Source organism: Solanum lycopersicum, chromosome 10 (assembly GCF_036512215.1).
Source record: "Solanum lycopersicum chromosome 10, SLM_r2.1".
Lineage (NCBI taxonomy): Eukaryota > Viridiplantae > Streptophyta > Magnoliopsida > Solanales > Solanaceae > Solanum > Solanum lycopersicum.
Window position 1 is genome coordinate 27,571,186 of NC_090809.1, and position 72,089 is coordinate 27,643,274.

At 35.1% G+C, this 72,089-nt stretch overlaps 2 protein-coding genes across 2 annotated transcripts; one reads left to right on the plus strand and one right to left on the minus strand.

Annotated features, from left to right (window-relative positions):
* Positions 1–13,882: 13,882 nt before the first annotated feature.
* Positions 13,883–23,682, minus strand: LOC101246774 (MADS-box transcription factor 23). Its single transcript, XM_004248919.5, has 8 exons — positions 23,408–23,682; positions 18,887–18,962; positions 16,291–16,352; positions 15,196–15,295; positions 14,645–14,686; positions 14,473–14,556; positions 14,251–14,381; positions 13,883–14,165 (listed from the first exon to the last, which is right to left on the minus strand). Exons 1-8 carry the CDS (start codon positions 23,587–23,589, stop codon positions 14,159–14,161), a joined length of 684 nt encoding a protein of 227 aa, XP_004248967.2. The 5' UTR covers positions 23,590–23,682; the 3' UTR covers positions 13,883–14,158.
* Positions 23,683–34,043: 10,361 nt separating this feature from the next.
* LOC138338784 (uncharacterized) lies at positions 34,044–36,413 on the plus strand. Its single transcript, XM_069289871.1, has 2 exons — positions 34,044–34,439; positions 36,336–36,413. Exons 1-2 carry the CDS (start codon positions 34,044–34,046, stop codon positions 36,411–36,413), a joined length of 474 nt encoding a protein of 157 aa, XP_069145972.1.
* The last annotated feature ends 35,676 nt before the right edge of the window (positions 36,414–72,089 follow it).

Genomic DNA, 72,089 nt, shown 5'->3' on the forward strand with positions numbered 1-72,089 from the left:
ATCATAATTCTATAATCAACTAAGGCATAATAGGAACGTAACCGATCTATGTTTAGAATGATGTAAAAATATCTATCATTTCTAACTCTAAAAAAGTGTGTTGAGATGACTTTATGAGAAACTGTGACAACATAATTTCTGTATGCGCATCTAGCCATAACTGGTTCACCAACTGGAGTAGAGACCGAGAAGGGTTATGAGAGAATTTTTGGACTAAAACCAAAGTTTACATATATATAAGGAGTAACAGAATACATTGTAGCCCTTGGATCTAATAATGCATAGAATTGTGATGTACTCGTGACTATATCGGTAGAATCATCCTGGTCTTAGTGATCCTGACGAGCATACAATCTATTCTGACACTGAAAACCACCACCTGTACTATATGAGGCACCCTATTGAGTGGGGTGACCTATTGTCACTATTAAAGTTGTCGACTAAGCCCTATTAGTGTTACCTCCTTCTGCTTGCCTAGTAGAAGGGAAATCCTTTAGCTTATGACCTGACTGACCACACCAAAAAAAAACCTCTCTACCTGTAAGAAACTTTCTCAGGTGGTTCTTACCACACTTTGGACAATATGGAAAAGTCTTGTTACCTGAAGCACTCCCTTGAGACTTAAAGCCTGATGCCCTCCCTTTTGGACTTTATCCCATATTGTTGTAATGATATCGAACCCTGCCTTAAGTTAATAAAATCATGATCCTTAGCCTCCATAATATCCTTTGGGAAGAACATATTCAAAAAATCTCCAATAAAAAATCCCAGGTAATAGAAACTCCATCTGCACACCAATTGTCCACTACGTGAACTTGATATGATCCATATCCTTATGTTGATAGGATGCTAGCTCAACACTATCAGTACTAGTCACTTGCATTACCTTAATAATATTTTTGACCTTATTAATGAAGTTCTATGGGTCCCCACCAATCTTTGACCCTAGAAACTCTATCGAACTTATACGAACAAGGTCTGAACCCTAGCTATAGTTTACCCATTAATGGGGTTTGTAGAAAATGGATCATGTTGATTGTTCGGGTTGTCTACACTGTGATATAATAGAGGGATTATATTTCAAAACTTTTCATTTGAAACCTCATGGTTCAATACTGAAGGCAGTGTGTAAGCAATTGTGTGTTAGCTATGAGAGAAGGCATGATCTAAATCGCATAACAATAGATTAGAAAGGGGACAATGAATAAAAATTAATCGTACAATAAATATAGCAAAGAAGTTAATTTGTTTTTAGGAACTTCATAGCCTCCCCTTCATAAGGGTTTCTCAGTTCATACACAAGAAAGAGACTCTACTTAGTGTTACTTCAAGACACCCTACAACAGTTGAACTTGACTCTAATATAGAATTTTTCACACCCCGAGGCTACCCCTAGATATAACATGGGACCTAGGATCACAAGTGAACCCAAGCTAACCCTAAGTATCACATATCAAAAGCATATTGAAATATAACTAACAAAGCGGAAGCCTAACGGAAAAGGCAGTCAAAATTGATAGACATTGAATTAAAATTATACTAAATGTCAAAGGGGAAACAACCCTAAACAATTCAATACTAACTCTATGTCTGGAAGCCTCTAATAGAGATAAGTTGTTGGCACAAGTCCCCAACTAAACCTAAAAATACACAAAGATTGATAATAAACTAACCAAACAAAGAGAATTAAGAAACATCCTCAAACTACAAGGATTCACCACTGAAGTTGTTGAGTAGGCTTGAAGTCAAACTAAGGGTGATTTAGATGTTAAGTTCCTGAGCCTACATCATAAAATAATGTAGCATTACTTTGAACGTATTGATCATGCATGATATAAATACTAAGTTGAATGATATAAACTGAACAATACAAATTGTGCAACATAAACTGAACACGAAAATAGGATATTGGAAATATGGGCAATGCACAAAGAGTATGACAGTGGGCTATTATTAACCGACAAAAACCAAATGAGATAAATGTGGAGTCCGATATATATGTCCCACCGAGAGGACACAATATACCTTATCAAGGGTATAGATTCATGACTGTGGCATGATCACTGAAAATGGATGCCCAATAAAGGGGACACCGAAACCTACAATGGAACATAGTTCTAGAACTTCTAAGGATAGGTTGGACCCTAATCCAACTCAGTGCTAAGTCTACTTCCAATAGAATATGTAATATACATAAAATACATTTGAAATACTAAGTAGCTCAAACTATTGTAACATAAGTATACCGAAAAACATGATTTTCAGACTAATCTGCCTAGCAAGTACAATTAATGAGTATGATAATTAATATGAGCTAGAGTTCTAAATTCTATGCATATAACTATAAAATTTTTCCAAGAATGTTATTTAGAATCTTGGAACTATAGTAGTTAAAGGAATAATGAATCTCCAAGATTTGGAAACCCTAGGCCTGCACAATTGATGAAAAATTGAAGAATTGACTGAATTCTAGGGGCCTAATAGGTGAAAGGAACCACTAGTAAAAGACCTCATACTTGGTGACTAAAACTACGGAGAAATCCTTTGGATTTCAGTGTTGAACTTGAAGAAGACCTCTGCTTGTTCTCGAGAAATTTTTCACCTTTTTTCTGTTCTTTTATTTCTAAGTTAGACTAGTTTAGTAGAATGAGGGTTCTGGGTAGTTTCCTACTTTATTATTTGGGTTAGACTAAGTAAAAAGGATGTATTTTAAGCAGTAAACGACATATTTTAAGTCTCTAAATCAGAGGGAAAAAACAAAACAACCTCGACTCAAAGCTAATAAAGTGACATTCACGACGGGCCTGACAGGCCGTCTAAGGAATGATTGTCATGTAGTGGGTCGTCATGCTGCCCTGCCCCACATGGCTTCACTAAAATGAGCATAACTTTTTCTCCAGTCCTGGAATTATGAAAACTTAGTGGAGTTCAAAAAAGTATTTGAAACTCTTTAATTTTATAGGTCACAGACTACATAATTCATTTTGTTATGAAATATAAGGTCATTTAAAGTTAACCCATACCCTAAAGTCATACAAAGCTTCTTTCACAAGCCACTTCACGGCTCGTGTGAAACTCTGCGGTCCATTTAGGAAACTATGGTTATTCACAGTGGCCTGGGTTTTTTTGTCTCACTTTCACGAGCCACTCCATGGACCGTGTGAAGTTCCATAAACCGTATAGTTATTTGTGGTTCTTCATAGTGGATTAGGTGATCATGTGCCCCTTTTATGGGCCACTCCATTGCTAATGTGAGGCTCCACCGAGTGTCTAGTGGTCTGTGATTTCCCACCTATTTTTGGGTAAACAACCACGAGTAGGGTGACCAATCATGGTCCTCTTCATAGCCCGTGGACCCCACTATGATTTTCCCTTCTCTCTTATTCAAGCTTAGTTCTAATTTTTGGGATGTTACAACTAGGGTTTCATTAAAGGTTTCAAGATTATTCACATTTAGGGCTTTGATCATCAATATACTTGGGAATTGACTATGGATCTCTTTCATCTATTGAGTTATGGGAAACTCTTTATACCAGAAGCACTCCCTAATGACTTAGAGCCTGATGTGTTACCTTTTTTATCATGTTGAAACCTGGGGAATGGAGCACTAGCTGGTGAAGGATTGGGGTTATATACCTTTGCTTAAACTATGCGCGGCTCTCACTGTTTAACTTTTGTTGTGAGTATTCGTAATTTCCTGTTCTAACTTTTTTTTATCCGTAGCCATTTCCCTAAGCTTATCTCCATTACATGTTGAGAATGAGTCATTAATCTAGAGATATCCATATCCCCTAGAAGCTAGCATTCATGCACTCGATTTTTACCGCATTGGTTACCCCAAATAAGAAATTACTCATTCGTTCCCTTGGATCGACAATCATGTTTGTAGAATACCTAGAGAGTTGAGTGAACTTCATCACATACACTTGGACCGACTTTGAACACTGTTTCAAGTTCATAAACTTTTGTGCCTTAGCTTATCTGAATTCCCTTAGAAAGAACCTGTCTACAAAAGCTCTAGTAAAACAATTCCAAGTCACAAGAGATACATCTCCACTCATTTTTCCTTTCCACTGAGTGAACCAGATATGATCCACATCCTTAAGTTGGTAAGATGCAAACTCCACCCTATCACTTCTAGACACTTGCATCACCTCTAGACACTTGCATCACCTCTAGGATATTCTTAACTTCATCAGTGAAGTTTTGTGTGTCCTCAACAACCTCCGACGTAGAAACTCATGAAGATTCATTTGAAAAAAATTCTTAAACCTTACGTATCGCTGATCCACCATTAATATTTGCAAGAACTATAGCCTGCTGATTGTTCAAATTGGCTACACCCTAAGCCAAGAGTTGGATCGCATTCTAATTTTTTGCATTCGTAACTTCATGAAGTGTGTTAGCATTGTGTGCATTAGCATTCTATACGTTATCTATATGAGGAAGCATGATCCGAAAAATATAACGATGGATTAGAAGGGATAAGTGCAATCATACCTCATGCATAATAAGAATAACAAAGAAATAGAATTTTTTTCTTGAACACTTTCTATCCTCCATCTCTAGGTGTGGCTCGCTTCACACTCATGAAGGGGGCTCTACTTAGTGCGGTTTTTAGACACACAAGGACTCTTGAACCTAATGCTCTGATCCAAAGTTTGTTATGCCCCAAAGCTATCGCTTGATATAACACGAGACCAAGGATCACGAGTGACCCCAAACTAACCCTGAGTTTGACATGTCAGGCATATTAAAAATAACTAAGTAAAAGATAAACTATGAGAACCTAAATGAATAGATATTTTGAAAGGGAAGAAATCCACTAGTCTGAATATCAATAAATAAAATGAGTTTATTGATGACTAAAAGAACTACTTAATAACTCAAGATAAATGCACAACAATGTCTGAAAAACCTCTAACTAAGTTGAGTTGCTGGGACAAGCCCCCAGCTAACTCTAACAAGACTGACAACTAAAAATAAGGAATGAAATAGATAGCATGTCTATTTTCTTTATAGTATGAGGATTCACCACATAATTCAAATATGGAATTGATTTATGCCTGATGTTGAGTTCCTTAACTTACATCATGAAACGATGTAGCACAAAGTATGCATTAGTAATTGGAATGTACTGAGCATGCAAGATATAGATATGCTAAGCTGAACAAAGTATACAAGGGGAACAATGCATAACTCAACAATGATATAATCTAAGTATAAGTGAAAGATAAACTGAATACAATGACCAAATACTAATAATGAAGATAACATGATGAATTGTATATTGATGTAACTTCTAAAAACCTAGTCAATATAGTAAGAGTCAGACTATGGGAGCTACTATTAACCGACATAAACCACGTGAGTTAAAACATAAAATACAATGTATACGCTCCCTCGAGAGGACCATATATTGTCAAGGGTATAAAGGCATGACCGTGGCGTAACCACAAAATTTGATGCCCAACTAAGGGGACTTATAAACCCCCACATGCATGTAGTTCTAGGACTTTAAGGATACGCTAAACCCTAGTGTAACTCGGTGTTAAGTCTACTCCCAACCAAATACATATAAACCTAGATTACACTAAATACTAAATAGCTTAAAATACTGGCATGCTAACTGAGAATGCAACATAATATACTTAGAATGTGACATTTGACATTTTGAGCATGATTTTTTATTCAACTACCTTAGCAAGTACAATTCATGATCTAAGAAAATTTACACAAACTAGATTTTTGATTTTATACAAGGAGTTAACAAGCATTTCCAATGAAACATTTTATTTAGACTATGGATACTATAATAACTGAAATCACCACAATTTCCAAGATTTTCCAAACCCTAGATCTGAACAAGTTATATAGGATCAATGACTGACTGAATTCTATGGATTTAGTAGATGAAAGGAACCCACTATTGAAATACCATAGACATGTTGATGAAATCTATGTTGAAATCCCTGGAATTTCGAGGTTGAACTTTAAAGAACACAATTGTTTGTTCTTCAACAAAAAACTAATGCCTTTTTTTCTTTTTTGTCATTCTAACTTGGATGATTTCAGAGAATGAGGGTTTTTGGTACGTCTTACTAGATTATTAGGCTTAGAATGAGTAAAAAACATATTTTAAGTCTTAAACAATTTAGTTTAGAAGACCGATTCATAGGGGAAAAGACTAAAATGACCATGACTTGAAGTTGACGAGGGCCATCTACAAGAAAATTGACTTGATTGTCGTGGGACCACAATCCGTTGAATGGGTCGTGGTTCTTGGATAATGTTACAGGTTCTTTGTATTTCCATCCACAGTCCACTTCACGGACCGTGTGAAAGACCACTAGCCTTGAAAACCTTTCGTGATTTTTCTCTTACGGTTAGTGGTCTGCTGGGTAAGTCGATGGGCCCATCCACAACTCATTTCTTGGACCAAGACCCATCAACTGTGTCATGGTTCAACACTTGAGCCCTGGTGGCTTTATCTAATTTACATGGGCCACTGTACGACCCATGTGGGGGATCTACGACCTGTGGAGGGATCTGTGGTATACCACATCTGGCTGGGTGTGAACTACGATGAGGGTGAGGGGTTCCTTTCATGGCTCGTGAACCCCTTTGTAGTTCATTAATTTTCTGTTGTTTAGTTTTAGTTAGGTTCTGAGGTGTTGCACCTTGAATCTATAACTTTTTATTTTATGAGAAAAACTGATTGTATTGCTTCAAAGGTTGGTAAAATCCTCACAATAACAAACCTTAATAAGAACATAGTGTTCATCACAACTAGAAGCGGGAGAGTTTGATGTAGAAATGATGAGAAGAAGAGTAAATAGAAGGGTGGGCCAAATTAAATGGTAAATGGGTCGGGTAAAAGTTATTAAAAATTAAAAAATTTAATAAGTGAAAATGTTAATTAAGACTAATTAAATTATTTAAGAATCTTCCGTTACTTCCATTTGATTAATGAAATATTTGGCCCATTTCCCCAACAATAAGGGCATAAATGGATAAAGTATAAATGAAGGACATTCTTTTTTATCATTTCTCATAGTACAAGGGTATTTTTTACCATTTATATAAGCTAATGGACTTAATTTTTTTATTTATTATTTCTTATTGTATTATAGTTATTGAATTTTTTATTTTTATTCATCTAAAAGTTGTTTGTTATTTTATATATATATATATATATATATATGTAGGACGAGAGAATTTTTTTTTAAAAAAAAAAGATAAAAGAATTTCGAGAAAAGTGAAAAAATAAAATGTTACCATATAAGTCTCCAATAAAGTATAAAGGGAGATAAAAGTAATAAATGAAATATAATAAATTTAATAATAAAAGTGAATGAAAAACATTAAAATAAAAGTGAAAAAATAAATGCAGATATAAAACTAATGATTATCCCGGATAAAAAATTTCAGCTGATGCAATTAAGCTAAGGAAAGCAAGAAAAAATCAATAAAATAGTATGAAATAGTAAAGAAGCTTAGAAAAGAAAAGAAATATAACATGAAAAGACTTAAGAAATAAGATATTTCTTTGTTTAGCTAAAGAATAGTCTACATAAACTGCAGCAAGGATAATTATAATGCTTAATTAAATAGACGTACAAAACATAACTGTCAACATTGGGCCTTAAGTGTCCAATCCTTACATATATCAGACGATTTGGACAATAACAAAAATTGACTTTAAGAACCTATTGGATTAAATTTTACAATATGAAGCTATATTTTCTTAAATGCAAACTCAACATACTTAATAGTTAGGTACAACCCCTCAAGCGCAAAGTATTGTCTTCCTAATCTTATGCATCCATTATTGCATCATTTCTTCTTCCTTAAAATTTTCACTCGCTCAAGAAAAGAAACTAGGAAACCTCAAATTCAGTGTGGCATAATCTTCCAATGTTGCATCATCTCCTAACATATGATCCCATTTAACAAGTATGTGTGGAATGTCCTTAGTTCATATCTTGATCATCTCCTTTCAGAATCTCTTTAGGATGCACACAATTTGGGGAAGATATTATTGGGGATGTTAAAGTGTGTAACCAATGTAGGTAAGGACTTCAGTCGGAATACATGAAAGTATGATGCGAAACCACAAGATGAGGAAGTTTTAACTTTTAAGCAGCAAATTCTTCTTCAATAAAGTCTAATAAGGACCCTTATACTTAGCTAATAGTTCGTAAAATGTCATGTTTGAAATGGTGAGCGGTATATGGTTGGATATTCATATATACCCATGCTCCTTCTTTAAACTATTGATCAGCCACACCATAGTAACCCAGAAGCGATCTTCTTCTAGTCGCGGGATGAAATTCGGTAACAAATTATTGGCTCAAAATAATAAACACAGAAATAATCTCAATAGTCCCATAACTTTCTCCTCTGGGAAGTATATATAGAAAGGTAGAAAAGGAGATCATCTCCCATTCTCTGTTGAGCTCTAGAGATATGGAATTTTAGTAATTGAATCTTGAATTCTCTAGTGATAAGTCTCATGTACACCTCTTCTTATACTAAATCTCATGGAACATAAGCACTATGTATGGGTGGAGTTTGTATACATAAAGTTTTAAATAGAGTGGTTTTGATGGTTGAGTCAAAAGGTGGTATTATACCACCATTCTACCGACAAAAGGTTAACCCTTAATTAAATCTATAGTGTTCAATTGATTGCCTCTATTTGACCATATATTAGAGGATGGTATGTGTTAGATATACTTAAGGCCACACCTTGCATTGCAAAGAGATTCTTTGATACCTTACTCATAAATATTAGATCCCTCTCATTGATGATATTTTTCTAGCATCGCATGGAGTTTGTAAACCCTATCTAACTATAGTTGATACATGTAACTAGTTGTATATGGAGGGATAATTGCTATGAAATGCCCATATTAAGTAATTTTATCCACCACCACTAAAATAGTAGTTTTACCAGTTGATTTAGGTAACCCGTCTATGAAATCAATGCTCACAATAGCCCATGCAACAACCATTATCTTCAGAGGTTGGAGGAGATCTTGATGGGCAACTTGTCATACTTGCTCCTTTGGCAAGTTTCACGACTCCTTACCGTCTTTGTCACATCTTCTCTTTATCCTTTACAATGGAATCTATTAAAAACTCTCTTGTAGGTGTTGTTAACACCAAAGTGCCCACCAACTAGTTTCTCATGCCAAATTATGAGGATCGCTTTTCTCAACACGAAATTTTCCTGAGCTATTAATTCACAAATATAAACTCCTTGACGACCCTACCCCTTCTTGAGATTATCTTGATCAAATGCTCTTTATACAGTAAGATCTTCAGCCTAACTGTTCTTGATCTTGTCAAAAATTATAATCACATTAGGAACAATCATTGTAGTCACCTCTCCTAGTTGCAATGTGTACAAGGAATTTACTGCCTTGTTCTCTTTTCTCCTCTTCTACCCAATCTCAAAGTGTAGTTGCATCAACTAAGAATTTCTTTCATTTAAGAGCATGTATGTATGTTCGGACATATTATGAATTTCCGTTCTTTTGATTAACTCTCACAATGAACTTATTCCCCATCAAGTATTGTGTTCATTAAAGCACAACTAAGACCAAAGAAAATATTTCCTTATCATACATAGAAATCCTTAGTGCATCATAGATGGCCCTTTGTTGAGATCACTATTGGTTGTCCTTCCAACATTAGTATAGCTCTAGTTCCATATTCACGTGCATATGTTTCCATAATGAACACAACAGAGTTATTTGACAAAGTTAAAGCAAGTGCTAAAGTTATTGTTTTCTTTCTTTCAGCTTTTTAAAAGCTTAAAATTCCCTTCATAACATTTGAGGCTATCTTTCTTAATTATATTAGTCAAAGGCTTGCTAATTACCTATAATGATTGATAAACCTCTCCTAAGAACTTGTCAAGCCTAGGAAGCCCCTAAGTTCCCTCAAATTCTTAGATAATGACCATTGTCCAACAACACTGATCTTCTTGGGATCAATTGCCACCCCTTTATTAGATATAACATGTACGAAATATTTAACTGTACTAACACCAAAAATATTTTTGGCTTGCCTTACACACATCTTGTGTTTCATCAGTAATTTAAAGGTCATTCTAAGATGAACCAGGTGTTCGGTTAAACTTTTGTTGAACACTAGAATATTATCAAACAAGACCAATATGAACTTCCTAATGTGCTCTTTACACACACGATTCATCAAAATTTCGAAGGAGGATGGAGCATTGGATATCCCAAGTGTATAAAAATTACTCATAATAGCTTGCATTTATTGTGAATGCTATCTTAACAATGTCCTCGGTGGCCATCCTTATTTGATGATAACCTAATTTTTAATCTATCTTAGCCTAGATGTTAGATCCACCTAGTTCTTCTAGAAAATTTATATAATAGGGATCGTGAATTCATCCTTAATTGTTTCCTCATACACACAACCACCAACTCCCATATTTCTTGCCAACTTGCATTACTGGTCAAGCATATGCACCGGAACTGGGTTCTACAATGCTTTGATCAAGCATTTTTGTGATCAGTTTCTCAATAACATCGTTTTGTGTGTTTACGAATACCTATAATGCCTTAACCTTAAGTTCACAATATCACTTCCAAAGTACATAGGTATCTTGTGATAAAATGGTCCCCTCGATGGTGGTCACCCCTTTTAATCAATAAATAACTAAGAGATTCTTTAGTGATGGCCAATATTGTCTCTAGTACTGTTGATTTCATCTTCAGTTCTTCTTCTGCTAGTATTACCTGTATTATTTCTAACACCTACCTTAACCATTTTATCCAACTTCTTGGTAACCACAGTCTTTAGCTTGTTGAGATTTCCTTGCAACATTTAATCATGTCACTAATATGTCTAGTGTCAATTCCTAAAAATTCATCCTTAAATCACCCAAAAATCTACTCTCAAGATTAAGTCACAATACCTAAGTGGGATTCCATATACTTTATCATCCAAGAGAAGGATTTTCACAACAAAATTTGTATGCCTGTCATGACCAACTACTATATTAATGGCTGAGTTCTCACAACTTCAACATCTCCTTGGAAATCCCTTGGCAAAACATCCTCCATGAAGTTATGAGGACTACCAGGATTAATGTAGATGTGCAGTGGTCTATGCTGGCAATGCCCATCGACTCTTAAAGTGTGTTAAGTAGGAATTCTATAGAGTTCATGCACTGAAATTTTACAAACCTCCCATTTATCTTTTTTTAAGGGATCAGGGTCATCTATTTTCACCATTCGTTCTTTGTGTTCCTCATCATCATCTTGAAATTCCATTATATACAAGACTTTGATCCTCCACATTTGTGCAAAGGAAGGAACTTGTTATCACTGAAGAAGCACAAACCCTTTTTTCTTCTCTTATTCCTCTCAACAAACGATAATCTCTTGTTATTTTTCTTATTCAAATTAAGAGGTAATTCCCGATTAGCCTAGTCATAATCCTTCTTGGATCCATACCCTTTGAAAAGATCTGTATGAGTTACTCATGTACTCAGAACCACTAACAGATGAAGAGAATCTTGTAAGCTTAATTAAGGCCTAAACTTGAGCTTCGGTATATCACCAAGTGATAAGCTTGACGCACAGAAAATGGCCTAATAGTGAGACCTATATGAGATCTCAAAGTAATGAAATTACTTATAGCATACTTTAGAAGGATTGTTAGCCTAATCATGATCTTATCAAACTCAGTTTAATAATCGTTGATAGATCCATTCTACTTACCCAATTTAAGTTCAAACATAAAATGCTTAAACACAACTACGAATTTGTCTATGAGAGCATACATATACTCATTGTAAGTAAAATATGGTAGGTTTTTCCTACTGTTGATGTAAGCTAGGTGCAATTTTATTTCTAAATCATCAAAACACAGTGAAACAACTCTTACCTTCTCAATTAGAGGTGTCTCATAAGGAAAAAGGCAGATCAACCTTTGTAGACCCAAGACCTTAGATATGTTTCATTGATCCTTCAAAAATCTATATTGGATAGATGAGATATAGGGTAAGTGAAGTGACCTCAAAAGTTAGGTTAGTTGCTCCTCCTGCAGGACCTCCTGTTGGTATCTGGCCATGAAACCCTGCATAAGGCATCTGAGTTGATGCTCCAAAAGGCCTCTGGTATGTGGCTGAGTTCCTGACCCTATATGCCCGACAAATCCTACCCCCAATATAATACTAATATTTTGATTTATGTGTCCTCCTAATGGTATTTGAAAGTAGGGTAAAGAGCCCCTTCCAAATTGATATCCACTAGATTTAACCATAGCAACTGTTCCTCATGTTTGAAGCAAAAATCCAATCCATGGGTTTGCCCCATGGAGTATATACCTCACTACTTCCCTTATTTTCCATAGTAAAAGCTACTTCATCCTTCTTTTTTCACAGCCCCTAAGGATTTCTTAAGTTCAACAATTGATTTTTTTCATGTTGGTCTTCTATTTAATTCTACTTCGCTGAGAATTGAGCTAACTTCATGGTCATTCTTTCAAAAATTATTTAATTTCTCTTCTTTTAACCATTAGTCTACCCATATAGTTTAAGAGTGTGTTCTGATACCAATATGTGATTAAGCTTTAAGAAATCAATGAAAAATCAATAAGATAGAAATAAAACAACAATGAAGCTACGAAAACAAAAGAACATGAAAAGGAAAGGAGTAAGCGACAAGCTATTTTCTATTTACCTAAACAATTCTATGTATAAACTTCAACAAGTATATTTACAATGCGTAAATATCTAAGACATGCCTTGGAGACCGTACAAAAATTAATTGTAATCATTGGACCTAAATTGTTCAATCCTCAAACATATTGGGCAACTTGAAAAATAATAGAAATTGACCTTAAAACTTATTGAGTTAAGCTGAACAATATGAAAATGTTTTTCTAAAATGAAAGTCTAACCAACATTATGACTAGGTACAACACCTCAAACACACAATTCACTACTTCATTCTTGAATCATAACAATGGGATACTTTCATAAATTACTTTGGGATGGGGTGATTCACGTTATTACTTTCATCTTTCGCGCTATTTTATGTGTTGTTTCCTTGAATATATTCATCTTCATTTTTCTCAAATACATGTAGTTGTATACAAGTCTCCTTATCTTATTATTATTATCTTAAATTCACAAGTTAACTAAATTCTTGTATCTAACAATTTAATGTTTTATTTTTCTTTCAAGACAAGGTTCACATTCCAATACTCCGATTGAACATTGTAGTTGAAATCCACAAAATATTCTTCATTTCTCTATCTTTTTTGTTCCCGATCACTTAAAAAATAGCATAACAACATTCTTCTCTAGAGTTTGGATTTTTTTTTTTAATTCTTTTTAAGAAAGTACCTTATATTCTCATTTGATTTGCTCTTCGTTTATTTAGGATATGTTTTCTTATTGAGATTGTAGTTGTCATTTTCCAAATTGTGCTTTAGACTACACTTCATTAGTTCCATTAAACATTCATCTTCACTAATGTTCTCCTCTATTGAAGATTTTTCAATAACACGAGGAGTCCTTGTTTACCATTTTCTCAATCATTATAGTCATTGTAAAATAAATTTTACGTTCTACAACAATAGATAGCATTTTCTTTTTTGAAGAATAACTTCTTTAAAATTTCATCAAAGCTAGTGTTGTAAGATTTGACAATATGCTTTCTCATCTTTACAACCATAATCATCTTTGTCTTTTCTTGAGTTTCGTAAAATGAAACCTTCTCAAACATCATTTCATCATTCCTTTCTAGGTTATAATATCCATATATTTACATGACTTAAATATCTATAATATCCATATATTTACATGACTTTTCTAGCATGTATATCATTTCAAAATGGTATCATCATTTAATTCAATTCATTCTCACTTAATTTAATTACATGTATTCAAACATACAATTCTTACATTAATATCCTAAATACATGATTTAGTTAAATTCATATATCATACAAATCATGAACTCTTTTCTTTCCCAGGATAAGATTCACATATTTCAACAAGTGATATAAACACAACATAATTTAAATATGCAATTTGAGGCATTAACTTTTGTCATGCTTTATGCAAGACTTTAACATGGCATCCTTGAATGGGCTGCTGCAGTTATAACCTGATCGTGAATTTCAACCAACACATTTAAATATTCTCTGAGTTATATATGCATATCGAATTTGTAGAGTTTCAAAGAGTATTACCCCAAACTAATTTCACATTCTTGTACTGCTCTATTGACCTTTAGTTGTAATGGAACACATGATTCCTTTTCTAAAGTATGTACACTGCAACATCCTTCTTCTAATTTTATGCTCTCAGTTTCTCCATTAACCTGAGAAGAAAAAAACAATTATTTTGTTCTTTCACACAATCCTAATATGAATAAGTAAAAAAGGCATCTTTGTTTTGTAGTAAGATAGTACCTTGTTATGAAGTAGTGTATTCTGTTGGTGGATGAGAGTAAGCTTGTTAGACATTTCCACATTTTCATGACCAATAAGTGCACTCTGCAAAATATTGCATATATGAGTACTTAGTATATATCAATTTTTTTTTTATATTGGAGTCACTAGAGTACTAATATCGATTACGAACCTTTTGATTTAATTCTTCTATCTCATCAGTTAACATCTTTTCCTGCACAAGTGTGACTCCATGTTAATTATTGAATCTTGATGTCTTCCTTGTAATATCTAAATATGTCATTTAACTTGATCTCATTTTACATTTATGCCCTTCAACTTTGGATATGCACAAGTAGACACTTAAACTTGTATAAAGCTAAACAAGTAGACACATGAGTCCTACGTGGCACAATGCACGTAGGACAACAAAAATGATATGTAGGACATATGTTCAATTTTATACAAATTTAAGTGTCTACCAACTTTGGAAATGCACAAGTAGACACTTAAACATGTATAAAGTTGAATAAGTAGACGCATGAGTCCTATGTGACAAAATACACGTAGGACAAAAAAATGATATGTAGGACATGTGTGTTTATTTGTTCAACTTTATACAACTATAAGTGAGCAAATCCAAAGTTGAAAAACATAAATGTGATTTGAATCCAAGTTAAAGGGCCCATTTATATATTATGTTGTTAAATAATATGTCATGGCATACAATAGTGATATACTCACCTTTTTAATGCGGATATTCTTCAAGCTCATCTCCATTTCATTCTCTAGATTATCAAGATCACTTATTTTCATGCCAGAAAGTTCTCCCCTCTTCAATCTCCTGCAATATTTTTCATTTTAATATTGCTACTTGTACGCATTTTGTACCTCTAATCATCACCGCCTAATTTCTTCTTTTCCTGGGTCAGGAGAGGCTCGGCAGTGTTAAAAAAAGACATGTGTCTTAGGCCTCCAAATTTAAGGAGCCTCATTTTTAATAATAATAGGTTATAAGTCATTATTTTTTAACTAATATTGAGTACTATTTGTAGAAAAGGTAAACTTTTCATGAAAATGAAGCAATTCTTAGAAGAAATTTGACATATTTGGAGTACTATATCTGATGAAAAATAATTTAAAATAGGAATGATTATATTATCAATTGAAAACTAGATGAAATCAATTGTATAAAAGTTATTAACAATTCAAATTTAAAGCCCCTTTTAATTTTTGCTTTAGGCAACTAATATGCTTGAGTCTCTCCTTTCCTAGGTCTTTGCTCATAATCAAACACAATCAACATAATAACTATTTTTTATTTCACTGTTAGTTGACTTTTTGTCTTAAATATGCCTTTTAATTTGATTTTAGCTCATATTTACACCCTCCAACTTTGAATGTGCACAAGTATTTAAAATTTGAATAAAGTTGAACAAATAGACACACGTCCTATGTGACATCCTATATAATAATTTTCATCCTATGTGTATTATGTCATGTGTAACTCGATAAAGTGTCTACTTGGGCGAGAACATAATGATTGTTAATGTAGAGTACGTCCTTTTCATCACTAAGATATGATCTTTCATATAAAAATTCGTCACCTAGTTTTAGATGTTCTTAATATTTGTGACCACAACCAAAGTTGAATAGAATTATCTATATGCATGGTAAAATAGTTAGAATGTCATGTTATAATTACTACTTTCACTTATAAGAATTCCACTAAATATTTTGACATAATGTGCATATATATTAGAATAACTTCACTAAACATAACTTATTTAACTGAAGGGGATTATGGATGCTCTTGGCAAATGTAATTTGTGAAATTACCAGTAATTTTCGTGAAGATCATCCAATTGTTGTCTCAGCCTTTCTACCTCCGTTCGCCAGAACTACAAATTAAGAAAAAATAGCTATTAACAGTATTATTGAGTGAAGCATTTTTTTAATCTGTTATAATTTTTTTTTTAAAATTGATTATTTTTTAAAAAGTAACAAATAAATATATAAATCCTAAAATAAGTTAGATGGATAATATTCATATCTTTAATATAAGAACATATCTTAGTAAAGAGTTTTAAAACGGATTGACATTGGAGATTAAATTGGATTCAATTGTGAATTCTCTTAAAATGGATTGGACTTGAATGAGTTGAGATTGAACTCTATCAAAATTTTCTTGAGCCCAATTCTTAAAATTATAGGAGTGGACAGGTTACCGATGTTTCGGTTATTTTTTACAACCTTAGCAACATCTATAAAGTACATAAGATGTAACCACAAATCTCTTATTGGACATGTGGATAATGAAATTTAATTGTATTCAAAATTGTAGAAAATAAATATCATTAAATTTAAAATATATTACTCTAGATAAATGAACTAATACAATTAAATAAATTATTCAAGTATAAACAATATAATTTAATCAAAATCCAATTTCATTTATCTAGCCTATTAAAGTCATCTTATCATAGAGGTCTAGTTTGATGTCACGTGTCAAATGGTGTGGCATGTCAAGTAAATTGAATGAGCCAATAGGATCATGTCGTAGATCAAAATGCCATAGCATATTGCCTAATCAAATTAAAGGTCAATGGATATACACCATATGAACAAGTGACATGTTCTGACCAATCAAACATGACCATGTCAACTTCAATCTGATTGGTCGAAAATAATTTATGTTCATCACAGCTCTTTTATTTCACAACTATAAAAATAAGTCTTTATAATCTAGAAAAGACTTTAAAATACTAACAATAAGCCAAAGAAAGCTCGTGGATCAAATACCATAATTTCACTACAAACTACAAACATTCATGCACTCAAGCATTTCTCTACAAGTTTTAGAGATCAAGACGAAGAATCATATAAAGATCAAACACCCTTGAACTCAATCGTAAGTCAAGATAAAGACCATCAATTAAGGATCAAGCTTCAATCCCATGAATTCTAGTATAAGTCAAGATCAAGTTCATCAAAATATAATATCAGGATAAAAATCTTTTAAACTGGGATTTAAGCAATTTTGATGATTGACAAAGAAAGATGAAATACGTCAGTCAACATGGTTCGAAGGTACACTGTCATAAACAGATGAATTCTTGAAATCTTTCAAAATAAATAAATACAAGAATATAGAAATAAAAAAATAAATAATATTTTCTTGTAAGGAATCAGACTAGTGAAGAATTTAAGAAAAAGAATCTATGCGTTTGATTTGAACAAGGAATCTAAAGAGGTAAGGTGTTTTACTTGAAAAAGGAATCTAACTTGAAGTAGAACTCTTCAAGTTACTGCTGAATTGAAGAGTTTTAGTTCGACTACAATTTGTCAGAATCAATGAATATGATTTGAAGAAGGAACCTAACAAAGTAAGGAGTTTAAATTGAAGAAGAAGTGTAACAGAGTTAGGAGTTTGAATTGAATTGAAGGAGTGTAACGAAGTAAGGAGTATGAATTGAAGATAGAATCATATTTGAAGTAGAACTCTATGTCAAGAGAGTTCAAGTCAATAAAGAGTTTGAAATGAACAATAGCTCTATGAAGAATTGTGCTTAAATAGAGCTGAAGTTGTCTAAGCTGAAGTCGTCTAACATACGACTGCACTTATATAGAAAAAAGAGCAATTAAATAATAGACATCGTAAGTGCTATCAACGAACTGAAGAAAAACCTCAAAGAACCTGGTACTTTTCGAGAGCTTATGTGTTAAAAGTTTTTCTTCGATTGAGTCTTGATTTAATCTTAGTTTAGTGAGTTATAAACTGAATTAGAAGTGTTGTCTTTAGGCTATGATAACTCCAAGAATTTGGAACACATACCTTGGATATTTGTTTTGAAGGTTAGGATTTAGTGTTAGTTCTTAGGATTACAAGAGTTGTAATCTGAATTCATAACTTTAATGTCAAGAATTAGAATTAGTTCATAGGATTGCAAAAGTTATAATTTAAATCCATAATTTGAAGTTAAGGAATTAGGGTTAGATCTGTAGGTTGAAAAGTTTGTAAGCTATTTTTTGTGGAGGTTCAGTGATTTAGTAAAGTTGGAGTTAAATTTTGTAGGTGTACATGTCGCGGTTTTTTACACCTTTTGAGTCAGGTGTTTTTCACGTAAAATACTGTGTTTTTACTTAATGTTCTTACTGCTTTGTTGGAACGCGTTAGGCATTCTATTACACACTTAGGTGGAAGTTAAATTAAATAAATTAATAGGTTATGCATAATAATAATCTGAATTTATATTTGGAAAAGAAGAAATAAGGATTCCATTGAGATTGTAAGTTGTAAAATTACTATGATTATTGCAAAATTTTCAATCTTAACTTTTTTTTTTCGACCCAAAGTTACTATCTACATGGCCCTTTTTAGTCAAATCCTGTCTAGATCTGTGTAATGAACAAAGTAACATTGAAAGAAAATTACCTTGGCTTCTATTGTGGGTGTCAACAAGCGATAGTGTTCCTTTTCTTCATCATATCTTTGAAATATTGATTCCATGCTAAAAAGAAAAAGCTAAAACATTATTAGTCAAATGAACATGTATAACTCTTACCGTATTTTTGATTTTCTTGAATACACAATGCCAAGATAGATTAAATGCAAAAACTTATGATATTTGGTGAGGAAATTAAGAAAATTATATCTTGTGGAGACATTAACAAGAATATCAAGATTATACAATAAAGTTTACACATAGTTTCAAAGACTTTATTAAAGTTTAGACCCTTTTACCAAGGAGAGGAAAAGCTTGCTAAATACTATAAACTTATATTGGTGGAGTTGTTCTCACATGAAAAATCTTCAATACAAAAAATTCGTCATGAGAATGGGAAGAAATATGAGGACCTCATCATCAACTTGGAATTCAATAAGGTCATGGATGATACTGAACAAATTAAAAGAAATACAAGGTTCACCGAGTACATAAGATGGATTAAAATTCAGGACAATATGCTTCGACAGAAATCCAACATAGAATGGAATAAAGAGGGAGATTTTATTGCACAAAATGCTCCTTCAGATCTATTAAACAGAAAAGAAGCAGCAATGCGTTATTTTCATAACCTGTTCATTGAAAAAGAGAAAAATCCTAATTTTGGAGTTCTCAAGCACATAGATAGAGAAGAGAACCCTCTAACTTTGTACAATTTTGACCTATAAGTTTATCTAATTTCTTTAATAAGATTAATCATTTCTAACATCTTGGCTATTAGACTGATGATAGTTTACTTCCTAAATTATCATCCGATAGTCAATTGATAAGTGGTAGATTTGCACTCAATTAAATTCTATATTATGCCCCCACCTGATCAGGGAGTCTTGATCAGGAGCAAAGGTCCTCTTTCTGGCTAGAACATTAGTACATAGACACCTCAATCACTAATTAGCGCTTAGCCGCTGACTACTGTAGATGTTGAATTCAGCGGAGCTATTAAAATACTCTCTTAGGTTGTTGTAGCATAGTCTCGGTGTTACGACATAGTTTTCCAGAAATGGTAATTTGCATGATTCAGTTGGTACTTGGAGGATTCAGTCGTGAGTTTCTCTACATGAATCCTCCAGGTCAAAGGTTGAGGAAGACCATCTAAGCATCATTGATGAGGTGAAGAAAATACTAAGGGTGATGCATACCAACGAAACATAGGGGTTTTAACTTTCAAACTATCAAACACTTGAAATGAACAATGAGATTTTATTTGTGGGGAAGAAGCAACCTCTATTGAATGAAATAGTTTTATGGATGCTTTACTTGATCCATTCTTGCCAATGTAGTTTAGTGAAGCTAAGGATAAGGAGCTCGTGAGTATCAAACAGGAAGAAACTAGTGTTAAAGAATATACCTTCAAGTTCATTCAGCTATCTCAATATGCTATTGAAGTGGTGTAGAACACGAGGGAAAGGATGAAGCATTTTGTATCAAGAGTGGAAGGACGTGTATCTAAGGAATGTGTTGCAACCATGCTTCACATGCAAGGATATCAATATCTTCAGACTTATGGTTTATGTCGAACAGGTTAAGGTAGAAAAGTTGTGTTGGATTGAGAATGATTTTGATGGTTGATGTTCCATAAATGAGGGAATACATGAAAAGAAGAGGTTCATCCAACATGTTCCTAATCAAACAGAGTCCTAGTGGGATTAGGAGAAGAAGTCTTGATCTGGCAAAAGAAAGTTATGGCGATAGAAGGATAAGGCAGTGGATGAAGCATAAAAGGAAACTCAAACCTACAAGGGAAGGGAAGGAGTAAAAGGTCACCCACTTCGACAAAAAGAAGGAGAGGTTTAGTACAAGGGTAGGGTTTTCTACGGAGAAGTTTGTGCTCTTAAATAGAGAGATAGATGGTGTGTTTGGCATGATGGAATGTATTTTCGATTTTCTCATGTTTATTTGAGTTAAATGTTTTGGAAATTTTTTTCAAATCAATTCATTTTTCTCATATTTAAGGAAAACACTTTCCTTTAAAACTTAAGGAAAATATTTTTCAAAACTCTCTTCCAATTTCAAATTAACTCCCCCTCCCACCCCCACCCCCAATCAAAATAAATCAAAGTTTGTTTTAAACAATGTTTAGCTTCAATTTTTTTTACACCACCCTCCCCCCTCCCCCCCCCCTGCCCAAAACAAAAAAAAAATTAGAAAGTTATTTCTAAAAAATGTTTCTTATTCCAATTTTCTTCTTTTTTTTACCCCCGCAGTCCACCCCCTCCCCCCAGCTTCCCCCAGCCCTCCCTCCCATCAAAAAAATTTAAATTTATTTTTAAAAAATATTTTCAACTTCAAAATTTCATTTTTTCACTCCTATCCTCGACCTCCCTCCCCCCTTCCCCAACTAGCCTCCACCCCCCCCCCCCCCAAAAAAAAATATTAAATTTATTTTTAAAAATTATTTTCAACTTCACAATTTCATATTTTTGGCCCCTTCCCTTGAGGCCTCTCCCCTCCTCACCCACCCCCTACCTTCTATCTCAACCCTTAAAAAAAATTTAATTTATTTTTAAATAATATTTTCAATTTTTATTTTTATTTTTTTACTCCTACCCTCGACCTCCTCCCCTAACCTCACCCTCACCAAAAAAAAATAAGTTTTTTTAAAAAAAAAATATTTTCAATTTTAAAAATTATTTTCTATTCAATAAAAATAAAAGATATTTCTCAAAAATATTTTTAATTCATAAATGAAACACTAAATATCTTTTTCGAACTAAATATGAGAAGATTAGTAAAAAATCTACATGTTCTCCATGAAAACAAGAAAACATGTCCTTCCTACCAAACACACACTCAATCATGACACAATTAAGTAAGACAGAGTTCATAGATTACAGAGAGTTGTGATTGGAGATTTCAAGGTGCTTCGGAAACAAAGAAACAAAATTAAAGAACTTGTTCCATATGATTGATTTTTCTAGTTAGGTAGTTTTGTTTGTTGGTTTTTGAGTTATTGTCTTTTTTATTCCATAGCTTAGGCTAGTTTTCGAGTTGCGGTAACTTGAAGTCTCGGAGAATACAAATCTTGGGGTTTTGTGTTGGAGATAAGAAATTAGAATTTAGTTCATAAGATTGTAGGAACTATAATCTAATTTAGTTTGAAGTTCAGAGTTATTAGAAGTTGGATTAAATATTACCATATTGTTGTTTTACAAGCTTTGCAACTCTAGCTTGCAATAACAGGGGCCGCCCCACAAGGTCAGAGTGGGTTCAACGGTCAGCCTCCATTCGAGTTATGTTAGGGCGAGCAACCCTAAACAAAAAAAAGGGAGTCTTCTGATTTCCTTCTCCTATTTTCTTTATGCATTTCATTCTGTATTTGGTCTGTTTCAAACAAAATGAGAAAAAAGGATCTTGTCAATAACATAGCTCTTTCTTTCCTGGTCTCCTTTTGAAGGAGAGATTTCACATTCCTAATCGTGATAGGGTTCGTTAGAAGATTTGGGAGGTCTATTCTAACAAGTCCAGGTCTGCCAACAATGGGCTAGTCATCAGAAGTCTGTAATGGTAATAGGACATTGTTCCATAAGAGTTCATCTGGACTAGTCTCATTGTCAGCCAGTGGACCAACACCCAAAGTCTGGTAATGATAAAATATTTAAAGCATTAGGCTCTCAATTTCATAAAAGTGTTGCGCAAGAGTTCACTTACCCAACGAAGGGCAATGGGGGATTTTAAGGACAATTATTTGAACAATTTTTGTTGTGATTATACAAAAGATGAAAATTTAGTTATATGAATTGAATCCACTTTTATTTGGTGGAGATTCCCACCTAGTAAACTACTCTCTCAGCAGCTAAATTTTTTAATCATCATATTTATATTGAATAACCTATAATTGTTAACGGGCTTGAAAAATAATTTGAAATAAGTAGTTTATTAATGCTAAAGCTAAAATAGGAAAAATGAATGCTAAAATAGACAAGTAAAATCAAATACTAGATTATTAATACAATAATTAGAAGTGAATCGATCTAAGGAGTATACATAACTTGAAGCAGTTTTTGAATATTCACCAAAAATATTGGTTAGAGAGGTAGCAAATGATACAATACTCATATCCTAATCCACCCATTACAAATAAGATGACAAAATATTTCACAAGAAAAAAATTAAAGAAAATAATGATGAATACGATAAACATGATGAGATAGGGAAAACTACGATCTGAAGACTTTAGGTGGATTAATCTAACTTAAGATAAAATTTTAGTTGGATTTGAACTTTGGTCTCGCGGATGGTATCTTTGGCCTAGAGCAGCGGCAAAGGCACTCCTATTTTTCGTCATAGGTGCACTATTGATTACTCCACATCTTAATTTCTGTCACTTTACCATGATAGATATGCCTGATTGATAGATGTATAGCTTGCGTAAACGACTAACATTAAAATAAAGTGTAATATATTGAATGAATATTTTTGTTTTTACAATGAAATAAAAGAAGATAAAGAACCTGGAACTTGAATATTCATAGAGCCGTCCAGTATTAGAAAAGATTGCGAGTCCAACTTCAGCCTCACAAAGGATTGTTAGTTCCTTCGCTTTCTTAACTAACCCACTTTTACGTTTCGAAAATGTCACCTGCCTACTTGCTGGATTCTCAATTCTTCCAATCACAATTTTTCCTCTTGTCATAATTTTAATTTGAAGTATGGTTATCTATGTATTTCACCAGATGTGGTTGTTTTTAGACTATTGAATGAAGAAGGATTGCCAAAATTATTATACTATATGTTTAGGTACAAAACCACTTACCCTGTTTTGATAAAACCCTATATTTCAAAAGTGGTTTATGTGAGTACGTATGAGATGACTTCATAACCAAACTTAATATATATGTATACAGACAAAAGAGTTGCTTAATAATCTGCCACTTATAATACAATAATAATATTTCAATGATGATACCTTTGTTCCATAAATGATAAAGTAGCAAGGCACATGAACCAAATATCTTACTTTGTTGAACTTTTGCATTTTTAGGGTAATCCTGTAAATACAAGGAGACATACCATGTGATAACATTAAATTGGAATAAGTAAACATGTATATATATTAATAACCAACATGCCTTATCATCAACACATGTTTTTTTATTATTGATATAGAGGTTTGCTTATTCCTTCCACTTACGGTTAAAGATGTTACCATTTATAAATTAAAAAAATATATTTAACCAAAATGTGTATTTTATTTGTTGGTGGGCATCAAGAGTTTATTGAAATTTACAACAATAAGAGGGCCATACATGCATACATATATTGTTGGAGTGGCGCGCACCGTAGTCCGACAAAAGTATAATAAGGATTACTTGGGAAATATGTATACATAATATATTGATTAAGTATATATTGCAAACCACTTTTTTTTAAAATAAATTTAAATCTCGATAACAATAAAGCGGGATGGATGAAGCGGATTAATCTTAAGTCGCAAAAATTAAATCCGCCCCCATAGATCTGCTTTTGCATAGGCTTAAAACCACTGTCCTGGTTGCTACCTCTAAAACCATCCCCACAATTGAGATCCATATTTTAACAGCACATACATATTGTACAATAGCTTAACAATACTATAATTTCTTGACTTTAAGGATATTATCAATTAACTGTCTATGTTTAATTAAATTAATATTTACTGCAAATAGTGATGCATGTGGATCAGCGGGGAGTTAGGCGAGATTCATGGGTTCATACAAACTCGATAGCTTTTTCTTCTACTCTGTATTGTTATTAAAAAATAAATTAAATATATGTTATTAATTTGTGAACCCTAGCAAAAGCAACTATATATGGAATAGTATATATAACTTGTCCTAATGCTAATTAGCTATATACTCTTTCCCTTTTTATTATGAGATTATGAAAAGTGGATAACCTTTTCCATCCAAATGCTGATTAGCTATATTCTCATATTTTTCATATATTATTATGAAAACAAACATAACATGGTCATATATATATATGGATGGGCCAAACAAATTGTAATTACACTTTAATAGATAATTTTTTCTTAATAAAAATAAAATAGCACCAATTATGTACATGCTGCGGAAATCAAAAGTAATACGAGAAGTAATGAAGAACATTCTCCAAAATGTACATTTATAGAGCAAGAACTTAGACATGAAACTAATGGAACATCATAACCTGTAATTTCATCTTTTAAAGCTCAACACTCCTGAGAAGAAACTAATTAAAGCTATGGGGTCTTCTAAAGCAACCTATTCACCACAAATTATGGTAACTGTAGCAAAGTTTCTCAAAATGTGGATTATGGCTGCTAATTCATCTCTATTTTGGCTTTCCCTAATTGATGCTTAGAGCCAACAGGTTTGACTTAAAACTTATAAGTTAGAATTTACGATTTTTGGATTTTTGGATTTTTTATTATTTTGGTTTAAACATAAGTGTTTACATGCACATTTTAACTTTACCCAATGTAAAAATTAAACAATACTCTGTACAAGATTTGTGTATGTTTGATTGGTATAGCAGAATGAAATTCACGAACTTAATAATTTGTTCCAAGTCAAACTTTAAATCTAAAAAAAAAATAGTATAATAGACAAACTAAATATCCTTTGGGATTTTTTTGAAGTCATTCTCAAAAAATAAATAGTCTGTTGTTTTTCTTTTTGTTTCTTCTTTTCTTTGTTCTTTAAGAGTGAATTACTATTTTAAAGGGAGCAGATGATACATTTAAATCATGTAACTGTTCTCACTCTTTTTCACAATTATACTTATCTTCTTCTTTAAAAACTTATGTCGTCAGGTCGGATCCATATGGGCAACTCATGACCCTCAAAAAACTTATATCTCCCACTTTGCATATGGTGGACAAGACTCAAGTCAATTCGACATGAATTACTCAAACTTTCATACAAACTCAAGTCAATTTGACATGAATTACTCAAACTTTCATACAAGTAACAATTCGTGCGATCGGTGAGCATTAAAAGCTTACCTATTAGGTTTTACATGCTGTATATAGGAATTCAATCACATGTGGAAAGAATTCACTACTAATATGAGGACACTATTAATCACAATAATCCAGACTTCTTTCACTACTTCTGTATTGCTTATTTATTCTCTTATCCTCTTAAAGAGGTAAACTAGAGTTCATGTTTGACTTTATGTAGACAATTGCACTCGAGCGTAATAGTTGTCATTTGTATAAAAGTTAGATTAATCATTTTAATCATCTTCTCTCTCTACTTGAATATATTTGCTCCATATCAACTATTTTTCTAGACATTTACTGTATTGCTGAATCACTCATGGCTTTTAGTAACACGCTAAAGTAACAAAAATGATCAAAACTTTTAGAAACAATAATAGGTCAAAGGGTATCCCAATTAAATTAACTTTTCGGGGTCTCACACAATAAAGAAGTAGGGAACCATTCTTCATTACCCCATTTATTGCTTAACGCACGTTGTATGAAACACGTGGTACGATGTTATAATCTTATATTAGTACATGTGTCTCATTCTTTTATCATTCAAACATCATACAGATATTGGTCTAGACAACTCTAGATCTCTTCCCCGAGCATCTCTTTACAATGATCTTCAACTTCATTTTCTTAGAGATACTCTTATCTGGCTCATAAAACAACTCATAATATGGCAGTGAAACTTCTCTCTTCACGTTTCTCGATAAACGAGGCGACTGCTCTTATGAGAGACACAATATCGCGACTTGTTTGACACATTACTTCTTACAAAATATCACATGCATATTATATCAATGGTATTATATATAAGAGAATACTATAACAATCAAGTTACTTTAGAATACTGAAATATCATCAAATCATATAGAAACATAGAGCCTTAACATGTTTTTTCAAACAAGTCTCTAGAGATGACCTTCGTAAAAGGATCAACTATATTTCATGTGTAGGAGTGTATTGTAAAGTTGTTTTCCCACTTGTCATTGCGTCTTTGAGAAAGTTATATTTTATGTCAATGTGTTGACACTTAGGATCATTTATGTATGTGATAGACTCTTGACTATCACAATGTAGAATAATAATGGGACCCTTAGAAGTCCTTGCAATACTCAATCGGTCAAAGAATCTCTTTAGCCAAGCAACCTCTTGTAGTGCAGACGCACAAACCACGAATTCAAATTCCACGATTGAAAAAGTTGTACAAGTTTTCTTCTTACTTTTCCCTTCTTACTTTGCCATGAAATAGCACCACAAATTAGTAAGACAACATAACCGGATGTTATTTTTATAACATTTTGATCACCATTCCATCAACATATGTATAACCTCTTATCACGAATCAGATCAACTATAACACAATGTATGATCCGTAATCCCCTTCAAGTATCAAAATATTATCTTTTACCATTTTCAATGATATTATCTAGTAGTGGATTGATACAAGTTAACCAGACTTAAGGCATAAAAAATTTATGGGCGAGTATACATTATAGCATACATCAAAGCCCAAGGACAATTGATTAAGGAACTCGAGACATGTCTTCCTTTTCTTTTTCAGTCTTTGGACACATTTCAAGGTTTATAGTTTCACCTCTTACTACACGAATATCCATGAATTTGCAACCATTATTTTATAAATGTTCCAATATTTTATTTATATAAGCTTTTTGAGATAAACTAAAAAATTTCTTAGAATAATCTACTTGGATCTTAACACTAGTATTTAGTCTGTTTTACCCAAATATATCATATCAAATGATTTTGAAAGCCATGAATATACAATTTTCACATACTATAAGTTATTTCCATCTACTAAAATATCATCAACGTAAAAAGAGAGAATAACAAAATTTTTGTTGGATTTTTTCACATAAATGCAACGGTCTTCATCGATCATGGTGAAATCCAATGAAATCACCTCCTTAAAAAATAATATACCACTTCCTTTATGTAACAATCTTTTTCCGTTGTTATAGAAAATCCAACAGGGAAAAATTTTGGGCCGAAAACTTTTTAGTAGTAACTTGAAATTTCCCAACTTAGTCCATATTTGAATGATATCGGAGTTTGTGAGCTCTAGGGAAATATGGTAACACATGAGAGATATAATTGTGAATTTCACCATATGATTATATAGCTAAGATGTTAAGAAAACTGTACGACTTTATGAAATTGATTTCGGGCAAGTAGAACTCCCAAAATTGATCTTAACGTGAGTATGTATTTTTTATGTGTTGTGAGATGGATGTGTGTTGTGAAATGTGGATCATAACTTTTAATCAGACTTTTTTGTCTCCGTGAAAGCCGCTCTGGTAATATTCCTGCCGCTAAGTGATGTACCGTGGTTTCACGGTATTTTTAATGTTTTTTACTTAAGTTTAGTGTGTGTCCAAAAGCCTTTTTGTATTGATTTTTATGTAAGTTTCTCCTTATTTGCAGGAAATCTATCCAAAGATGAACGCGGAAGTTTTTGAGCGAGAAATGCAGAAGATACCACCTACGGAGCTTATGACGGTCCGGCGAGCTTGTGACGGTCCGTAGGTGGCATCGTAGAGAAGCTGCTGAAGGAAGATGGAGAAGTCTGACCTAGTGTGGGATTACGCAAGTCCATCACAGACTGTCATATCCACGACGGTCCATCCTGCTAGTTCGTTATAATAATCAGAGAGTAGTCCTAGTTTCCAAATTCCAAGAAGTTTAAGTATTATGGAACAGAGACCCTCAATGGAACGTCGTGCTTGGAACAGTCCGTCATACCTCTTTGTTGAGGGTAATGAAGAAAGCAACAGAAGAATTTGTGAAGTATGGGACGACGGGGGCCATGACGGCCCGTCGTGACCACGATGGTCAGTCACGAGGTCCGTCGACCTAGATGCGTTTTGACAGATTTTTAGTAATTAGAATCCTTCTTTTATTAGGTTTTTATTTTTTATAAATAGTTCGAAAAACCTCATATTTGGGTTTTAGACTTTTGGAGAGTTGGACTTTTTTATTATCTTTTGTTCTCTTGTTCAAGTATTTAAGGATAAATTTCAGTAATTGATACACTTTTTCTTAAATTGATTGTTGGTGCTTTTGTTGATTAATCAAGTGAATTTTTGAATTTTATTCTTTCTCATTAAAGTAAGTGCATGAATTCTTATATTAAATATATGAATAGTGTGATTATGACTATGGGTAACTAAACTCCATAACTAGGGTTGTGGGAACCATGAGTGAATAATGAGGTAAAATCTAAGTAAAATAGCAATTCTAGAATAGTGTCTTGCATGTATTGATAATTCTTTCGTTTAGAAGTCTTTTTAACGGATGGCCAACGTTAGAACTCGCCTTAATGCTACTTGCCGGACCAAGGAGGAAGATAATAAGAAAATAATTATCAACATAGATTTAGTGTATACTATCTAATAGGCTAGTGTCGATTGGTACGAAGTAATAACTTAGTCAAATATCAAATACAATGCTTAATATGAGGTAAAGGTAAGGGTTAGTATAGCAACACACGAAGCCGGACCAAGGTGCAGAGTAAAATTTTCTAGATGCTGGACCAAGGATTTAGAGCTACACAACTTATCACTTTACATGCAAGATACTAGGAAAGAATTGTTATAGTTAGAATTATCAAGTTAGGAACCTATGGAGAACACTTAAGCCCTAGTTACTTTTATTAATTGATTAAGATCCAAGATGTAAATCTGTTAGTTGTTTACTTTAATTTAGTTAATTATTTTCATTAATTTAGAAATAAAACCCCCTTTATTGTCTTGTTTTTTCTAGGGAAATAATTGACTAAATAATAGTAATAATAGAATAAAGTTAAGTCTAAACTATTTTCGTCGTGGGAACGATCCCAACCTCATGAGTTGGGTTCTTTACTAAATACGAACGCTTTACTTCTTATTTGAGAAGTAAGTTTGAGCGTATCAAATTTTGGTGCCGCTACCAGGGAAAGTAGATTTTAGATTAACTTAAACTTATTACTAAAGTTTAGTCAATATTTTCTTAATTTTATTGTTCTATTGTTTTTGATTCTTGCAGAACTATCTTCCTTGTATGCCAAATACACGGAGAGGAAGTGAACCCTTGTTTCCCTACGACCACGAATTAGAGCGTACACTACGCAATATGAATCGAAAATTGGGTATTAACGATGATGATCCAAACCAGAACATCCCAACTCCAGTTGATGTTCATGGTCAGTAATATCGATGATTCAGGTGAAAATAAAAAAAGGGGACAGAATCCCGCTCCACACCCTCAAGAATACTACAGAGGTTATGATAATATTGTAGATTCTGATGGGCCACTTTTCTTGCCCCCTCTACCACAAGGCCACTCCTTTGTGGTAACTAGTAGTCTGATGCAAATACTCACTGCTAGAGGTTTGTTTTCAGGGCTACCTTCTGAGGACCTACATGCCCATATAGCTAAGGTAAGGGCAGTGTGTAAAAGCTGTGTAGAGAGGCCTGATTTGGATTTGGATGTAATAGGGCTAAGAGTATTTCCTCTCTCACTGATGGGAGAGGGTGCTATTTGGTTCACTGATCTCCCTTATAACTCAATTTTCACTTGGAACCAACTAAGGGATGTTTTCTTAAAGCGTTACTACCCGATCTCCAAGAAACTAAATAACAAAGACAGAGTAAACAACTTTGTGGCACTACCAGGAGAGTCAGTTAGCAATTCTTGGGATAGTTTCACTTCATTTTTGAGAAGTGTCCCCAATCACCTCATAGATAGTGAGTCAATGCAAGAATACTTCTATCGAGGACAAGATAATAATAATAAAGAGGTATTGGATACTATAGTGGGTGGTTCTTATGGGGAGTGTCCTTATGTTGAGATCGCCAAAAATTTAGATAAAATCTCCCGGAACAATAAAGCTAGGGGTACTAGGAAGTCAGATACTGGAGGAAATACCTTTGCACTTCAATCCCACACACAACCCAGCCATAGATGAGATTCGTGAAGATATGGCTCAAATGAAAACTTAGCTTGGGTTGGTATTATAACATATCACTGGCGGTGCAGAATAGATAAATTCACTTAACTACTTGTCTAAACCACCACCACCAAATGATGAATGTTATTATGAAGACGATTCCTATGCGGTAAATGAGCAAATAGGGGGTTTCCGACCGAGTGCCCAAGGCTCAAATCAGAAGAATTGGAACCAAGGTCAAGGAAACCAAGGTCGGATCTATGGTAACTATAACCGTGAGGATTATTATATCTGAGATGGATATTACAACCGCGACAACAACTTCAATAGGGGTAACTATGGTAACACAAATGATAGGAATGGGCCCTACGTTTCTCCTAAAAATCGTGAAGTTACTCCTTGGGAGTCCATTCCTTGCTACGGTAGAGCCTTAGTTTATATGGAAAGGGGCAAATGAAATTTTGGTTGAACAATGAAGAAGTGACCTTCAACATTTGTCGGTCTATGAGGAAGAGTGATGAGCTCCAATCTGTATCTGCTATATCCTACAAAGTTGGTAAGGCATCTGAGACACAAATATAAGAACGTCTAGGTGTAGAAGCATTAGCGGCAGTGATCCTGAATTTTTATAACGATCGCAATGGAGAGTACGGGTCATTAGTCGCGGCTCTTGATCATGGTGATGTTCGGTTTAAACCGAAGAAATATGAGTTAGACATGAAGAATCGTGAGTCTCCACCCGCGAAACCATCTATAGAGGAGGCTCCAAAGTTAGAACTAAAATCTCTCCCACCTCATCTGAGGTATGAATTCTTAGGAAATGGTGACACTTTACTGGTAATCATTGCATCAGGCCTGAATGAACACCAAGTTGAGAGTTTGGTAAAGTGCTAAAAAGGTTTAAAAGATATTTTGGGTAGACTATTGCGGACATTATTGGGATCCCTCCTGGTATTTGTTCTAATAAAATCCAGCTCATGCCCAATCATAAGCCAAGTATTGAGCACCAGAGACGCTTAAATCCACCTATGCAAGAGGTCATGAAGAAGGAAATTATTAAATGGTTGGATGCTAGAGTAATATATCCGATCGCCGATAGTAGTTGGGTATGCCCTATTCAGTGTGTACCTAAAAAAGGGGGAATGACTGTGGTCCCCAATGAGAAAAATGAACTTGTTCCAATGAGACTGGTAACTGGATGGAGGGTGTGCATGGATTACAGTAAATTAAATGCATGGACAGAAAAAGACCATTTTCCTATGCCATTAATGGATTAGATGTTGGATTGACTTGCCGGAAAAGGGTGGTACTGTTTTCTTGATGGATATTCGGGGTATAATCAAATTTGTATTGCACCAGAAGATCAAGAGAAAACCACCGTTACTTGTCCATATGGGACCTTTGGATTCAAGAGAATGTCGTTTGGGTTGTGCAATGCACCCGCCACATTTCAGAGATGTATGATGTCGATATTCTTCGACATGGTGGCAAATACTATTGAAGTTTTTATGGATGATTTTTTTGTGGTTGGTGAATCATTCGAGCGGTGGTTGAGCCATTTATTTGAGGTCCTTAAGAGATGTGAAGACTGCAATTTAGTACTAAATTGGGGAAAATTCCACTTCATGATGAAATAAGGTATTGTTTTGGGTCATCACATTTTATTAAAGGGCATAGAGGTTGATCGAGCTAAAGTCGAAGTAATAGAGAGACTTCCCCCACCTATCTCTGTAAAAGGTGTGAGAAGCTTTCTTGGGCATACAGGTTTTTACCGGAGATTCATCAAAGATTTTTCAAACATTGCGCATCCGTTGTGCAAACTGCTGGAGAAACATTGTAAATTTTATTTTGATGAATCCTGTCTTAAAGCATTCGGCGAGCTAAAAGAAAAATTGATGTCTGTACCTATCATTATTTCTCTGGATTGGAACATTCCATTTGAGGTGATGTGCGATGCTAGTGGTGTTGCTCTTGGTGTGGTATTGGGACAAAGAAGGAACAAAATCCTTCACCCCATTTACTATGCTAGTAAAGCCTTCACTGAAGCCTATAAGAACTACACAATGACCGAGCAAGAACTCCTTGCAGTAATCTTTGCTTTTGAAAAATTTTGCTCCTATTTTCTAGGTACTAGAGTTATAGTGCATACTGACCATTCAACATTGAGATATTTGATGGCAAAGAAGGATGCAAAATCGAGGTTGATTCGTTGGGTATTACTGCTACAAGAATTTGACTTTGCGGTGAGGGATAGAAAAGGAACCGAGAATCATGTTGCCGATCACTTGTCCCATCTAGAATATGAATCTATGAGAGAGTTAGGGATAAGACTGATATTGATGATACTTTTACCGATGATCATGTATTGGCTGCCTCACAAGACTTGATTACATGGTTCGTAGATTTTGCGAACTATCTGGCTAGCGATATTATTCCATTGGATTTGTCCTTTCATCAAAGAAAAAAGTTCATGTACGATGTGAAGAAGTTCTTTCGGGATGAACCATACTGGGCTTATTCGGTGTTGTGTGCCAGAAGTTGAGATGTTGAGTTGTTTTAGAGGCATGCCATTCCTCACCCGTTGGTGGACATCATAGTGTTGTCCGAACTGCTCATAAGATATTACAATGTGGTTACTATTGGCCAACTTTTCATCAATATGCTCATGAGTTCTCTAAAGGATGTGATAGATGCCAAAGATATGACGGCATTTCAAGAAAGCAAGAGCTCGTTCTAAACCCCATTCTTGTGATTGAGTTATTTGATGTTTAGGGTATTGACTTTATGGGTCCTTTGTGAGTTCTCAAGGAATGAAGAATATTTTAGTAGTAGTTGATTATATATCTAAATGGGTGGAAGCTATCACCCTCGCAAATAATGAAGGGAAGAGTGTCACTGCGTTCTTGAAAAAGAATATAATCTCTCGATTTGATACAAAAGGCAATTATTAGTGATGGGGTATCCCACTTTTGCAACAAATTGTTCAAGGGATTATTGGAGAAATATGGGGTTCGCCATAATGTGGCCACTCCTTACCATCCTCAAACTAGTGGGCAAGTTGAAGTGTCAAATAGGGAGATCAAACATATATTGTCAAAAAATAGTGAACACTAGTAGAACTAATTAGTCAAGGAGGATTGATGATGCGCTTTGGGCCTACCGGACAGCGTATAAGACTCCTATAGGTATGTCCCCATACCAACTTGTATATGGGAAACCTTGTCATATTCCGGTGGAATTAGAGCGTAAAGCCATGTGGGCTATGAAGAAGTTGAAAATGGATTGGAACGAAGCTGCAGAACAACGATTAACTGGGTTAAATGAACTCGATGAATTTCTCCTGAAAGCTTATGAAAGCTCAGCCCTCTACAAAGAAAAGATGAAGAAGTACCATGACCTAAAAATTGAAATAAAAATTGACAAAAAAGAGTTTATGGTTGGGGATTTGGTGCTTTTATACAATTCCAGGTTGTGCTTGTTTTCAAGCAAGCTCAAGTCCAAATGGACTTGCCCTTACTTGGTTACCAAACTATTTCCTCATGGAGAAGTTGAGTTGGAAACCAAGGAGGATGTGCGGTTTAAGGTGAATGGACAATGAATAAAAATCTATTTCGGGCATGCTGAATTGGCGAATGAAGTGATCGAGGCATACCATATTGATGAAGTCTAAGTAATTAAGTGTCTTCAGTTGTGCCGCGACGTTAAGTCGGGCGCTTTGTTGGGAGGACACCCAATAGTATAGTTTTATTACTAGTAATGGTAGCATTTTCTACTAGTGGGTTTTAAATTTGCAGCCACATCACCAAGAAATTCTGCAGAAAATCACTCCACAAAATTCACTGACGGATACATCGACGGACCTTCACGCTTGTGACAAACCGTCACATGAATCCATCGTGCCAAGTACATTTTTCATTTATTTTCAAAATTAGGGAACCCACGACGGAACCCATGACGTATCGTTGCATATGCGATGGACCATCGTCAGGGACTTGTTGCGTCATTAACCAGCAACCCAACCCGACCTGGCTGGAAAATTTTGAAATTTTTCAACCTTTAAAACCCCACACCCCTTCATTTCAACCATTTCTTTCCCTCTTTCTACCATTCCCTCCCTTTCCAACTTCCTACCTTTCTCACCATCTTCTTTATCAACTGATCCATATCATTTCCCCAAATCCCCAATTCCCAAAATCTCCTTTCTACTGGTCGGAGTCTGCTGCTCTGGTTCTGCTCTTGATAACCAAGTGCCTCACTAGCTTGTTTTTCTCCTCTTCTCGGATATGTGTCTCTGCTATCTACCTATGTACATTGCATTTTTGTTTTTCAATTACTATTAGCCTATTCTTTTTTGTGGGTCTTTGTTATTTCATCAAATTTTGTCTGACCTAGGTTCAGTGTTCTCGAATTGCCTTGTTAAAACTCAAGAAAATTAGTGCTTTAGCATTGCTAGTTTGCTAGGTACTTGGGTTAGACACATGTAAGTTAACATTAAGTATTCCATTTGAGTCACAAGGGATGATTGTGGCATCCTCAGTTCTGTCACTAAATTACAGAACGAGACCCGATGACGGAACATCGTACCCACGAGGAACCGTCATAGGTTCTTTTCCAACACCCTACTATTCGTTTTCTCTAAGTGTCCACCAACGGACACATTCGATGAACGATCGTTCCCACGATGGTCCGTCCTGCACAACAATCATGGTTGTCAGATATCCTTATCCTAAGGGTCTCCAACTTTTTCTAAGTTTCCTCTTACGGACATCTAAGACGAACCGTCATTATCCCGATAGGCTGTCCTGCACAATTGTCATGGTTGTCAGACCCTTGTCCTAAGGGTCTTCATTTTTTTCCAAGTGTCCACTGATGGACATCTACGACGGAGCGTCGTACCCTCGATGGTCCGTCCTGCATAACCGTCACAACGATCAGAGACCTTAGTCCTAAGGGTCTCCAACTTTTTCTAAGTGTCCTCTAACGGACATCTACGACAGACCATCATTACCACGACGGACCGTCATGCACAATCTTTATGACGGTCAGAGACCCTTATCCTAAGGGTCTCTATCTTTTTTCTGTGTCCACTAACGGACATCTATGACGGAGCGTTGTACCCTCGACGGTCCGTCCTGCAAAACCGTCATGATAGTCAAAGACCCCTCTCCTAAGGGTCTCCATACTTTTTCTAAGTGCCCCACGACGTACATCGATGATGGACTGTCATTATCACAACAGTCCGTCCTGCTTATCCGTCATAACTGTCAGAGACTTTCCTTTAGGGGTCTCCACATAAACATAGTTGAAGTAAGACATGATTGACCCCATGACGGTCCATCATACTCACGACGAGCCCTCACCTGGTCCATCGTGTTTCACTGTTACTATAGAGATGTCATTAGAACTTTGCTATGTTCATTTTTTGTCATGTTTTCTAGTCTTGTTTTCTCCTTCTAGTACTAATAATGATTCTTTACAGTTACTATCTCTAATGGCACCGAAACAAGATCGAGTTTATGCACGTGGCCGTTCAAAGTCTGTCGCCCCATCTGCCTGACTGGTTATAGGCTTTAATGATGAAGATGATACTGAGTACGTGCCCCCAGGCACTACCACTCCAGAATGAGTAGAATGTGAAACCAGAGCTACGCCCAAAAAGGTGGCGTCCAGCGTAGTCTCTGCCTCCCAGTCTGATGAGGAGCACACACTGACCGACACACCTTCTGGGACAGCTACAAAAGAAGAAGGAGAGTCTGGTTCCTTAGGAGTTTCATGGTCGGAGGAAGCCTCCGGGTCCGCATAAGTCCCTGCACCTACCACAACTGCACAGTCTGCCTCGTCTAATGGGGCTGAGAGTCTAGGCTCTACTCCAGGCTCATTGACTAGTGTTCTCGCCCCGGTTACCGACCAGCTCAACCGGTGGTGTATGTCGACGAGCAATACCAAGTGTATTCGGATACAAAGTTTATAAATTATAAAGGAGTCATGACACAGACCCTTACATTGGAGAGGCGGGTTGTTACGGGAAGTCTCCCTACCATGCTAGATATCCACAATCTCTTTACCAAACATCGGTTAGAGTGGACAGCTCGTTCTTTGGGCCACTATAGTGAGGAGTTGGTCTGAGAGTTTTACACCTCTTATATGGCTACTCTCGAATCACAGATCAATAGGCGGGCTTTCCCCATAGAACAGGCCCCACTAGAGCACGTTAGAGTACGCGGCATACAGGTCAACATCTCCCTGCCAGCCATCCGTCGGTATCTGTACGGAGAGGATGTTGATGCCACCAGGACTCCTCGAGAGCATTCCAAGAGGCGTAAGGGTCGAGAGGAGGATGATTCTAGAGCAAGGAAGAAGGAGCGCCGTGATATGGAGGCTGCGAGGAGAGCCTCAATTGCTGATGAGGAGGCGTGTCATATTAGGGTTGTAGAGTCAGCTGCTGGGGCATATAGCTCCAGAGATGTGAAGATAGCGGGAGGCACTACTGATAGTGCTGTTGCTGATGAGGACACTACCGAGGGTTTCCAGACTACATAGTTAGTGAATTCTGGAGAACCGGACCCACCAACATGGTGATCGCCGGCGCTTTGCGCCCCAGGTTTACTTCAACTACCACTCTTGTATTTCAGTTTTTTTAGGCATTGGGGACAATTGCATATCTTTTTATTGGGGATGGTATAAATGGAAAGAGAGTGCTAGGGTGAAGTCTGAGTAGCCCAATTCACGATCCTCTTTTAGGGTCTTCTTGCCTGTGTTTTTTCCCCCAAGAGACTAATTATTTTTATTGTTGAACCAGCGTGTCTATATCTTGTGTACATAGTATAACTCTGAAGCATGAAAGCTAAAACAAAAATGATATCCTGATTTAATGAAAATGATGCATGGCTAGTCACTGTAATTGATAAATGTGTGGCTCTTATCATGACATAGAGATACACCACTGCATGACCCTAAGTCTAAGACTTGAACTAGGTGTCTGATAATCTGGTAGAGTAATGCGATGTCAAGTGAGTGTGAGGAAAATTTGAATAGTCCAATATTTGTACTGAGATAGAACTTGCCTTGTTAGTCCTGCCAAAAGTAAGATGTAATAGACTATTAGGGAAGGATCATAGGCCCTTGTTCAATACAGCAAATTTTTAGCCTAAATTAAAAAAATGAATGAAATTAATCCCTCTTTGATCCAAATGATTTGAGCTTAAAATAGACCTTTATTTTTTCACCCCAACTGATCTTTTCCGGGAATAATGTGTTGTCCCTAGTATCTCCTTGGACATGTGCACCTCAGCTTATGCCAAAAGCATAATTTGAGGGTGGGTAATGCACTAAACAACTTTTCTGTGGCCCTGACCCAACTTTGGGTATTGTGTACTTTGACTCATGGTTAAGCCATTAATTGAGGGTGACTATTGTGAGGAATTCTATGGAAAGTGGGGTAAAAAAAGAACAAAGCGAGAGAAAGAACAAAAGTAAAATGACTCAAGAACTAGTTGAAATAAAAGTGAAATAAAAAAAATATAATTAATACAAGCAAAAAAGAAAGAGTCACTTAAACAAATGAAGAAATAAGGGAAAATTGCAAGGTGAAAGAATATGAGAATTTGGGTGAAATAAAAATGATAAAAAGTGGTAGGTTTAGCGATAGGTCAAGGAGGAAAAAAAGTCACTAAAGTATATCTAAATATACCCTACCTAACCCTAAGCCTATGTTACAAGCTAAGAAAGTCCTATCGTGATCCTAAGAGTTGTATGGAGAACTTCAAGCAGTAAAAATAAGGGCAAGCCTATGACAATATATATAAATGAATTGTGAATTTGTTTTGAGAGTGAGTGTTGAAAATTAATTCTTATACTCAAACTGAAATCATTGTGTGAAAAATGAGGATGTTGTTTTGAAGTGAGGACACTAGTTGCAATACTGGAAATATTAGCACCTCGGTGAGAAATTGAAGAGGATTGGTCAGTGCATGGTGAGTCAATGTCATGGCTTGGTCCACATAATTCAAGCCTAATAGTGATAACATGAATAAACATTATGAGACTGATCGAAATCGATAGACAAATGATTGAGAAAGCTAAAATATAGATACTTTTGTACAAAGATTTTGTAGTGAGTCATAGTGCGTCGCTTGAGGACAAACAATGAATTTAAGTTGAGGGTGTTGATGTACCATGGTTTCGCGGTATTTTAAATGTTTTTTACTTAAGTTTAGTGTGTATCCTAAAGCCTTTTTGTATTGATTTTTATGTAAGTTTCTCCTTATTTGCAAGAAATATGTCCAAAGATGAACGGGGATGTTTTTGAGCAAGAAATGCAGAAGAGACCATCGACAGAGCTTATGAAGATCCGTCGAGCTTGTGACAGTCCGTAGGTGGCATCGTAGTGAAGCTGCTGAAGGAAGATGGAGAAGTCTGACCTAGTGTGGGATTACGCAAGTCCATAACAGACTGTCATATCCACGACGATCCATCCTGCTAGTTCGTTATAATAATCAGAGAGTAGTCCCAGTATCCAAATTCCAAGAAGTTTAAGTATTATGGAACGGAGACCCTCAACGGACCGTCGTGCTTGGAACGGTCCGTCATACCTCTTTGTTGAGGGTAATGAAGAAAGCAACAGATGAATTTGTAAAGTATGGGACGACGGGGGCCATGACGGCCCGTCGTTACCACGATGGTCAGTCACGAGGTCCGTCGACCCAGATGCGTTTTGACAAATTTTTAGTAATTATAATCCTTCTTTTATTAGGTTTTTATTTTTTATAAATAGTTCGAAAAACCACATATTTGAGGTTTAGACTTTTGGAGAGTTGGACTTTTTGATTATCTTTTGTTCTCTTGTTCAAGTATTTAAGGATTAATATCAGTAATTGATACACTTTTTCTGGAATTGATTGTTGGTGCTTTTGTTGATTAATCAAGTGAATTTTTGGATTTTATTCTTTCTCATTAAAGTAAGTGCATGAATTCTTATATTAAATATATGAATAGTGTGATTATGACTATGGGTAACTAAACTCCATAACTAGGGTAGTGGGAACCATGGGTGAATAATGAGGTAAAATCTAACTAAAATAGCAATTCTAGAATAGTGTCTTGCATGTATTGATAACTCTTTCATTTAGAAGTATTTTTAACAGATGTCCAACTTTAGAACTCGCCTTAATGCTACTTGCTGGACCAAGGAGGTAGATAATAGGAAAAGAATTATCAACATATATTTAGTGTACATTATCTAATAGGCTAGTGTCGGTTGGTACGAAGTAATAACTTAGTCAAATATCGAATACAATTCTTAATATGAGGTAAAGATAAGGGTTAGTATAGTAACACACGTAGCCGGACCAAGGTGTAGAGTGAAATTTTCTAGATGGCGGACCAAGGATTTAGAGATACATAACTTATCACTTTACATGCAAGACACTAGGAAAGAATTGTTATAGTTAGAATTATCAAGTTAGGAACCTGTGGGGAACACTTAAACGCTAGTTACTTTTATTAATTGATTAAGCTCCAAGATTTGAATCTGTTAGTTGTTTACTTTAATTTAGTTAATTATTTTCATTAATTTAGAAATAGAACCCCCCTTTTATTATCTTTTGTTTTCTAGGGAAATAATTGACCAAATAGTAGTAATAATAGAATAATGTTAAGTCTGAACTATTTTCCTCGTCGAAACGATCCCAACCTCATAAGTTGAGTTGTTTACTTGATACGACCGCTTTACTTCTTATTTGAGAAGTAAGTTTGAGCGTATCACTAAGGCAGGACGACTATAGTAGGATGATGCCCACTCTAATAGGATATTGCGAAATAAGTCGGTAATAAACCCCAAAAACGTCATTATTCTGAAAGTTTCTTCTATGATACCTAATGAACAACCACAATTGTTTTCTTGAAGGTTTTCCACATGTTGTAGCATCAAAGGTAAGGATTCCACTCCCTGAATACCATTTTCGCTCCGTAGATGTAAATTTATGGGTTATTATCGATGGAGGAAGTCTTTGATATGAGAATTATGATGGAAAAAACCCAAAAACTAGGTATGGGGATCAAGGGTTTGGGCTAGGTTTAATGGGTTTGTTGTGATCTGGGTAAATTAGACCTTAATTGCTGATCCTCACAATTAATTGTTTGTTTGTAGCCTAAAGCGAACGAAAAGAATATATAAAGGAAAAATCATGTTTCTTAGGGGATTCAAGTTTTGTTTGAGGTAGGTGATTGTTGTGATTTAATGTTGTGTGATATATATTTGTACTTGCGACATTATGCATGACAATGTTTAATTATTGATCAACACTTATCGTAAATGAGTATGAACAAATAACTAGATGCCACGAATTACCTATTAATTGTATGATTTTTGAGAACTTACATTGTGATTGTGATTGTGTTGTGTTGAACGGTCGAATGTCACGTACCGACATACTAACTGGGATTTTTTGCCATGTACTGACATACTAACTAGGATTTATTGTCATGTACCGCCATAAAATATAGATCGAGTGTCATGAATCGGTACACTAACTTGGAACGACTGTCACATTCCGACACACTAAGTGTTTGAGTATGGGTTCCATGAGAGGAGAAATGACTTGCTATAAATTCATACTGTGAGAATGTGATAATTAATATTGTATATTTTAGATGTATGCATGTTTCATAATGTTGTAATGACTTGCTTATATTATTTTTAGTGAGATAGTCGCGTGATCCTACCAGTACACTATGATTGTGTACTGATACTACACTTGCTCTTTTTTTTTTTGGAGTACAGGGCATTTTCAGTCGTCCATTGACAAACCTCATTAAGAACACCAGTGATCAATTCAAATTCAAGGATGATTCAGTTCTTCTAGGCTTCCATGGTCTTGTAATGTTCAGTTCATTTCTATTTGTATGTCGACTAGAACTTTAAATTTTCTTATGCTTAGTCGGGTTGAAACCATTTCTGTTAGATGGTTGATTCCTTGTTAGAGTTTTGATACATTGACTTTCATGTTCTAGGGGTTTAATTTTGCATTGTTTAGCTTGGTTGTTAGATCTTTTTGAAGTTCAGGAGAACTTTGGTTTCTGCATTTAAATTGCTTCGGTATGTTTAAATGCTTAGTTTTGACGTTAGTGTGAAGAAGAATGATGCTGATGATTGGAACATGTCAAAGGAATATGTCAAACGCAGCTGAGTAACGTGTCTACAACAAGTGTTGATGAATAAGGAAGCTGACGATTGAAACATGTACAAGGAAGACGTCAACAAAGTTGACTGACAAGTTTACAGCACTGCTGTACAAATAGAGCGACACTAGGATTAGACTACTTATATTGATTAGAATTAGATTACAACTAGAACTATATTATGATTAGGATTATTTTACGACTAGTACTAGATTATTTACTATTTCATTGTTATTATTATAGTAGTAGTAGGTATTGTAGAAGAACTCTAAGTATAGTTAACACTCTACAATTCTCTCTTTCTATAAGGATTATGTACTGAACAATTTTAATCATCAATATATTCCTTGATTTTTAAAATCTAGACGTGAGATTTCTACATGGTAACAGAGCATAAAAGTTCTTCCACTCTCTGAGTATTGATAAAAAACATGTTTCAATGACCACTTTCATCAAACATATGTCGACCTCCTAACTTAACCAACACATTTTTCGCTTGCTCTATTAAACTTAAGTCCTAAAAATACCTCATAAATTTGACACACATATCCCAACTGATTCAGATCACGGAGAATGAAAAAAATTAAAGTAGTTCTTCGAGTGGATAAACTATTGGTTAAGTTGTAGTGGTTGAGAAAGATGCAAAAGATAGTGGCACCATTGATGACTGAAAGGTGAAAGATATGTTACTAAGTAGTTGGATCTCAGGCATCTTCACCAAAGAAAGAATGTACCTAATTTATCAACTGCCAAAGAGATGTGGAAATGCTATGAAAAACCTTATATTCAAGCAACAAAGTAATTAATTTGCTAGAGGTTTCGGTAAGACACCATATCCCACCCTTATTCAATTTGTTAATGCTGTCAACAGTTTAAATATAAGGGAAGAGAAGAAAAAGTGTTACAACAATATCATAACATGGTATTATATGCCCAAAAAGATTGGGAAAACAACAACATTAATTCCAGAAAAATGAGTTTCAAACCTGCTGGACAGGGAACATGGTGTCAGAACTATCAATATTGACCAGGTTCTCCAAATAATAAAAGTTCCCAAAATGAAAATAAGGAGAGGAATAATATTGACTCATGTCAAATCTATTGTAGAAATAACCATACTGCTCTTAAGTTTATTTACTGGTGGAATTACTCGTATCAATCTGTAGATGAACTATCATAAGAAACTATTAGACATCACATTCATACTGGAGCATTGACAAAACACATTTTTTCTAGGTATTTAATTTTTTTTCTTTGTATTCAAACCAATCTAGGAGTAACAATTCCGCTACTCATTAGATCGAGGGGAAGTGATGAAGAAGAAGGAAGCTGACGATTGGAACATGTCAAAAGAACAGATCCAACGCAGTTGACTAACGTGTCTACAACAAGTGTTGATCAATAATAAAGTTGACGATTAGAACTGTCAAAGGAAGAGGTCCAACAAAATTGACTGACGAGTTATAACACTATTGTAGATTAGAGTCACACTAGGATTGGATTACTTATATTGATTAGGATTTTATTACACCTAAAATTATATTATGATTAAGATTATATTCCGACCAATATTAAACTATTTATCATTGCATTATTACTATTATTATAATAGTAATAGGTATTGTAGTACGATTCTAAGTATAGTTAAAACTCTACAATTCTCTCCTCATATAAGGGTAACACCTACAAGGGATGGAGCACCAGTTAAGAATGCTCTTAGAAATGAGAAACCACATGTACATTATAAGGAGATAGAGTAGATTGTAGATAAGAACTAGAATGCATATATTGGAGACGAGGAGGTTTGACATGAAGATCATGTCTGGGAATACTTACGTTCCTGCCTTACACCCAGTGTTGTCTTATCATATCATGACTTTTTTGAAGTGCTTGGTTGGAATAGAATCCTTCCGATAGGACATGCTACTCAACCTCCAAACAACCGCCCCACTACTGGTCTTTAGGGAAACACAAGACGATGCACAATTCGATACTGATTCCTTTTTAATCCTTTTTAGGTCCTATAATGACTGGTAATGAGCAAGAAATGTTGATTATGTTTTTTGAAACTAAAGCCTCCTATGTTTCTTTATTGTGAGAATGAGGACGCGTATAATTTTATTTTAGATTTTAATGAGAGGCTACATAAGTTAGGTATTGTGCATCAAAATGAAGTAGAGTTTGTAACCTTCCAGCTTTAGGGAGAGGTTAAGTTGTGTCTCATGACAAAGATTTTGGAATCCACATCGCGATCGGCTTTGTTAACCTCTCAGAGGTTGCATACAAGACACTTCTTAATTTTCATCACATTCATATAGTTAAATTTTATAGAAAATTTTAAAATTTTAAAACATAATGAAGTATACATAGATTTCATATATTTTTTACATAGATTAATATTCTACTAAGCTCAAATTAAAACAACCACCTACAATTGACGAATCAATTTAAATCAAAGATGAATATATAATGTAATAGTTTGCCAAAATGGCCTTAATACAAAGCTTTGAAATAAACGTCTGAAAAGAAACGCTAGGGACAAAATCCACTAGATATGTCTAAAGTACTAATCTAGATAGGTAAATGTAGCATCCTCGAACATCAAGAGGACCAACAAAATTCTAGAGATAGACAATCCAAATAGCTTCGATGAGTCTTCAGGATTCTCTCTGACCTGCACCTATAAAGATAATAATAGTATAGGTTTAGTACACACTTGTACTAAGTATGGGTGCACGCACACATACACATAAGGACTATACATGATCAAGGAAAGATATTTCTATAACATGTCATTTCTGGAAAGTAACATCACTAGACTTTCCTAATTCGTTATTTGTGAATTGTGGTATGAAAATGATGTATTTAAATACATTCAAAGCATACAACTCATTTTATATATTAAAAAGACCTTAGAATCATGAACATAATTTTAGAACAACTCAAGCGAAATTTTTTTAAATTTGATACTCCGTAACCCGAGAGCTCCCTTTTTGATACTTGGTTTTTTTTCAGACTGTTTCTTCTTCTTGTTGTGTAATTCAATGATCTTCTTTTATCCTATTTTTTAATTACAAGTTAAATGATTCATTGTAGTCCCATACCTAAAATGAATCATGTAAGTAAAACAAAAGACTAAGGAAATGATTTGGCTATCCTTACAACAAGTTATTTTTTCCATTCTTGTTAGATTGGGCGTAGAATCTTTATAAGCCACTCTTTATTGGATAGGACACTTATTTCATCATTTTCATATTATGGAGATCATGGGGCATTTATTTTCCATTACATTTTACTCCCCTTTATTAGCATAATATAAGAAGTCATTATAAGACAATTTTATTTGGCTATGCCAATTTTCACGATAAAAGAAGTCATTATTTGCTGTGCCCATTATTTGCTAAAAACTTCATTCTTATCAAACACTGACGATTGATATTCTTAGGCTCTTGCTTTCTTAGCTCACTTTGAAAATACATCTCTTCTTCTTTCTTTCTTGCTTTATTAAGGAGATCTTTATAATTAAGATCATGCGAGCTAACATGAAATACAGTGTCTGCCCCACAGAGAAAATAGGTGAATCACCAATCAAAATGAATATAGATCATGTGAACTAATATGAAATCTAGTGTTTGCCGCACACTAAAAAGGCGTGGTTCACCGGCTAAAGTGAAACCAAGTTCATTGTTCACCCATATCGAAAAGAGGGGGTTCACGACTAAAGTGAACCGAATACTTTCTTTGAGAATTTAACTGACATAAATCATGTGTTATAAACATGAAATCTAGTGTCTTCCCCAAACCGAAAAGAGGTTGAATTATCGGCCCAAGTGAAACCGCATCATACCTAGATCACTTAGGTGGAATCCAATGGCTAGTTCCTATGTTAGCAACATAGTTTAAATACTAGGAGTCATATAGAGACTACTTATCCACCTTGGTGGTAGCCTAATCTCATGAGGCTTACATGTTCTGGCACAAGCTCAATGCTAGTCTTTCGGTTCTTTGCTCAACTTCTTTTTCTTTACATCTTTTAGCGTTGACTGAAACATTGTGGAAGCTTGCTTCTAGTTATGATGTTTACTTAACTCTTCGGGTAACCTGTCATCCTATTCTTTACATAATGAAATGTTAAATTTGACCTTACATTATCATCTTGTTGTTAATAAGACTTGTCTCATGATTATGACCACCATCTTTTGTGAGTATCTTTAACATAGTGTTCTTAGGTGTAAGTGAGGCTTGTCTCACTTCCTTTAACACCCCATTCGGGTCACTTTCATAATTTAAAGACTTTTAATTATGTTATTACTCATCATAACTCGTTTCATGTCATTTGGTAGCTTTATACTATTCTTTATAAACATTAAGAACTTTGTTCAATAAAGTTACTATATTCATAGTTCATTTGGAAAGGGTATGTTGGGACTTGTCCCAATGATTGAAATTCTCTTTGTTACGAATTAAAAGTTACATAAGTAATGATTAGTTGGGTTTACATTAACCATTATCCAATCTTCCCATCATAATCTGAAAGCAATATTATAAGCCAATTTTATTCAATTTTTGGGCAAGACATTGTTAGCCATTTTATTGGTATAAACCAAACTTTGACTTAAACAACTTTCATTATGTTATCACTAACCACATAAATTAATCTCATAAATGTATTATAATGATCCCCTCAATAGGAAGCAAGTCGAATTCAATAGAAGCTAACTTCATGATCGACTTTTAACACACTTCATATTCTCGAACACAATTAAGCAATACATCATTCTTTATTTCATATAACTAATACCCTAATCATATGAATCAAGTATACAAATGCCTCATTAGTCATTAACTAATCAAGAACCTATACTTAATTATAAGTTAGAACCACATACCTACAACATGTTCAAGATTACATCTCTATACTTGAAGAATCGAAAACAAGGATAACTTGGGAGATGGACGTTCAACAATCTAATTGGGAACAACCCTAGTTTCAATATTCTGGAATTCATAAAACGTTTGAAAATCCTATTGGAGAAAGGAAACCAAGAGATAAAACCCATACCTTATGTACAATTGAATCTATGAAGATCACCTTGCACGAAAACCTTGAAGTATACCTTGAAATCGCCTAAGAAATTTTCTATTTTTCTTGCGTTTTGCTAACTGTTTTTCTCACACTTGTTTTTTGTTTTAGTCGTGAGTTTCTAGGTCTTAGGAACTGATATTTATTAATTTAACTTAGACTTATTAACTTAATTAATAAATCAATTATCTAATTTACTAAAACGCCTCTCCTAGATTGACTAGAATTTGAAAAACACTTGACTTAATTGAAATCTGGAAATTAATAACTGGTTTTGGTTTTGACCAATTAAATTAATTAATTAAATTGCTAATTTAATTAATTAGGTAACATCGGGTAATTACTAAATTACCCCTAAGTTTTTAGGACCATAACCAACCCTTTGGACCATCCTAAGTTAGATAGTAGGATGTTTCTTAATTAGTAACTTGTCTAGTGCAAGGATTTCAGCTTGTCCATTTAAATTAATTAATTAAGTTGTTAATTTAATTAATTAAGTGACCTAGGGTAATTACTAAAGTACCCCAAAGTCGATAGGGCCATAACTATCTATTATTGTCGGCAAACACTATGACTTGTAAATGGTTATCCCAATTACCTTTAAAGTCTATAACACATGCGCTCATCATATCCTCTAAAGTTTGGATGGTAGTTTCTGCTTTCCTATCGGTTTGGGGATGAAAAGTTGTGCTATGCTAAACTTTAGTACCAAGCCCTTTTTTCAATGACTTCCAAAAGTGTGAAGTAAAATGAGTACCCGATTCAAAATAATCAACAAAGGAACCCCATGTAACTTCACTATCTCCTTGACATAAAATTTTGCATAGTCTTCCGCCGAAAAGGAAACCTTGAAAAGAGTGAAATGGATTGATTTTTCCATTCGTTCTATAATGACCCAAATAGAATTGCTTTTCCTTTGAGTACGAGGATATCCCACAACAAAATCCAAATCCATATTCACATCCTCCAACTTCCAAGTGGGAAGATCTATATCTTGGGACAATATTCATGGTCTTTGGTGCTCAGCTTTAACTTTTTGGATATTTGGACACTTGGCTACGAAATCAGCTATATCCTTTTTATAACATTCGACTAATAAACTTCTCGTAAACCACAGTACATCTTGGTGGCTCAGGAATGAATATAACATCTAGAAACATGAGCCTCTTTCAAAATTTTCTCTCTCAATCCATTAACATCCAAAAAACATAACCGACATTGGTACCTAAGCACCCCGTATCCCCTTTGGAAGAAAGACTCAACGAACTTTCGGGGCATCAACTCTTTCAAAAAAACTAATATAGGATCATGGTATTTCTTTGCCTTAGCATCCATAACAAAGGATAATTCAAAACTATTGTGGACTGTGAGACCACCTTAAGGGGAGTCAACTAGATGAACACCTATTCGGGTCAACATACGCACATACGAACTGGTTCCTTCTTGTCATACTCTACACAAGCCACACTACCTGTGGACAATCTACGAAGAGCATATGCTACTACATTATCTTTGACGGGGTGATAAAGGACACTTATATCATAGTCCTTCAATAATTCTAACCATTTTCTTTGCCAAAGGTTCAATTTTTTGGCTAAACACGTTGGAGACTCTTATGATCAGTGAAAACATCTACATGCACTACATATAGGTAATGCCTCTATATTTTAAAGGAATATCACAACTGCTGCTAGTTTAAGATAATGGGTTGGGTAGTTATTTTCATTAACTTTGAGTTGTCTTGAAGCATAGGCAATCACTTTACCAGCTTGCATGAGCAAAGATCCCAACCCAACTCTAAAGGCATAAAATTATACCACAAAAAATATTCTTACCCTCAAGTAAGGTCAAAACCAGAGTGAAATTGAGTCTATCTTTCAATTCTTGAAAGCTTTTCTCACACATTTTTAGCATAACAATTTAGCTTTCTTTTGAGTCAAAGTCCAAAATAAGAAACAATGGAGGAAATGTCTTGAAAAATCTTTTAAAATAACCGGTCAAACCTAAAAAGCTTCTATACTTTGTTTGAATAAGAGGTCTAGGCAACTCTTGATCACATCTGTCTTTTTAGATCTACCTCTGTAAGACCTAGAAGACGACTTAGGTTAACTAGAGCCTAGCATGTTGGTATTTACGGTATAAGGTCCTAAATATGTCTAATATATGGTATATAGGCAGTATGTAAAATATTAGAGATGTTGGAAGTCAAACATCAACGGACGACTAAGACGTTTGACGACTAAGTCACCTAAATGTCTAAAATGTGGTTCTATGTGTTTATATGTTTTATTGGTGTTTTAAGGTTATAAACAGATTTAATATATCATGTATAGGCAGTGGTTAAAGTTTTGTAAAGATTGAGGTAAAACGACCAAGAACGTCCAAGGCATTCAAATGATATGCCTTGAGTCGACCATATACGTCTAGGCGTGTTTCGTCGAGTTTTACATGGGATTAAATTCACGTGAGAGGTGTAAAACTTATAGATCATTGTATTTGGGTTGGAAACATCCAAGAAATTATCTCTAAGGACCACCAAGGGGTCCTTAAAGAAGGACCCAAAAATCAGTGTGCAGGTTGTCCCAGGCAGACATTGGTGATGGAGCAGTCAACGGTCAGTTGTGGCTTTTACTGTAACACCTTGAAAATACATGACTCATGGTAAAGCCTAACACAGGTGTCATAAAGTCTAAACACTGTTTCTAAGTCCATTTTTAATGAATATAGGTCATAAGGTTTAAGAACCAAAACGTCAAAAAATGTCCGGGAAGTAAAGAGATGTTAGTGTGACTTAGCCTTTTTACTAAATTTTAGGAGTCAAAAATGTATGAAAAAGGGTGGAAAGGTAGCTAATCGGTGTTTGAGTTTTTTCATGATTGAAACGTTTGGGTACGACTCCCCAAGGACCAACCAAGGGCCCTTGAGGAGAATCCCTGCAGTTTGATGCAGCACTTCCTGGCAGTGTGCATCAACGGGGTAGGAGACCATCCGTAAATGGGTCAACGGTGCATCAAGGAATCTTTCGTCCCATACTTAGAAAGATTCGTGAAGGCCCTTGTTTACCTAGCTACTGTTACACTCGACAGAAGGGACGACGGGGCGTCATTCGCTCGAGGGGGCGTCGAGGCCACCGTCATCCCATACATAGAAAAATTGGAGTAAACCCTCTCCTGCAAAGTCTATGACAGAGACGACGGAGTGCAAGACGGAGGGGAGAGGGTTGTCTGTCAATGGTCTATCTCGTCTTTGAGAGTCGCATTTCACTGATGAATTTTAAATAATTTAATTTAATTAATTAATTGGTTTAGGGTTTAGTTAGTGATTAAAGGGAAATTAATTAAGTTAATTAAGCCCCTCTATAAATACCCTTAACCCTCATTAACCTAAATACAACTCTCAAAATAAACTCCCTTCCTTCTCTCTTGTTTCTCTCTTGTTTCTCTCTCTACATGAACTCACCATTGAAGGCTAGCAAGAACTAGGGTTTGGGGGCTAGAAAAAGGGTGGATTCTTCATCAAATTGTTTAGAAACATTAAGGTTTGAGTTCTATTCACATTTGATATCCTTTCCTCAAAGGGTTCCTTCAAAATAGATTTCAAAAAGTTGAGTTTTCTTATGGGTTTCATTCAATTACGAAATTGAAGTTATGGATTGAGTTGTTAACGAATTATTAGGGTTATATTGAGTAGATTTACATGTTATTAAACTTTTTTATGATAATTGTCGATGGTTTGGTCTAGTTGAAGAATATGATCCTCTATCCCTAACCCTAGGTAGTGATCTTGACCTATGCTGTATAGTGATCATTCAATTGAGTTGGTTGTTGATTAGATTGCTATCTTATGATGCTATTATGGTTAAATTATGATGAATTATAGTCCTATCATTCTAGTTCTTCAGATGCGATTTAGGTTATGAATTATAATGTGCAATTAGCCTATGTATCTTGTCTGAAGTTGTTATTTAAGATGAATTGTGTTATAGAGATGTAATTGGCCTTGTTATTATATTGGTTATTATTGTGCTATGATGTTACTCCCCATGTTGGGTTGAATTATGGGTTGATGGTAATACATTGATGATACACTATGAGAAAGACTTGGTATGTCTTAGAATCTCTATCTTTACTTCCAATGGTGATTAATTGTTCTTAAGCCATGATATACATTGGAATATGTCTTATATTAGGATTATAGGGTGGTATGATGTTGAATTGAAATGTCTTGACTATGGTGTGAGGTTGATTAAGGTTTATGTGCCATAAGGATGGTGAAAACTATCAATGTGCCTTAATATGTTACGAAATGCTAAAGTGTTAACCTCACTTATATGATTGTGTTGAAAGGACTTACACAATTCATATTGAGTTATTTATGATGATGATTATACAAGGGGTAGACCCTATGGCCTAAATTAAGTTATGATTGATAATTAAAGTCTTATAGACATTTCAAAAGGGACACTAGCTTAGCACCGAGTGAACTAGATAGAGAAGTGTTCCTTCTCACATAGGGAATGTGGGAGCACTAAATTATTCTTGAGATTGGAGAACAATGCATGGCGCATAAAGAGGGTCCCAACGAAATCTCCTAGTTCATGAACAATGTTGCCCCCATAAGAATACTAGCTAGTGGATCCACGTAGTTGCTATGTTTTATGTTTTGGTACTACCTTGGCAAATAGTCTACCTTTTTTCGGTGTAGGGTTTTATGACACTTGATTCCACACTAGCTCATGTGGTCTATGTCAGTTAGGGTAAGATGTTCCCAAAAGGTAAAACAAATTAAAGGACGAACTCTAACTTGGATAACGTAAGGGGTTTATCTTAGTCTAGGTAGGGGTATGGGACTTTACCTAGACATTGCACTAGTTAGTCTTGAGGGGAGTCTTAGGAGGAGGTTCTTATATGTTTATGTTAAGATGATATATGATGTATATATATGATGATCATGTCATATTGTGGGTACTATATGTTTATTATTTCAGTTATGATTATGCCATGGGTTATAATGATAATATACGATGAAATGCAAGACTTAATGCCTTGATATATAAAGTTGAATATTAGTCATGTTTTCTTGTTGAGGATACTTTATTGAGTAAAGTTATGAGACTTTGTTTAGTCATTGCACTTATTGAATTGATAAGGACTTGTGAGTAGTTGTCTTTCTTATTATGATATGTTTAACTCTTATTTATTCTTGTGATATTATTCCTTGTGTTAGGGTTGTAGTAAATCATTAATCTAAGTGTGCTGGGATAACCATTACTTGTTAAGATAGTAAGCATGTTTGGTTGATTAATATGACTTACTTGACGTTGCATTAAGCCCCCAAAAGGGGTAGAATGGCATATTTTAGTAAGAAGTCCCTTTTAACAGGTTTTGCTTGTGTATGTGCATAAGATCTCATACTTAGTACAAATGGAGTACTAACCTAGTTTTCTTCCCTTTGTCAAAACATTTTAGGTTTCGGTCGTTGATGAATTTTGAAGGCGATATCGTTGAAGAGTTTGGAAGGCGATATAGTTGAAGGCTTGGATTCCTCCTTTCATCCATGTAGGGTAGGTCCTCAACTTTCGAGGGCAATGCCATCTTCTAGCTTTTGATTTTGTTATGAGCTTATTGACTCTATCATCCCTTTCCTTGTTATTTTAATATTGTACTTTTTTATGACCTATACATTGTCTTGTTGAATTGATGTAAGGGCTACGCCCATATTGTGACCTTCATTTAGATGGTATGAGATGAGACAATTGTTGAGACTATTTTTATATTTTTATATATATGTGCAATAAAAGAAGAAGGATAGGTAACCTTCCTATTTGAAGGGTATATGTGTATTCGATATGAATATATATTAAGAGTATGTAGAGGTCTATGCAAACCACCAACTAGAAAAAATAAAAGTTTTAAATTTTTTTGCATTTTTCAACCTATGAATGTAATGACATGAACTAAGAGGCTAGTCTTAGTCCTTAAAAAGGACAACGACACCGGTTACGTATAGGGGGTAAAACCGGATGTGACAAACTTGGTATAAGAGCATGAGGTTGAATATCATTGAGTAATGTCTCTCTCTCTACCACGTCTATGTAGGTTTGTATTCATAATTGTGAAGTGCGCCACACTTATGAGTAGGAACCTATATGATGCTTAGGAATCACTCTCTTTCTTGGAAATCTTATATCGTGCCAATAGAGTATACTTATGGTGTGCTTTTACATATAATCATATTTTTGTGCTTGTAAGAAGCATGAACACTCAAAGGAATGCTGCTCGAAGACTTGAGGAGGAAGTTCCTAATGCGGGAGCTCCTCTTCATGATTAGCAAGTTCCTCCACTTGAGGAAAATGCTAATGTTGATCAAGCCCCGGCTAAACCTCAACTAATGACGGAGGTGAAGATGGGGGCTATTATTGCTCAAATGGACCAATCTATGACTACCCAAGCACAAGCCGCAAAGGTTCAAGCCCAAGCTGTGACAGCTCAAGCCAATCAGGATGTTGCTCCTCGTCCTCATCAACAAGTCACTACTATGGCTTCCTATATAAGGGACTTCACTCGGATTTACCCTCCTACTTTCTATGGGTCTAAGGTTTATGAAGACCCTAAAGAATTCCTTGATGAGGTCTACAAAATGCTATATGATATGGGGGTGACTTCAAGTGAGAAGGTCGAGTTGGCCTCATATCAACTTGAGGATGTTGCTCAAAACTTTGTATGTGCAATTGAGGGACAATAGGTCGTTGAGGGGTGGTCCGGTGACATAGAAGATCTTTAAGGCGTCTTTTCTAGATTGATTCTTCCCTAGAGAGATGAGGTAGGAGAAGGTGATGGATTTCATCAATCTTCGCCACGAAGGGAAGAGTGTTCATGAGTAATCTTTTGAATTTGTTAAGTTGTCCAAATATGCTCCTTCTTAGTCTCCGATCTTAGAGACCAAATGAGACATTTTGTGAAGGGGGTGTTGGAGGACTTACAAGAGGAGTGCCAATCGTCCATGCTACATGACAACATGAATATTTCCCGTCTTATGGTCTATGCAAGAAGGGTTGAGGATGCAAGAGTTAAGAGAAAAGGTAGAAATGCTAAGAGGACTAGGTCATTTGATTGAGGCTCCTCAAAGAATAGGTTTGAAATACAAGATAAGCCTAAATTTAAGAAGCGGTGCTCAAATACAGTCCATATCAAATTCCAAAGAGCTAGTGGTGATAGGGTGTCTAACCCTAAATTTAGAAAGGGAAAAGGTTCTAATTCGCCAAAGGAGAAGCCAACTTATTGAAAGTGTGGTAAAAAGCACTATGATGAGTGCCTTAAGGGGGACGAATAATTGCATTAGTTGTGGAAAGAGTGGTCAGAAAATGAGAGATTCTCCAAACTTTAAGAGTCTATACAAGGGTAGTGGCCATTCTCAAGCAAGTGGTTCTAGAGATGCTCTAAAGAAGAATCGCTTCTATACTCTCCGCTCTAGGGGTGAGCAAAAGACCTCTCCCGATGTGGTGATCGGTATGTTAAAAATCTTTAGTATTGATGTGTATGCTTTACTTGATCCGAGTGCTACTTTGTCCTTTGTTACACCACTAGTAGCTAAAAAGTTTGATGTTTTACCTGATATTTTGCATGATCCCTTTCTAGTGTCTACTTCGGTGGGACAGTCAGTTGTTGCTAAAAGAGTATATCAAAATTTTCCTATTTCATTGTCCAATAGAGTTTCTTATCTTGATATATTAGAACTCGATATGCTTGATTTTAATATTATATTTGGTATGGATTGGTTGCATGCATGTTTTGCATCCATTGATTGTAGGTTAAGAGTGGTGAAGTTTAACTTCCCAAATGAACTCGTTGTTGAGTGGAAGGGGTGAAATTCTATTCCTAGAGGTCGCATCATATCTTGTCGAAAAGCATGTAAAATGATCTCAAAGGGTTGTCTCTATCACATAGTAAGAGTCCAAGATTTGGATTTCGAAATTCCTCCTATTGAGTCGGTCCCCGCAGTTAATCAATTTTTGGAGGTTTTTCGTAATGACCTTCCCAAAATTCCTCCCAAAGAGAAATTTATTTTGGTATCGATTTTCTACTGAAAACAAATCCTATTTCAATTCCTCCATATCGGATGGATCCGGTCGAATTTAGAGAGTTGAAGGATAAGCTCAAGGATTTGCTTGACAAAGGCTTTATAAGACCTAATATATCTACATGGGGTGCTTCGGTGTTATTTGTCAAAAAGAAGGATGGGTCTTTGAGAATGTGTATTGCTACCAGCAACTCAACAAGGTCACCATTAAGAATAAGTACCTTCTCGCTCGGATTGATGACTTATTTAACAAACTCCAAGGGGCAAGTTACTTTTCAAAGATAGACTTGAGGTCGGGGTATCATCAACACAGGATGAGAGGGGAGGATGTACCAAAGATGGCCTTTTGAACTAGGTGTGGGCATTAGGAGTACTTGGTCATGTCTTTCGGACTAAAATTTGCTCTGGTGGACCTAATGAATAGAGTATTTTGAAATCACCTACATTCTTTTGTCATTGTCTTCATTGACAATATCTTGGTATATTCGAAGAATGAGGATGATCATATGGGTCCTTTGAGGGTAGTGGTGCAAACCCTTACAGAACATCAATTCTATGCCAAAATTTAGTAAGTGTGAGCTTTGGTTGAGATCAATTACTTTTCTTGGGTACATCATTTCAAGTGAGGGAGTTGAAGTAGACCCAAGGAAAATAGAAGCGGTAAAAAATTGTCCTAAACCATTGACTTCGATTTCATCAAGAGTTTCTTAGGTTTAGCAGGTTAGTATCGGAGGTTCGTGTATGGTTTCACATCTATTGCATCTCCTTAGACTACTTTGATCCAAAAAATTAAAAAGTTACAATGGTTAGAGACATGTGAGAAAAGCTTCCAATTGTTGAAAGATAAGCTTACTTCCGCTCCGTTGTTGACCTTACCAGAGGGTACAAAGGGTTTTGTGGTGTATTTTTGACGCATCCCGAGTGGGTTTGGGGTGTATGCTTATGCAAAGCGGGAAGGTGATAACTTATGCCTCAAGGCAACTAAAGGTACATGAGAGGAATTACCCCATTCATGACCTTTAATTAGTGGTTGTGGTGTTCTCTTTAAAAATTAGGAGACATTATTTGAATGGGGTTCATGTGGATGTTTTTACCGATCATAAGAGTCTCCAATATGTGTTTACCCAAAAGGAGTTAAATATCTGACAGAGAAGGTGGCTTGAGTTGTTGAAAGATTATGATTTGAGTGTACTTTATCACCCCGACAAGGCTAATGTAGTTGCAGATGCCCTAAGTCGGATGACTATGGGTTGTGTATGCCATCTTGATAAAGCCAAAAAGGACCTAGCAAGAGAAGTGCATACGTTAGGTAGGTTGTGGGTGAGGTTGGAGAGTGCTCCGGACTGGGGTGTCGTAGTTCACATAACTCCGAGTCATCTTTAGTGGTTGAGGTAAAGTCCAAACAACACCTTAATTTAGCCTTGATGGAGTTCAAAGAATCAGTTCTTGGAAAGTTGAATAAATCAGTCTCCCTGGGGGGATGGTGTGTTTAAGTACCAAAGGATATTATGTGTTCCCTATGTAGATGGGTTAAGGGTTCGGATCTTAGAAGAAGTACATGGGTCCAACTACTCAATTCATCTGCAGTCGACAAAAATGTACCATGACCTAAGAGACATATATTGGTGGAAAGGTCTAAAAAGGGACATAGCAGAATTTGTCGCGAAGTGTACGAATTGCCATAAATAAAGGCCAAACACCTAAAGCCGGGTGGCTTACTACAAGAGATCCAAATTCCAACTTTGAAGTGGGAAGACATCAATATGGACTTTGTAGTAGGTTTACCCCGTACACAAAAGTCCTATGATTCCATATGTGTGGTTGTGGATCGATTGACTAAATCCGATCACTTTATCCCCATCAAGTCCTCTTATTCGGAGGAGGATTATGCAAGAATCTTCCTAGTTGAGATTGTGTGACGCCATGGCATTTCGTTATCCAGCATATCGGTCGGGGCGCACAATTCACATCTAGATTTTGGAGATTGTTCCAAAAAGGGTTAGGTACTACGGTGAAGTTGAGCACCGCTTTCATCCCCAAACAGATAGTCAAGCGGAACGTACGATACAAACCCTTGAAGATATTCTTAGAGCTTGCACTACTGATTTTAAAGGAAGTTGGGATAGGAATTTACCTTTAGTGGAGTTTGCCTAAAACAATAGTTTTCATTAATCTATTTCCATGGATCACGATGAAGCATTGAATGGTAGGAGGTTTAGGTCTCCTATTGGATGGTTTGAAGTTGGTGAGCCATCACTTGTTGGTCCTGAGTTGATTTATAAGACTTTTGAAAAAGTTCATATCATAGGCAACCGGCCTATAGTCGGCTAAGGTCTTATGCTGATAATAGGAGAAGGGATTTGGAGTTCAAAGAAGGTGATAAGGTGTATTTAAAAATTTCACCATTGAAAGAGGTGGTAAGGTTTGGCAAGAAAGGGAAATTGAGTCCTTGTTATGTGGGTCCCTATGAAATCTGGCAAGGGTTGGTAAGGCTTCCTATGAATTGAATCTTCCTAGTGAATTAACTTCGCTTCATCCAGTTTTAAATGTTTCTATGTTGAAAAAGTGTATTGGTGATCCCAAGTCCATTCTTCCTATTGGGGGTCTTCGTGTCAAGGATAACCTCTCTTATGTAGAAGTCACAAATCAAATTCTCGATAGGAAAGTCAAGAAGTTGAGGAATAAAGAGGTGGTATCTGTAAAAGTGTTATGGAAAAATCAATTAGTTGAGGGTGCAACATGGGAGGCTGAGGCCAATATTAAGTCCCGTCATCCTCATCTTTTTGATAATTAAGGGTAGCCACTCTTTTTGATTATATAATTATGAAAAATATTTGTGTTTCTTGATTTTTGGGTGAAGTGTTGCAAAAAGGCATTTTTGAAAGAAAAAAACCTCACAGTAAGTTTTAAGTCATTGTAGCGTTGCTATTAAAAACTTGAAATTTCGGGTTTTGCTTGCTTTGAGTTATGTTGTGCATTTTGATATGGAGAGTCTTTATGAAATGATAGGTAGCATGTTGTTAAGTTGAACTTTATGCTAATTGACTCATATGATGTATGTTGAGCTCATACGTGTTGTTAGAAGGAAATGCTTCATGATGAAATTTGAGCCTTAGGTGTGTTAATATGAGTTTTGTTATTTGTCTTGTTGAAGTGACATGATTTATGTTAAATGATATTGTGGATTGATTGGACTTCTAGTTTTGGGTCTATTCATTCCTTTAAAAGTGTTTTAGTGTCATTCGGGGACAAAAGTTCCTAAGGGGGGGATAATGTAAAAACATTAAAATCCAACACTCATGGTAAATCCTAACATAGGTGTCATAAAGTCTAAACACAGTTTCTAAGTTTTTAATGAATATAGGTCATTTAGAAGGTTTAAGAACCAAAACATCAAAAATGTCCGAGAAGTTGGTTTAAAGAGATGTTACTGTGCCTTGGACTGTTTGCTAACTTTTAGGAGTCGAAAATGTATGAAAATGGGTGAAAATGTAGCTAATGGGTGTTTGAGTTATTTCATGATTGAAACATCTGGGTACGACTCCCCAAGGACTAACTAAGCGCCCTTGAGGAGAACCACTGCAGTTTGATGCAGTACTGCCTAGCAGTGTGCATCAATGGGGCAGACGACGGTCCATAAGTGGCTCAATGTGGTGTCGAGGCCACCTATGTCCCACACTTAGAAATATTCGTGAAGGCCCTTCTTTATCTAGCTACTGTTACACTCGACGGAAGGGGACGACAGCGCGTCATTGGCTCGACGTGGCGTCGAGGCAACCTTCATCCCATACTTAGTAAAATTAGAGGAAACCCTCACCTACAAGGTCTGTGATAGGGACGACAGAGTGCAGGACGGGGGGGGGGTTGTCCGTCGACCCACTGACAGACCGTCAACGGGGTCTCGTCGGTGAATGTCAAATTCCACTAATGAATTTTAAATAATTTCATCTAATTAATTAAGTGGTTTAGGGGTTAGTTAGTTATCAAGTGGAAACTAATTAAGTTAATTAATCCTCTCTAAAAATACCCTTAACCCTCATTAACCTAAAGACAACTCTTAAAATAAACTCTCTTTCTTCTCTCTTGTTTTTCTCTTGTTTCTCTCTCTATGTGAACTCACCATTAAAGGCTATCACGAACTAGGGTTTGGGCGATGGAAAATCATGGATTATTCATCAAATTATTGAGAAACATTAATGTATGGGTTTTATTCACCTTTGATACCCTTTCCTTAAAGGATTTCTTAAAAATAGATTTCAAAAAGTTGAGTTTTCTTTTGGGTTTCAATCAATTACGAAATTGAAGTTATGGATTAAGTTTTTAATGAATTATTAGGGTTATATTGAGTAGATTTACATGTAATTAAACTTTTTTTTGATAATTTTTGATGGTTTGGTCTAATTGAAGAACATGATCCTCTATCCCTAACCCTAGGTAGTGATCTTGACCTATGTTGTATGTTGATTCATTCAATTGAGTTGGTTTTTGATTAGATTACTATCCTATGATGCTATTGTGGTTAAATTATGATGACTCATAGGCCTACCATTCTAGTTCTTAACATGTTATTGAGGTTATGAATTATAATGTGAAATTGGCATATGTATATTGTCTAAAGTTGTTATCTAAAGATGAATTGTATTATTGATATGTAATTGGCCTTGTTATTCTATTGGTTATTATTGTGATATGATGTTACTCCCCAAGTTGGGTTGAGTTATGGGTTGATGGTAAGACCTTGAAGATACACTATGAGAAAGACTTGGTAAGTCTTAGAATCTCTATCTTTACTTTCAATGCTGATTAATTGTTGATAATCCATGTTATTACATTAAAGTATGTCTTATATTAGGATTATAGGGTGGTATGATGTTGAATTGAAATGCCTTTACTATGTTGTGAGGTTGATTAAGGTGTATGTGATATAAGGGTGGTGAAAACTATCAATGTGCCTTAATATGTTATGAAATGCTAAAATGTTAACCTCACTTTTATGATTGTGATAAAAGGAATTATACTTTTACAATTCTTATTGAGCTATTGATGATGATCATTATCAAAGGGGTAGACCCTATGGCCTAAATTAAGTTATGATTGATAATTAAAGGCTTATAGACATTTCAAAAGGGACTCTAGCTTAGCACCTAGTGAACTAGATAGAGAAGTGTTCCTTCTCACATAGGGAATGTGGGAGCACTAAATTATTCTTGAGATTGGAGAACAATGCATGGCGCATAAAGAGGGTCCCAACGAAATCTCCTAGTTCATGAACAATGTTGCCCCCATAAGAATACTAGCTAGTGGATCCACGTAGTTGCTATGTTTTATGTTTTGGTACTACCTTTGCAAGTAGTCCGCCTTGTTTTGGTGTAGGGTTTTATGACACTGGATTCCACACTAGCTTATGTGGTCTATGTCGGTTAGGGCAAGATGTTCCCAAAAGGTAAAACGAATTGAAGGACTTGAACTCTATCTTGGATAACCTAATGGGTCTAGCTTAGTCTAGGTAGGGGTATGAGACTCTACCTAGAAATTGCACTAGTTAGTCCTGAGGGGAGTCTTAGAAGGAGGTTCTTATATTTTATTTTAATATAATATATGACGTATATATATGATGATCATGTCATATTGTTGATATTATATGTTGATTACTTCATTTATGAATATGCCTTGGGTTATAATGATAATATATGATGAAATGCAAGCCTTAATGCCATGATATATTAAGTTGGATATTACTCATGTTTTCTTGTTGAGGATACTTGATTGAGTAAGGTTATGAGACTTTGCTTGGTCATTGCACTTGGTGACTTGATAAGGACTTGTGAGTAGTTGTCTTGCTTATTATTATATGTTTAACTCTTTTTTATTCTTGTGATATTATTCCTTGATGTTAGGGTTGTAGTAAATCATTAATCTAAGTGTGTTGGGATAAGTATTACTTGTTAAGATAGTAAGCATGTTTGGTTGATTAATATGACTTACTTGAGGTTGCATTAAGCCCCAAATATGGGTAGAATGGCATGTTTTAACAACAAGACCCTTTTAACATGTTTTTCTTGTGTATGTGCATACGATCTCATATAGTACAAATGGAGTACTAACCCCATTTTATTCCCTTGCCCCAAACATTTTAGGTTCCGGTCGTTGAAGAGTTTTGAAGGCGATATCGTTGAAGGCTTGGATTCCTTATTTTATCCAAGTAGGGTAGGTCCTCAATTTCCGAGGGCAATGCCATCTTCTAGATTTAGATTTTTTAATGATATTATTGACTCTATTATTTCTTTCCTTGTTATTTGAATATTATACTTTCGTATGACCTATACATGGTCTTGTTGAATTGATGTAAGGGCTATGCCCAACTCTCAACATGTCTTTAAAAGTTTTCTAAAGTGAATTATCCAATTTCATGATTCTACCATGGGTTCTTGCATAAATGATTTATAAACATTGAATTATGATCTAATTGATATTGTATTGATGAATTTCAATCTAAATTACCTATGAACCCATGTAAATTGATGAACCCTAGTTTTTTACTATAATGTGGGTTACTTAATACTAAGCTAATATTGTTGAATTGTTATGTAGTTTTTATGAGTTTTCTAAAGATATAAGAATTGTATTCAATTGTTATTTAATTGATCCTAGATTGTTAAAGCTATATTGAATTGATATAGATTTCATTGGATTTTATGATGATTGCTTGAATTGTTGGTTATGGCCTTGGGTAAGCGCCTTGTGATGTTGAATTGGACAACTTAACATTGAATTGAAGTGTGAATAAGGGAATGAAGGTATGATGTCTGGATTTATTTAATTTGATCTTAATTATACTTCTATTTTATTATGATTGGTATGCTCCACATATAGTGGCGGTGTTATGTGTTTTACTGGCAGTTGATGTGGCCTTGTCGGCGTTATTTTTTGCAATATGATGAGAATTGCCTTACGGGAAACTACTTGAACTTATATGTATATTTGTGTAGTTGATTTTGATGATGTGTGATCATATCTACCTATATGTGAAACTATGTGCTAAACTATCAATACTATTTAGTTAATAATGTTATGTTATGGCTATGTGTTAAGTGTGTAGTCTTAGAGTTGATACATGGTTGATCCTAAATTGGCTAGATGAGTCTAAAATGGTTAGGTTGATAATGTTAAGGTAATGAATAGGATGACTAAATAAGGTTAAGGGTTATTCCTTAGAGTCTAAAGGAAGATAGGCAATTTGTGTTAAATGCAAGTATGTTGTGTCTTGTTTAGTTAGACTTGGGTCACTTACTTGATGCTTATGTGAATATGTGGTGTCTTGACTTAGGAATCTAAGGGTCTTAGTATTGAATAAATGAATATAGGTGAGACCTTTCATGATGATACGAAGGTCATTTATGTGGAACCTTGACTTAAGGGAAAGCTTAAGATTGATTGAAAAGTAAGCCGTAATGATATCCTTCAAAGTAAAGGAATGATGGACTTAAGGTAGTTGGCTGGAACATCATCATATTAATCCTTAGGAAACTCATCATGAGCTTCTTGTCACCATTTTGCGGTATCCTTAGTGGACCTTCCTTGGTAGGGTAAATGTGATTAGGTTATGAACTTGTTATGGAACCCTTTTATGTGAACCTAATGTATGAATTACTTTATGAGAACGAAGGCTAGAACCGAGTGACTATGGTAAGGTAAAGTAGTTCTAGTTAAGTATGAGACTAGAATACAAAGTATGCCCTTCATATTCCTTAACAATGTGCCTACATGGGATGTGTCCAAGTTCTGCCATTGGCATGTAGAACAACCCCATCGGAGTAGGATAGAACTCCAGATTCTGGGTCTTGCAATCATGGTCTATGTCGGTTATTGCCCATTCTCATCATATGGAATACCTATTATAATTTAAAAAGTTTATGAAGTTTAGGTGGTGGTATGGGATGCTATCTAGACATAGCACAATAGACTTCGAAGGTGTTACATATAGTTCCTAGGTCTTGTCCAAGACCATTATTTGAATGTCCTTTATGTAATGCATGAGTCTTAATGAACTAATGACTTATGTTAAGGAGTATGTGAATAAGTGAGTACCTAATATTAAGTAACTTAAGGATTCCTTAGCTAAAGTGTGAAGAGGGCAAAGGGATGATCTCTTCATATCTTATCTTTGGAAGTCTTGAGGATGACTCTAGTTAGGCAAGTTGGTTGATTTTGTGGACATGATCTAAGACTTAGTTAGTCTTAAGGACTATTTAGATAATCTTGAAGAGGTCACTATGGACGTTATCTTCTTGATTTACTTAAGTAGTTCTTTTTATATCCTTTAGGAAGAGAATGTCATATCATCTATGTGTTGGTGACTTCGTGAGAATGATTCTATCTTAGGGAGTCTATAGGATCTCTTAAGTGTGTGTGTTAGGGATTGTATGGGCGGTCGCTTCTCAACTCACTTAAGTGAGACTTAGAGTTCACCTTTGGTAGAAGAATCTTACCTTCATGTTTATAATTGCTTTATAAGTATGTATTTGACTCATTATAGGTAATATTAAGGGTCGTTTAGGCACATCTAGAGAGGGTGTATTGGCGGTCTCTCTTTGTGTGACTTAGGTGAGTCTTAGGATGACTTTAAGTGAGGAAATTACATGCTAGAATTATCTTATGTGTTTCTAAATTGATTAATGTAGTTATTATGATTATAATATGATTTTTAAATGAAAGATGCATATTTCCAATAAAGTCCTTTTTACATGATTTTATGCATATAGGCATACTTAGTACATGTGGTTGTACTTACTCCATGCTTTTATCTATCTATATAGTTCTTGGTAGGTGAGGACCTTTGAGAAGTGAAGACTTGGACTTAGAAGATCGTTCAAGAGAAGTTGAAGTATGTCCTCACTTGACTCGAGGGCATATATGTGTCTTTTATGTTTTCATTTAAAGTATTGTAATAGACTATGTATTTCTACATTCCTATTTTGAAGTATGGGCTGTGTCCCAAGTATTCTTGTGTCATAAGATGATGAGATTGAGACTTATTATGTCCTATTACTTTTATATGAAATTTATTTTGAAGACTATATTATGTTTTGTGAAAAGTTTTAATTTCGCACTACTTTTCACTATGTATATGCAATGAATGATACGAAAGATGCTTGTCTAAAAAATCAAAGAGTTCGATGACACCGGTTACAATACAAGATTATACCCTAACTTTTAGGGTATGGTTTCGGGTTGTGACAACCTCAATACCATTACTTGACACAATGTGACCAAGGAATGCTATGAACCTTAGCCAAAACTCAAAATTCCCAAAATTTTGCAAGAAAGTCGATGTTCCTTGAGGACTTACAATATCACCCTCAAATGGTCGACATGCTCTTTATCACTCCTAGATTATATAAAGATATTATCAATGAAAACAATGCCAAACATGTAAAGATATTGTTGAACACCCTATTCATAAGATCCATGAACATCGCTGGACTATTTGTTAATCCAAATGACATTACTAGGAACTCATAGTGACAATATCTCTTTTAAAAAGTCATCTTTGGGATTTCAACTTCTCTCACCCTCAATCGGTGATAACCCAAATAGAGAATAATCTATGATAAATAACTATCCCATTAGAGTTGGTCAAGTAAGTCATAAATTCTCTAAGGTGGATACTTCTTCTTAATGGTCACCTTATTCAATTGATGATAGTCAATACTCACTCAAAGAGATCCACCTTTCTTCCTAATAAACAATAATTCTAATACCTCAAAAATGAATTAGGTGAATCTAGAACCTAAAATGGTTGTTATGATGGTCTAAGCTCTCAAATAGGTCTATAATGTTTTATTGAGGCAGTGTTTAGAGTTTTAGGTGATTTGGAAGTGAAACGTCAAGGGACGACTAAGATGTTCAATGACTAAGTCACCTATGTACCTCATGTGTTGTTATATGCCTATATGTGTGATAAATCAGTTAATGAGGTCATTATATGAGTTATTATAGTGTTTATAGTCATTGTTTCAAGTTTCATGAAGTTTGGAGGTCAAATATCCAAGAACGTCCATGACGTTCGAAAGATTTACCTTTAAATATCCTTATGTGTCGATGCATGTAAATGAGTTTTACGTGTTCGTTTTTGATAAAATTCTTGTGACAGGTTCTAACCGTGTATGAACATATTTGATTTGGATACATCTGGAAAAACATCCCCAAGGACCATCCAAGGGTCCTTAAGGAAGGACCCTTCAAAAAGCCAAAGATTGTCTTAGACCAACCCAATCGACTGAGGCAATCAACGACCAGTAGGATAGTCGATGCACCGTAGATTGAGGGAGTGGGTTGAGACTCAAGATAGGGATTTAAGCTCCAATTTTCCAGCCTCTGAACCCATCAATGGAGGACAAGACGGTCTGTTGGTGGACTGACGCCTCCTCGATGGGCAACGGTCTGTGAAAGTTGTCTTCTACGCAGCTTTACTGTTAAGTTAGGGATGAAGTTGTAAATTTACCCCACCTCCAGATAAAATAAAGGAAGGTTAATCAGGGGTATTTTGGGTATTGTAAACATTTTTATAAGTTTTTAACACTTAGAAAATTTCATTCTTCAAAATCAGAACCCAAATTCCCTTAGAAATTCTCTAGAACTCCATTGGATCCAAAACTCAAGGAAGGGCTTAGATTGGAGAATTGAGTGCATATTATTCATCAAATTGGATTATTATGTTTATTGATGTATGGTTTTTGATTCTTGAAACTCTATTCTTAAATGATCCCAACATTCAAAGAGTTTTTTAAAGTTTTCAAAGATGAACTTGTCCAATTTATGATCTATCCATGGGTTCTTGCACTATGGCTTAAGTAATTTGGACTTAATGCTTATGAATTCTAGTGTAGTTTTCTATGGTTATATTGACGATGATATGGTAATGTATAGGATTACGTAAATATGATAAGGGTCATTCCTAAGTGCTTTAAAGAATGATATGTTATATGTGATAAGAATGTTGTGTCTTGTTATAGTAGATTCATGTCCCTTACTTGATACATGTATGAATGATATGTTCATATGAGATGTCTTGATTAGGTAGGCTTAGTGCACCCTTTTCATGTATTTATGAATGATATGTGATACCTTAAATGATGTTAAGAAGGTCATGTACGTGGAACCTTAAGCCTGGTAAGGTTATGAATGTTCAAGTCGAGAGTCGTAATGGTATCCTTAATTTAATGGAATGGTGGAATTAGGGATTGATTGGTTGTGACATGTTCATATCATCCTTAGGAAGTCATAATGAGCTATCTATGTCGCCGTTTTAAGATAATTCTATTAGACTTCTTTGGTAGGGTGAATGTGATTGGGTTATGAACTCGATATGGAGCCCCTTTGTATGAACCTTTAATGTCAATTAGTCTATGAGAACAAAGGCTACCACCGAGTGATTATGTTATGGAAAGTAGATCTACTTGAGACAGAGATTAGAGTACAATGTAGCTCTACTTAAGATTGAAACTACACTGCATAAAAGTCCTTTATATTCCTTAGCCATGTGCCTACATGAGATGTGTCCTAGTTCTACCCTTGGCAAGTAGAACACCCTCATATGAGTAGGTTAGAACTCCAGATTCCATGTCTAACTATCATTGTCTATGTCGGTTATTGTCTATTCTCATAAAGTGGGATACCTACTTGAATTAGAAAACTTCTATATAGTTTAGGTGTTTTTATGGGACACTACCTAGACATTGCACAATAGGCTTTGAATGTGTTAGCTAGAGTCCCTAGTTCTTGTCCAAGACCATTACTTAAATGTCTTTATGTGATGAATGATCCTTAACTGATCTAATAAATGTAATGGTTTAAGTTAAGAAAGCATGTTAAATGAATAAGTACTTATCTAGAGTAGTTAAGGGTATTCTAGTTAAGGTTTGATGGGGCATATGAATGGTCACTTTGTATCTTCCCTAGATACGTCCGAAGAATAACTTAGTTACGGAAGATGTTTGATTATGTATACATGGTCTAAGACTTAGGTAATCTTAAAGGTTATTTAGGTATCTTGAAGAGTTCAATCATGTATGTTATATCATTGATTTACTTAAGTAAGTCTTTTGATAGCCTTTGGAAGGAGAATGCCATATTATCTATATGTTAATGTATTAAGTGAGAATGATTCTATGTTAGGTAGTCTATAGGATCTCTTAAGTGTGTCTGTAAGGGATTGTATGAGCGGTCGCTTCACAACTAACTCAAGTGAGACTTAGAATCACCTTTTCTAGAAGGATCTCATGTTCATGTGTTTGGTGTCATGTAAGTGTGTGTTGATATCATTATAGGTGATCTTGATGATCATTTAGGTGTGCCTAGAGAGGTTGTATGGGCAATATCTCTTTGTCTTACTTAAGTTAGTCTTAGGATAGATTTTTATTTCGGAAATTGCATTCTAGAGCATATCCAAGGTGAAGTTGATAGGCTTCACTGTAACACTAAAATAATTGAATATATCAATGAATATAGTTCACTATAATTTGACATGAATTACTGTGGTGTTGCTAAAAATGTTCTAAATTTATTAAGTGATTCATTATGTGTATCTAAGGTGTTAAATGTTATTGTTATGATTATTATATGATATTTAGATGAAAAAGATGCATATTTCTAATAAATGTCCATTTTCATGATTTTATGCATAATTTCATACTTACTACATGTGTTCCTACTAATTCCATGATTTAATCTATCTTTATAGTGGTTGGTAGGTGAGGAGCATTTGGGAAGCAAGACTTGGATAGTAGCATCATTGATGTGAAGTTGAAGTATGTCCTCATTTGACTTGAGGACATAGATGTCTTTTATTTCCTTTATCTAAGTATTGTAATAGACTTAGTAGTACTATATTTCTATTATGTATGTGCCGTGTCCCAAAGTATTCTCGTGTCTAAGATTTGATGAAATGAGACTTAGTATTAACTATGAGTTTTATATAAAAGATTTTTTAAAGACTTATAAAATGCTTATGAAAAGTATTAATTTTGCACTACTTTTCATATCTTTGTATGTGATGAACAATACGAAAGGATTTGTACAAGACATCCGAGAGGTCAAGTACGCTGGTCCAGGACCTATGGAATGCTTTAACTTCTAGGGTATAGGTGCGGGTCGCGAAAATCTTGGTACCAAAACGTCTCATCAAGTCACGTCTAGTAGAGTCATAACCATCGGTGTGAGTCGCGACACATCTATGGGTCTTTCTACTTTTATTTCGTGTCGTATAATAAAAGTTATGAGTACTCTTTTCTTATGGTTTTCCTTGTGTTTCTAGGAAGATGACTACGAAAAGGACAGCAGCTAGGAGAGTTTAGGAGAATGATGTGAATGAAGGGATTCCTCCTCAAGTTGAGTGAGTTCCTCAAGTTAAGAAAGTCCCCATTGTGGAAGGAGGTAATAATGTTCCGGTAGTTCCCCCAGAATTGACTAATACAGAAATTAGAGAGGCTTTGCTTGCCTAGCTCGAGCCGTGACGACTCTAGTGAATTTGAGTATAAAACCTAGAGTGAATGTTTTAGAGAGCACTATGACATCTAGATTGAGATATTTTGTGAGGATGAATTCTTCTATCTTTCTTGGCTCTAAGGTGGGAGACGATCCCATAGAGTTTATAGATGGGTGTATAAGATAGTGCATGCTATGGGAGTGACTTCTAGGGAGAAAGCGGAGTTAGTTTCATATCAATTGAAAGATGTTGCTCAAGTGTGTATACAAAATGGAAAGGCAATAGGACGGTTGAGTAGGGTCCTATTGAGTGGGAAGAATTTAAAGAAGCTTTTGTTGGAAAGAACTTTCCCCATGAGAGGATGGATTTTAAGGTAGAGGAGTTTATCAATATCAAACAAGGTAATATAAGTGTTGAGGAATACTCTTTGAAGTTCTCTATATTGTCTAAATATTATCCTTCCCTTGTATCTGACCCTAGGGATGAGATGAGTATGTCTGACAAGTGTCGTCGATCTAGTAAGGGAAGAATGTTGTACACCATGTTACATAGTGATATGACCTTAGCTAGACTCATGGTGTATGCTAAATCCATAGAAGTGTCCAAACTTAACAGGATGTCTAGAAACTTGAAAAGGGGTGATTCAAGTGATCAAGATGATCCTAGGTTCAATAAGAGGGCTCAAACTCAAGAAGAACCTAGGAGTGCAAAGATGAAATTTGATATAGGAGGTGGTTCTCAAAATGAAAAGTCTAAATGTGTTACTTGTGGGAAGAGTCACTATGGGAAGTACCTAGACGGCACTAGTTGTTGCTTTGATTGTGGTAATAATGATCACAAGGTAAGAGATTGTCCTACCATTGTGGCAAGAGGAAGAGAGGCTAAGCAAGTTGCTTCTAATATTCGAAAGGATGATGCTCCAAATAATAGGTATTTCTATGCACTCTGGACTAGAGGAGAAAATTCGGATGATGATGATGATGAATGATGGTAAGTCCTTCTATTTATCTTTAGAATATGAGTTCTTTCTAAGTGGGGGAGTATGGTGAGTAATGGAGTTCTGTTTGACTGTCTCATATCCTCTATTCAACTTAAGCTTGAGAGTAAAAAGTCATAGAAGCATGTTGCATGTGCATTGTGTTTAGGGGTCTTGTTGAAATTGAATTTAATTGATTCCTTGAATTGTGCATTTTATGAAGTTATCATTATATTGTAAGATGTGTTTATGTGATTTTATCTTGCATATTATCATGTTTCCAGCATGAATTTCCTAAAAGTTGCATTTTTTGAAACAAATTGCATATATTACTATAAAGGTTACCTGCTCACTGTGGGTTTTTTCAAAAATTTACTAATTCATTCTTTGGTCTAAAATTTTTTCAATGTGGTTTGAACTTATGTCTATGAGCATCATATAGAATATAAAATAAGTTTTTTCTATTTGGAAAGAAGGATTTGAGTATTATAGCATGATGAGTTCTTTATTTTATTCTAGTTTATTGTTGTGCTGTAATGCTCTTGATTATGTGAAATTGATGTTTCTCCTTGATTGTATTTTATATGTTATGGTCATTATCTATTAGTTGAGTCTCTATTCTTGGAAGTGTTAGGAAAGTGGAAAGTGTCATTCGAGGACGAATGTTGTCTAAGTCGGGGACATTGTAATACGTCGAAAATGACTTAGGTGAAGCTAGAGACTAATATGGTTGTCAATATGGTATAAGGTCCTAAATTTTTCAATAATGTGATATTGATTCAGTGTTTATACTTTTAGGCTATTTGGAAGTGAAACATCAAGGGATGACTAAGACGTTCGACGACTAAGTTACATATGTGCCTCATGTGTGGTTATATTCCTATGTGTGTTTTAATGAGTTAATGAGGTCATTATATGGGTTATTATAAGAAAGTCATCATGACCTATCTATGTCACCATTGTAATGTGGCCCTAGTAGACCTCTTTGGTAGGGTAAACGTGATTGGGTGATGAACTAGATATGGAACCCCTTTATATGAACCTTTAATGTCAATTACTCTATGAGAACGAAAGCTAGCGTCGAGTGATTATGTTATGGGAAGTAGATCCACTTGAGACGGAGACTAGAGTACAATGTAGCTCTACCTGAGATTGAGACTATAGTGCGTAAAAGCCCTTCATATTCCTTAACCATGTGCCTACATGGGATGTGTCCTAGTTCTACCCTTGGCAAGTAGAACATCCTCATAGGAGTAGATTAGAACTTTGGATTCCATGTCTAGCTATCATGGTCTATGTCGTTTATTCCCTATTCTCATAATGGGGGATACCTACTAGCATTCGAAAAGTTCTATGAAATTTAGGTGTTTGTATGGGACATTATCTAGACAATGCACAATAGGCTTTGAAGGTGTTAGTTAGAGTCCCTAGGTCTTGTCCAAGACCATTACTTGAATGTCTTTATGTGATGAATGATTCTTAAATGAACTAATGAACGTAATAGATTAAGTTAAGAAAGCATGTTAAATGAATAAGTACTTATCTAGAGTAGTTAAGTGTTGTTGAGTTAAATGGTAACTTCGTATCTTACCTAGATAAGTCTTAAGAATGACTCTAGTTAGGGAACATGGTTGATTATGTAGACATGATCCAAGCCTTAGGTAGTCTTAAGGATTATTTAGGTAATTTTGAAGAGGTCAATCATGGATGTTATCTTCTTGTTTTACTTAAGTAAGTCCTTTTATAGACATTGGAAGGAGAATGTCATATTATATATGTGTTGATGTATTAAGTGAGAATGATTTCATCTTAGGTATTCTGTAGGATCTCTTAAGTGTGTATGTAAGGGATTGTATGGGAAGTCGCTTCACAACTAACTCAAGTGAGACTTAGAATCACCTTTGGTAGAACGATCTCATTTTCATGTGTTTGGTGTCTTGTAAGTGTGTGCTGATTTCATTATAGGTGATCTTTAGAATCATTTAGGTGTGACTAGAAAGGTTGTATGGGCGGTCACTCTTTGTCTTACTTACATGAGTCTTAGAATAACTTTTTACTAAGGGAATTTCATGCTAGAGAGTATCCAAAGTGAAGTTGATAGGCTTCACTATAACAATGAATATAATTCACTATAATTTGACATGAATTACTGTAATGTTGCTAAAAAATTTCTAAATTGATTAAGTGATCCATTATGTGTTTCTAAGGTGTTAAATGTTATTGTTATGATTATATTACGATGTTTAAATGAAAAGATATATATTTCTAATAAATGTCCATATTCATGATTTTATGCATAATTCCATACTTAGCACATCTGTTTGAACTAATTCCATGCTTTTATCTATCTTTATTGTGATTGGTAGGTGAGGAGCATTTAGGAAGCAAGACTTGGATAGTAGCGTCATTCAATTGAAGTTGAAGTGTATCC

What these genes read in the sequence shown, in the direction of transcription:
- LOC101246774 (XM_004248919.5), bottom strand. Translation starts at nt 23,589, where the DNA reads ATGACAAGAGGAAAAATTGTGATTGGAAGAATTGAGAATCCAGCAAGT. An exon ending in TATGAATATTCAAGTTCCAG is followed by an intron (nt 18,963 to 23,407) that starts GTTCTTTATCTT and finishes TTTTCTTTTTAG; the next exon opens with CATGGAATCAATATTTCAAA. An exon ending in CACCCACAATAGAAGCCAAG is followed by an intron (nt 16,353 to 18,886) that starts GTAATTTTCTTT and finishes CTTAATTTGTAG; the next exon opens with TTCTGGCGAACGGAGGTAGA.
- LOC138338784 (XM_069289871.1), top strand. Translation starts at nt 34,044, where the DNA reads ATGTCCCCATACCAACTTGTATATGGGAAACCTTGTCATATTCCGGTG. An exon ending in AGGAGGATGTGCGGTTTAAG is followed by an intron (nt 34,440 to 36,335) that starts GTGAATGGACAA and finishes GATTCTTTACAG; the next exon opens with TTACTATCTCTAATGGCACC.